Source organism: Leucopleurus acutus (assembly GCF_964270905.1).
Source record: "Leucopleurus acutus genome assembly, chromosome: 12".
NCBI classification, from domain to species: Eukaryota; Metazoa; Chordata; class Mammalia; order Artiodactyla; family Delphinidae; genus Leucopleurus; species Leucopleurus acutus.
This window is the reverse complement of record NC_139154.1, coordinates 363,769-421,654: the sequence shown is the minus strand read 5'-3', so window position 1 is coordinate 421,654 and position 57,886 is coordinate 363,769. Positions and strand designations below refer to the sequence as shown.

The window sequence follows — 57,886 nt, the reverse complement described above, 5'->3', positions numbered from 1 at the left end:
AGAGGACACAAACAATACCATTAATTTCTGGGCCACCTTATAACACTAGGCTCAGCTCATAGAAAAAATACAGAATCAACTGCAGCTTCAAACATCTTCCTAGATGTTGCCTAAGTCAGAAAGGAAGAGCCAACACAATAAAACCAGCAGGGTGGGGTGGCATGGGAATATAATCATTTATTTGGAGTGTAACCTGGTACTCCAAACAAAGGCTCTATTATCCTCAGCTGAAAGCTTTTAGGGCATAAGGAGGAAGTGAATGGGATGACCGACTTGAGATAGCACCAAAAGAACAGAGATGACTTCACAGTCCTGGAAGATGGCAAAAGGCAGAGAGAAAAGACTGAACAATTAAAAGTGAACTGGGACATACCTTCAATGTTGGTACATCTCAAATTCCATTTCCCCTCACCTTTCCCCAAATAACCAGACCATTTAGTTAACCTCTCTAGACAATGCTTGATCCAACAGATCATTCTAGAGCACAAAAAAATATATAGTTGTTATTTTATTGTAGAAGAAAAAATATCCCTAAATATTTGTTAAATAACAATAACTCCTGACAAAATCATTCTTCAGGGTTCTTGGGCCTCACCATCTGGTCAAACACAGCAAGCTCTCCCTCAGCCTTATGATAAGCTTCATTAATATTGCCATAAACCACAGAAAAACCCAAAGATTTTCTAAATGGCTTCCAAATTTCTGCATAGATGCCCTTAATTAGTCCAAAGGTAAACAATAAACAAGTTGGCCAAGAAATTAGAAGGATCTCTGAGAGGGGAAAAAATGTTAACAATTGGTGAATCTAGAACAAAGGGTATATAAGTGTTCATTACAACATTTTTTCAACTTAATTTTTTAGTTACAGGCAGACTGAAAAGTTGCTTTAGCATGATCATGCTATTTTCCAGATGTGCCTAAAAAACATATTCAATTATTTCTTTTCAAACCAGAAATAGAAAATCAGTTCTCCCCCAGGTGATACGTTCTATTCTGTTTTAAAAAGCTTCCAGAGCTTTCTGGAAAGTTTAAATTAAGGGGCTACCAGTACACTGATATGGTTTTATAGTTCTTGGGAAGTGTCTGAGTCAAACTCTCATCGAAGATCTGTGATGGTCATTGCTCTGTCCACAACAGTCACGTGGCTGCAGCTCTGCAACAGGGAAAAAGAAAGAAAGGGAAAGTCCTGGAAAATTCTGAAAAGTCATCTTTAAAACTCCTTACTTGTTGAAGTCATGGAAGATATCTTTTACTTAACTTCCTGTGTGTTTTCTTATCTTTGAAAAGCAAGTTTAAAAGCTATTTACAATAAGCAGTTCACTGCCTAACTTCTTATATCTTTTGTATATTGTCATGATATATAAATATATATGTTTAAGAAAAACCCAAACAAACAAAACTCCTATTTACAATGCTTATTCTGGCTAGTGGTTCCCAGGCTGGCAGCCAGACTGCTACTTAAATGGCTGTTATGGTAAGGGGTCTGGGAATCATTACTTCCACCAACCCAGAATCAATAGGCTGTAGCCTGAATCAATGTGGGCCCATATACCTTCATTTATTTTTCAAATGTATGTATATTCTAGAGTCATTCGTAAAATATACATTTATTTTAAATAACTGCTGAATTCATTGCAGTTTTTTGGGTTATTATGTCAACCAGATAATAAAGTACACCTACTCTCACATGGGGAATACTCCCTCTTGGCATGCATAAGGGTTCATCCTAACTGAAAGCCTAGGCATTTCTGGGGGATTGTATAGCCTCTGTTTCAACATCCTGGTACCTAGACATTTATTATATTCCAAGGCAGGCTAACCTATTTGTGAACAAGTCTGTCAGAAAGTTCTTTCTCATACTCAGCTGAAAACTGTCATCCCACAGGGTCTTAAGTTTTAGTTCTGGGAGTCACACCCAATACCTTTTTATACAACAATTCTTCTAACACTTATAGTCAGTTCTCAGATGCTCCCTGGGGTTCTCTCCTAAACACCCCCAGTTTCTTTTATGTGACAAGGGTCTGACTCCCTTTTCCATATTGGTCACTTTTCAGGAAACCCAAAAGAAATAATAATACTCCATGGCCAGCATGGAGTGAAGCAATACTATCACATTAGATTTGAGGGGAAAAATTGAAACATACTTATCAGCAACTGAAACTTTTTACTCACGGAATACCACTTGGGGAAAAAAACTTTCTAATAAGGTCATAAAAATCCCTGTTATCTAAAATCAAATTAAAAGCAATATTCCACAATTAAATATACTTAAGTGGCTTTTTCTTTTGAATTCAAATCTCTTATTGAAGTGCAGGCTTAGCAACTGATGATGATGAAGGAAAAAACCTAACATTTAATAAGCAAGCTACTGCACTTGGTACTTTCTGTGCATCACTTCATTTAATCCTGTCAATAACCCTATTCAAGTACGTATTATTATTATTATCATCTTCATTTACAGATGAGAAAGCTGAGGCCCAGGAAGGTTAAGTAACTTGATCAAAGACACACAGTCCTTAAGTAGCAGAGCTAAGACTCAAACTCCTTCCTATCCCACACCGCTTCCCATGTATGTTTTTATTAGGAAGATTTGGAAAAATAAGTGACAAGGCTGATCTTCTATGTGTGTCACAAAGGACAATGTGCCTCATCAGCTCTTACTGTCCTCCCTGGTTAAAGCACAGCTCCGATTTCTTCTACATAGATACATACACAGAAGAGAGGTGGATCCTTGCTGTGTGGATGAAATCCTTTCTGGCGACAGGAAGAAATCTCCTCTAGTCCGTGGTCAGTTAGTCTAAAGAATCCAGTTCTGAAATAAGAAAAAGCAGATCTAGAATCAAGCAAAGGTGTCCCCTCAATCACACACACACACACACACACACACACACACACACAAACACACACACAGAGCAGTGAAGAGCTCACTTTGAGACAGCCTCAAAAGTATGCTGGCTCATAGGTCTCTTCTCTGGTGAATGAATCAGTTAGAGAATGACTCATCACTGCCACTACGCTACTTTTACTGGGAGAATTCATAGTAAATAACAGGATTTAGAATGAAAAAGTAACTTTTGGAGATAATCTGTTGGATTTTGAAATTTTCTAATCTGATATCAATCTCTTAAATTCCTACTGCTTCAAGTCAAACACTTCAAATTTTTTATGTCCTTTTCTTATAAAAGCATCTAGGTTGTTGCCTGGATACTTTTGTAAACAAGTTAGAGTAGGTTTATCAGGATATAGGACTTAAAAGGCAGCCTTTTTAAAAAGCCAATCAATACCACAATCTATATATTTTATAGAGAACAAGGTCTTAAGAATGGAGAATGTTTCCTCTGAGGCTTTTCCCCGGCTATCTCCTTGCAAAACCCTGAACCACACCCTATGTACTTACTCCTGGAACTTGGGGGAACAAACAATGGCTATCGACTCTGGCAACATCATCTGGTAGGAGCAGTGAGTGTGTAGGTCAACACTGGAGAGGAAGGCGGTCTGCGTGGGATGAGTCTGAGAAGAGAAAAAAAGGCAGGGACCCCTTCAGCGAGAATACACAGTCAAGCCTGGCCCATGAAGGAAGGTAGAGCCAAGTAATTCTCAATAACTTGCTATGATCTCCTTATGTACAAAGCCATTAGCAGCCATGAGGAATATGCCTGAAGTTCATAATAAGTAATGAACCTCCTTCCCAGCACTGTAAACGAGTATAGTGTAACATGAGTATGTGAAGAGACTCAATTTCTAATTGACCATCAAGACTTATCTGGCTACTCACAAGCTCTCTCAACACAATGGCGTCTCCCATACTGGATCAGACAGTACATGCTGCCCAATACAACAACCTAGTAGAAGTCAAGGACTTAACAAAGCACAGTTAGATGAATGATTCTTCTTCCTGATGGAGGGGTTAAAAGGTCAAGCATGAGTCTGGGGCTCTATAGGCAAAAGTAGCAAAAGCTGTCCTGTGGTTAAAGCATATCTTTCAAGGATATGAGAGGCAGAGGGTTACTGGGATTTCAGAAGGGTAGTTAAATCACACAAAGGACCCTGTCTTATTTGAGAAAAAGACCAAGATATTGAATTTTGAGGGTAATCAGTTAAAGCACCATCTAAATTACATTGTTTATCTCATCTGTTTTCAGTTACTTAATGGTTTTTGTTTTGGCCACGCCTCGTGGCTTGTGGCATCTTAGTTCCCCAACCAGGTATTGAACCTAGGCCACAGCAGTGAAAGCACTGAGTCCTAACCACTGGAATCCCACAGTTATTTAATGTTTCATTGATCACACTCTTTGTACACAAATGGACCATATAATGACTTACGTTCATCTCAGAGGGGGTGTGAGATAACAAGGATGGAAAAAGAAAGATCCAATATGACTCAAAAAGACCACCAATCTTTACTGACAGAAAAGCACAGAAAAGAAATATGTGCCCTTGACCAGTGTTTTCAACCCTGTTGTGCAAAAAATGAAGCTTCTGAGGAACTTGTCAAAAGCACAGGCTCCTGCACCCCACCCTGGAAATATATCCATCCTGAGAAGGAAATTTTTTTCTTTAAAGCTCATTAAATGATTCTTATGTGCAGCCTCATCTGAGAAACACAACTGCATAGAATGCTGTGACCAGCTCATTGTGGAAGAGGTCTGCAATACAGGAACATGTTAGCTGAGTGCTGACAGTAAATCTACACACAGGTCTGCATGGGGAAGGAAAGAACTTTCATGACCACAAGGGAGAAACAGTTTCTACCTAATACGAATATGATCCTATAGACTGTTAGGGACAAACAGCCTGTGCCAACACCCTACAGCCCATGGTTACAGCCTGAAATTTTAACTGAGAACAAATAAGACCTACACAAGCTGATGAAGGCCTCCAATCTAAAGTTGGGTTAGCTAGAAAGATGATATACAGATACATAGCAGGGGATCAATAAATAATTGTTAAACTAAACCAAAAAATCTTGTTTGAGCCTCTGCTCCCCACTAACTACTGTACCTTCTCTCCTTCCCTTTACAGTCAAGTTTCTTGAAAAAACAGTTATGCTCACTGTGTCCACCATGCTGGTGACAGAGGCAGGCATTTTTATGAAGAGAAAACAATACACTAAAGGAGCAGAAATAAGTGAGGAGAGTGAATGCCCAGGGTAGCCTGGGTGCCTGGATGAGTAGGGCAGCCACAGGAGACCAATGCCAGGTAAGACAAGGTGAAGGAGTGCCTTGAATACTGAGTTGGGGGTTACACAATAGTTGGTGATAAACATGACCATACAAAGTTTTTGACCAGGGAACCTGATTTATATAGCTGGCAAGGTACAGAAGGAAGAACTGACCTTTTGCCTTCTCCTCTTGCCAATTTTAAGATCTGAGCAAACGTTATGGTCTGCTTTTGTTTGCTTTCAATCCCAAGTTAGGAAGGAATGCTACAGAAATATCATGGGGAAAAAAAGCTGGAATACTATCAATTTAGGCTCTAAATTTCTTCCTAGCTAGGCCCCCACTGATATTAAAAATCCTTTTACTCATTTGTGGCTAAGATCTACCTGAAGTCTAAACAGAAATTATTCCAAACTTTCCCCATCTTCTCCAGTTTTTAAACTTATCTGTCTCCTCCTGCTGAGCAGTGGATCTAGACTTCAACCTTGTTGATAGCAAGATCACCTAAAATGAGTTCCCTCAACCCCTCCAATTATAACCTCAAAAATCTCTCGGTATCTTTCTTTCTTCCTTCAATTCTGTCTCAGAGGAGTGAGTGTTTTCTCCCCCATATGAAGATGACTCCCTTTTTGTACTTCTGATTTAATACTTTCCTATCTTCCATTACCTTGTCTCTCCTGACCTCTGACATCTGCTGCACAGGCTCCACTATACTCCACCAGCTCACTGGGCTTAAAAACATGTTCAGGGACTTCCCTGGTGGCACAGTAGTTAAGAATCCGCCCGCCAATGCAGGCGACACGGGTTTGAGCCCTGGTCCAGGAAGATCCCACATGCCGCGGAGCAACTAAGCCCGCCTGTGTGCCACAACTACTGAGCCTGCACACCTAAAGCCCATGCTCTGCAACAAGAGAAGCCAGTGCAATAAGACCAGGCACTGCAACAAAGAGTAGCCCCTGCTCGCTGCAACTAGAGAAAGCCTGCGCTCAGCAACGAAGACCCAACGCAGCCAAAAATAAATAAATAAATAAATATATTTTTTAAAAAAAATGTTCAGACAACTATACACAAGAATGCAGATGAACCTTAAAAACTGAGTAAAAGGGCTTCCCTGGTGGTGTAGTGGTTGAGAGTCCGCCTGCCGATGCAGGGGACACGGGTTCATGCCCCGGTCCGGGAAGATCCCACATGCCGCGGAGCGGCTGGGCCCGTGAGCCACGGCTGCTGAGCCTGCGCATCCGGAGCCTGTACTCCAGAACGGGAGAGGCCACAACAGTGAGAGGTTCGCGTACCGCAAAAAAAAGAAAAAAAAAAAAAAAGAAAATTGAGCAAAAGAAGCCAAGTACAAAAAAATACATATTATACAATTCTATTTACATAAAGTTCAAAACCAGGCAAAACTAAACTATTGGGTTTAGGGATACACACTTAGGTGGTAAAGCTATAAAGAAAAGCAAAGAATTTCCAGAAATGTCAAGTGAGGGACTATCTATACCAGAGAGGAAGGGTAACTGGGCAGGACATGGAGGTGGGAGTGTGCTTCTGGCGACGCTCTATTTCTTGACCTAGGTAATGTATGCGCACAGATGTTTGTTTAATGATTCATTAAAGTGCACGTTTATTTTATGTACTTTCTTATACACATTTCAAATATAAAGGTTTAAAAAAAAAACAAAATAAAAACAGAACACATTTTCACACTAAACCATAAATCAAGCAAACTCTCTCAACCTGGCTATTCCTTAAGCCACCATTCCATCTCTTTCCTTTCCTTTAGTCAGTGCTAAGCTCTTCAAAAAATCAGTATATATTTCACTATCACCACAACCTCAATACCCATTACTTCTTAAACCTTTTTAATCTGCATAAAACCCACTAAATTGAGGTCATCAATGACCTCATCAAATCCAAAGGGCTCATACAAGTCTTCATCTCTTTGCAGCATGTGACATAGTTAACATCCTGAAGCTTCTTCTTAAGATGTTCCTCCTCCTTTGGCATCTGCGCCTTAACACTCCCCTCACCTCTCTCTAACATCTCGCTTCATGACTGACTACTCCCTACGATCCCCTAAGTGGCCTGTCCTTCAAGCTGCCAGTGAATCTCTTCCTGTTCTCCACCCTCCTCCAGTTCTAAGGCTTCCAAGGTCAGCTGTATGCAGAGGTCTCCCGGTTCTCTTTCCCACCTAGACCGTGTTCCCAAGTTCCAACTGCCTGATAATTACCTCCACCAATATAATGTCAAATACTCACAACGGAAGACACCATTTGCCCCACTTCCAAGTAAGCTCTCCTGCTGGAGCCTCTGTTTCTGCTTATGAGATGATTAATCATTGCCACCCCCATGAGTCAGGCCTGAAATCTCTAAGTCATCACTTACTCATCATCCTCTCTTACTCATTCCCCACATCCTCTGAAATCCTACATTTATCTCTTCCTTCCCAAATGCACTGCTATCACCGTAGCTCTCATCATTATTAGACTTTATCATCACATTAACCTCTTAAATGATCTCCCTGCTTCAACCTCCTCACTAAAAAGCAGAACTATCCTGCCTGTCCACCCAAAACCCTCCAGAACACTGCTCCTAAAGTATCATGTGAAAGCTTACCTACAACTGTTTCCTGATATGAACCATAAGCCCCAGAAAACTGGACCACTCAAAGCTGCAGGATCACAGTCTGCCTATTCCAGTGTTGTCCCCTCCATATGGAACTCTCCCTTGGCTCACCTCGTCAAAATTCTAGAAAATCACCCCAGGTGTGATCCTTCCCTCCTCTGAATTCCACAGGGCTGTTTGCACCTCTTGAGGCACTTGGCACATTCTGCCTCACATGAAGAGTTATGACTTGTCTATATGTCAGTCTCCTTTATGAGACTAAAATCATATCTTACTCAAATTTGTATCCCCTGGCGGATAAGGTACAAGTTTTCTACTCCCCATGTAAGATAATGGGGGATACACAATAAAAGGCAAATATTTATGAAAGGACAGAGGCACACTGACTGCCTCACAGGTCAGTATTTCCCAAATTCTAACATACAAGTGTGTGCAATCTTCCCAAATCCAGAAATGAGCTGCCTTGTTTTTATGTAACCCTGTCACACAATATGGAAAACAGCTTGGTCTATGAGAATGAGGGGTTGAAAAGGAATAGAAAGAAAAATTAAGAAGTAATCTTTAGGGATGGAATTATATTTTACCTGAATATTACCAGAAGACTGTTAAGACATGCAGACACTTGAAAATCTCCTATATTCGTGGCCCTTCTGATTTATGTAAAGGTATAGGCTGCTTTAAGAAAGACCAAATGGAGGCATCTGAATTAACTTCCTTGGCTCATTTAAAATATTTTGATTTATATACCTTTCAGGAACATCATTTGTACGAAGTAAGGCATAGCCTCTACCGTCAAGGTCCACATATACTCTAGGCTAGCATCCTATCACTGTTCACGCTCACAGGGGAATTGGGACTTTAGGGAAACAGGTTCATTTCCATTAAAAAATTTTAAGTTAAAAAGCCCTAAGTAATGCCCGGAAATCAATACTGTGGTGCAAGCAGTTACGTATGCTAGGGAAGTCAAGTCTGCATCCAACAGAGGGAAGTACAACCATCTAAATAGTCTGGATACAATTCACTCTGCTCCAAGCCAAAAATAAGCAGTGTGTTTATAATATCATGTGAGAAGAGGAGACGAACCCCTGGAGAGCTCGGAATTGCTTACGTGAATCCAGCCCAGTGTGATGAGACCCTGCTGATCCTGTATGAGGAAAAGCTCTTCTTCGTTCTCGGTGTTGCAATAATCAGACCCAGCACTTTGCTTGGGGATGAGGACATGGGTAATGGTAAATTCATTCCTCATCTGTCAAATGAGAAAACAGCTCATCACAATTCCCTGGCACTTAGGCAACCCCACTCTGTCACAGCAGTGGAAAGTTAAACATCTATACAAGCGAAGGCCCTTCCCCCCAGCATGGGTCTTCTAAGTGAGGTGAGTCCCTTATGTCAGTCATGTTCACAACCCTGACTGCCCAAGTACATTGCTTGGGGCCCTCTGCAAAGCCACAGATGCCCACAGTCCTGTGGGAATTTCCTGCTGCAGCCAAACAGGTCTACTCATGATTCTTAAGAAGCTCTGGGTATAGTACCATTTCTCTTCCTTTGTTCATGTCTAGAGTAGTTTCCTTTTACTATTTCCCTAAGCCCTTCCCATCCTTTAAAGCTCAGTTGAAGTCTATTCCACCTTAGGTGTTTATTTATTCAGCAGTTAGTAATGGGTTCTTTAAGCACCTCCATTTAATGATCCTTCTTTCCTCATAATTCCTAGTGCCTTTATTGTACATACTAGTCAACATACTATCTATCTTTTGGTGTATATCTCCCATCTCTCCAAAGTGCTGGGGTACTTTTTGCGGACACATGCTCCGTGCCTTACATATTTCATATTCCCAGGTCCTGCCATAAAGTCGGTGTTCAAAAGCTAATACACAGGATCTTCCTACCAAGTTTAGAATTAGGTATTTCTTACCACTGGCATTAAAATAATCAGTTCAGTTCAAGGGACTTTGAAAATCAATCAAATACAGGGTCACTAAAATCAAGGTGACATTGCATTATGCTGCCGATGGCTCTTTGGCAGAACGATTGGCACAAAGAGTAACTGACCCTGGGTATCTTCTCTGAGAGTCACAGGAGGCCAAGGGGGAAGAAACAGTCTCAGCTCAGGAAAGCATTTGTCTTTTACCAGTTTTCCACAGAGAATTCCACATGTCTCTACTCCCCGGGCAGTGTTGGCACTGGCCAACTGGAGAAACCGTGGGCAGAGCTTCCCAGGCACCACCACGTGGCGCAGTCCATCGATTGTAGGAGCTGTAATGGAGAAAGAAGAAACGTCTGAGATCATGGGGCACAGCCTCCCCAAGCAGACCTCAGAGTTGGCAGCCCTGGGAGAGCAATGCTAAATCACTGGGGTCCCGCAACTGTAGGTAGCGCATGGGGATCTCATCCTTATGGCAGAAGAAAAAGGGCTGTAAAGTCTTTTCTCCAACCTCTTGCTACAGCCATTGGGAGTATGTTATTTCAAGAAAAGAAAAGAGGCTTTAATCATTCAAGTTAACACAAAGGTAAACTACTGCTTAAAAGAAGTTTCTGAGCTATTCAGGAATAATAGTGAGAGACAATCCTGCCTAGTACATGGGGAGAAACCTGAAGGCCAGGCTTCAAGAGTCCAGCACCCCTTGCCCACTCTTACCTTGTGCTTTTAAGTGGATCTTCTGCGAAGCTGAACTCCTTACATGACTACTTGAAAGACAATTCCTAACAAAAAGATCTATTCTATTAATCAAGGCATACTCATCATTTTGCCACTATTGTTATTTTCTCAGATAGCCATACATTGGTGAGAGGAGGAAAGACTCAACAGTTTTTTATGGCTAGACTGAATTATCACTGACTACATACAATACTTACCTTGACTAAACTCCTTACCAATTAGGAACATTTGCAGGGCAAGCACAATTCAGTAGCTCTTTTTTATTATTTAAAGGTCAGTGGTTGAACTGTAAAGTGGTACTATAAATCTCAAATTTCCTTTACAAAAGGTCAACAGTGGTCTCTAGTTCACTGAACATTTCAAATCTCTGTATAACCCTTAAAAGCTGAGGGTCTGACTTTCAAGGATGTTATTAGCTCTTCAGAAAATCGACCTGGCCCAGGTAAACTATATGTCTTAAGCAAAGTCCACTTTATAATATAGCTGTGATAGAACACAGTATGGTAATACTAATCAAATGGATTTCTGTGACCAGTATGGTAATACTAATCAAATGGATTTCTGTGACCAGAGCCTAATGAGTGGTATCATGGAGGTAGTTGTAGCTGAATCTCCTGCAATGACACCCTGTTTGGTTGCAGCTGAGATAGAAGAGTACGGAAGCAAATGAATTCACTACCTTCTGAGTTGCTCAATGCTCCAGGTTTCAAGGATCTATCCACTACAGGTGGCTTGGCAGGCCTTACAGCTGTATTACAGTCCGAAGGCTGTGTGTATATAACAGGTGCCGTGGGGAACACATCTAGGGAGGGCTTCTCTAAGTCAGGTACCAGTGGGCCGTCCAGGCCAGGGTCCACCTTCCCAAACTCCTGTACAATTTTCAGTCGTTCTTTTTCTAGTTCCTGGTTCCGGATCATCTCCTCAAAGGCATGGAACTGTTCCTGCTCCAACTGTTGCTGCTTCTGTTGTGCCACCCTCTGTCTTTCCTTTTCCAGCTCTTGCTGGATGGCTACGTTTCGGGCAAATTCTTCCTCTTCCTTCTTCTACAAAGAATGAATACGAGTTAGGTTAACACTTTATACTCAAGTGACTTCACATCTTAGAAGGACAAGGCTTTTCAGCAGGGAGATTGCCCCAAATGTACTTCTGCTCTAGCGTGAGTTCCCAACACAGAATTCATGTTTCCCTTAGTACCTCTACACCCATGGAACAGCTGCTGCTCCTGTCTATCTAACTACCATACACCTATTCTTCAAAAACAGTTAAAGTCCTGATCCTCTTGGTACCCTTTCCCAATGACTTTAACTAATGCATTTTCTTCTTATCAAAATCTCAAGGCAACTTACTGTCTGCACCTCATAATCTGTATCATACAATTTTAGCCTCTGGTGTGCCATGTATACATTCTGTATCCCAAGTAAGGCTGTGAAACAGAACCAAATCTAAACTTACAACTGCCATGTTGGGGGTCTCTGTTGAATTTTGACCCTGAATGAAGCCTCTGAAATTTTTCTGGTGATTGGTCCAATATAGAGTGACATTTTAAACTACTAAGAAACATCAAGGAATAATCTCCTTCATGAAGGTTTTCACTCATTTTCACTCATTTCACTAAGGTACTCTAAGGGTACCGTAGAAATACATAGCTGTTCACCTCTCTGCTGATTTTCAACATCAGAGTCCAGAACAGAATTCAGTAGAGTGTACAAAAGAATGTGCAAGTGCTTGCAGTGTGTGTTCTCACCTGACACAGACCAATGACACTGTCTCAGAGCTTCTCATGTGTTTTAACTGACTCTTCCTAACAAGAATCATTTGAAAATAGCTTGAAAAAAAACCCCAATTATTATAAACAGGTATATCCTATGTTGGATATAATCAAATGTGTATCAAATATCCCAAATTCTCTGATCTAAAAACCTTATACTTTAGTGTGATTTTCATTGTTCTTAGGTTCTAGCTCTAGACATAGCAGACAAGCAATAGATATTCTGTCCCTCAAGTCATCCTCTTAGATAAACAGGCTAAATCTGTATTAGAATCCTCAGCCTAAACACCTTTTTTGAGTTTCTGGTCTTTGCCAATAAAGTAAAATATCACATTAAAATCACAAGATCTGTTGAAATATCTATTAGAATCCTAGGTCACAGCCTAAGAAACCAAAATAATTTCCTTTTTTTTTTGCTATTACATACTCACTTTTTCTTCATTATAGTCTATATATTCTTTGGTATATCGTTTTAACAGTTCTGCTTTCAGCTCTTCTGCTTTGGGAAATGCAATCTCCTTTAATTTCTGAGACACAAAATCAAAAACTGGGAGTTAGAACAATTGCCCGCTAATTAAGTAGAGAAGTAAAAAGACTGAAGTCAAGTTGGCAATGGCAACAATGTTTCTAAAAACATTTAAATAATAATTTAAATTTAAATAATTTAATTTAAAATACCTCCTACCATACCAGATATTTCGTAACTGATCTAGTGAAATGGCCTTATCTCCGATTTGCAGGATATGATGCTCAGATGCAGATACTGCTACTTATATTTTGGAGTTAGTTTGTGCTTCTCTGAAGCTTTTAGATGGGCAACAGTTAAAGTGAAGACCCACCTTTACTGTGTCTTTCTTTTCAGGAATGACAGCCGATTTGTAATCTCGATGCTTTGGTAGTTTCTCAATAAAGAGCCTAAGGGAACAGATCAGATTGACTGTGATGCAAAGAAGATGTCCAAATGTCCAAAAGACTCTGAAGCAATGCAACTCCCTTACCCTGCAGAGACTACTTGATGGGTTTCCAGGCATGCAGGGATAACAGGAACACCCTGACAGGCCATGTTCCCCACTCATCTCTAGCCCTGTAAAGAGCAACAGAGTGTTTCCCTCTTCTCCCAAATCAGATGTGCAGCAGCACCAGACTCCTACAACAAAAATGATGGGGAGGAAAGCCTATCCTGCGCCCCAAAATACACCTCCAAAGAGATTCTTTTCTTGTTGTGACAGTAACAGGCTTCCAAAGGAAAAGGCCTCTCACAAATCATTCTTCAGAGAACAGTTTGGCAGCCAAGGACAGGAGGCTAAGAGAAAACCCACATTCTATTACTACTTCTAACTCTGTGTGACCTTTAATGCTGGCTTTTCTTCTTTGGGATTCATGTTCCATCAAAGAAGAATATTCCTTGCACCAGATTAAGCACTGAGATGCTTAGACAGTTCATGTGTTATATGTGTGTAATATGTGCATGTTCCATGTGTAACGTGTATTATGATCTCTGATGAAAAGTGCTTAGAGAAACATTAAGTGCTAGATTTCCTCTTTCAGTTCTTGTCCTTGGCTGTAAAGCTCAGTGGGAAAAATAAACTGAATCAATTCATAGACCTCTAACATTTATGATGTCTACTTGGGGACGGTGAAAATAATAGAAGTTCAGTAACTTGTCATAGCCAAAACGGAGGGTTCAGAATTCAATGCCAGCAGGCCGGTTCCAGAGTCTACTCTTTCAACCACTATATCGTACTGCCTCCTCATGGCTCCTGGAATGTCCAGAACTGTTGGAGGGGTTCTGAACAAAGATGTCTTTCAATAGAATTACGTTGTAATAAACACAAGCTGAGACCCAAAACAAATAAACTGAGGGTAGCTTGCCCACAGCCACAAAGCACTGTTATGTAGTTGGGATTAACTGACTCTTTTTCACTTTCTGCCCATGGGTAGGAGGAAACAAAGGAGGAAAACTCAGTAAAGGGAAAAGAAGATCCCCACCAAAACACACCGTCTATAGATGAGCCATCCTCCTTCTGTTCTAATTAGGCACATGAAAATTTCATTTCAATCCAATTTCACAAGACCCCTCAGGCAGGGATGAATTCCAAAATCAAAACAATTCTAAAAATTGTCCTTTGGGTTCATGAAAAATGAATTAAAAGTTTCCTTGAAGTCTATACTTAAAACAAGCACAGATTCATTTTTCAACCATAAAGTCCTGAAGAGGATATTAGGATAAATAAGGCATAGATCTTGTGCTCAAGAGACCTATTATTCAGTAACTCGAAAGACCAAGGTACACGTTCACTACCTTCAGCAGGCTAAGTGTGCTTTGTATTGAAGCCTCAATCAGTCAAGAAAGTAACATGTCATATAAACACCACACTTTATTTTTATTTATGCTCTCAGCCTGAAGAACTGTAAAGTCCCTGAGGCCAGAGATTTCTGTTTCATGCTTCTTTGTATATTCCTCTAAAGCCAGCACAGTGCCTTGTATAAAGAGGCACTGAAAAAATATCTGATGAATAAATTGTCTTAAAACCTTTGGATGAGCTGAGTGAAAAAACAAAGTGCAAAAAAGTATATATAACATGCTACCTTATATGTAAGAAAGGGGAAAATTATATATAGGTACACCTCAGAGATATTGTGGGTTTGGTTCCAGACTACTGCAATAAAGCAAATGTTGCAATAAAATGAACCACATAAGTTTTCTCATTTCTCAGTACATAAAAAAGTTATGTTTACACTACAGTGTACTCTATTAAGTGTACAATAGCATTAGGTCTAAAAACATATACACTTTAATTTAAAATACTTTATTGCTAAAAAATGCTAAGAATCATCTGACAATGCAGGGTTGCCACAAACCTTCAATTTGTAAAAAATGCAGTATCTGTAAAGTGCAATAAAACAAGGTATGCCTGTGTGCATGTATATATATTCATTTATTTTGTTTATAAGTATATAAAGTAACACAGGAAGTATACACAGAAACTAGCAAAAATAGAGAACAGGGGAAATAGAGTAGATGTGACAAGAGTGGGAGTGAAAATTTTCACTATATACCTTTCATTTTATTATTTTGGTTTTGAACCATGTAATGAAAACTAACTTATAAGATAAAACTCCCAGACCTGAACATGAATACCTTTCTCTTGTTTCAGTAACTGTAGTCAATTTTCTGAATAGGGACATATGGGCAGAAGCATCTCCTGAAAACAGAATGGGCAGCATAACCCACTGCCCACACTGGAGGCAACAGAGCTTGGTGGTTAGGAGGGCAGGCTCTGGAGCCACCCTGCTTAGGTTCAAATCCTGGTTTTAAGCACTTACTAGCTGTGTTATCTCCAGCACTATCCCTCAGTTTCTCTCTATATATAAATTATATATACAGAGACAAACTAGTACTACCTGATAGGGCTGCTATGACATTAAAATAGATTTTTAAAAATAAATAAAATGCTGAGCACAGTGCCTAGCACATAGCCAACATCTGCTATATGTTTATATGATTGCTTTTACTAATAAATAAAAACGTGAGCAAGAAGAAGAGATGAAGATGTTAACACCAGGGTTAGAAATTTTCTAGGCAGAGAATAGCTGTGGCCCAGATGTATACTGTTCTCTGGGTTATATCTGGTTGCAGCCTACAGACAGGAAATGTACCAAAGCAAACAAAGATGCGTTGGCGAAACACAAGCAAAACAAACTAATGGAACAATAGAAAAAAAGAGGTACACAGAAAAGTAAATAAAAAGGTAAATAATTATATAAAATGGTACTCAACTTTACTTACATATGAAAGAAATTCAAATTAAGATGAGATATCATTTTCATCTATCAGATTGGCAAAGGCTTAAAAGTTGATTACAATCAGTGTAGGCAAGGGCATAGAGAAATGGGTATCCTTACACACTCTTAGCAGGACTGTAATTTGATAATACCTTTTTCCTTAGGAGAGGAAGGGGAGTGGGAGACCAAGTATTCAAAATTTAAAATGTGTATATCCTAGGGCTTCCCTGGTGGCGCAGTGGTTGAGAGTCCGCCTGCTGATGCGGGGGACGTGGGTTCGTGCCCCGGTCCGGGAGGATCCCACGTACCGCGGAGCCTGCGCGTCTGGGGCCTGTGCTCCACAGCAGGAGGGGCCGCAGCAGTGAGAGGTCCGCGTACCGCAAAAAAAAAAAAAAAAAAAAAATGTATATCCTTTAAACTCACAACTCCACCTCTATGAATTTATCCTATAATAATACAAAAATATATGTATAAAACTGTTCAATACAGCATTGTTCATAAAAGCAGGGCAACCTGAAAACCTAAATGACCATCAGTAGGGGATTATTTAATAAATTATGGTGTACCCAAATGTGGAAAAACAACATAACCATTCACTCTTTCCTTCAACAAATATTTACTGAGAATCTACTGTGGGGTCAGGAATTATTATAAAGGCTGGCAATTTGGCAGTGAATGTCACAGTCACAAATTCCTCCCCACCAGAGAGTGTACATTACAGTGGGGGAACAGACAATAAGACAAAATAAAAAGTATTATAGATAATCAGTGCTAGGAAAAAGTCACTAATAGGGAAGGGGAATAGAAGTGACAGAGAAGGGATTGAGCTTTTAGATAGGGCAGCTAAGGAAGGCATCACTGAGAAGGTACCAGTTAAGTAAGGACTGGAAGAGTAAGCCATGACAATATCTGGGATAAGACTGTTCCAGGCAGAAGAAACAGCCCTAAGGCAGAATGAGATGCTGGATCAATGTGTCCTGATGCAGAAAGATATGACTGTTAAGAAAGCAAATTGTAGAAAATAGTATATTGTATGATCTCATTCAGGCTTTAAGAAAAAAGGATAAAGACATGAGCCCACGTGTTTGCATGGGCATATTTTCTTAACAAACACATAAACACACAAGAAACATAACAGTGATTACCTTTGGCGGATGGGAATTTTCTTTTCACTTTAATATTTCCATTGCTGTATGGTTTGAAAAAAATTTGTTTTAATCAGGAACAAATATTACTTTTGTGTAAAAATAATTTAAAAAGTCAAGCAGAAATTCTATAACATGGATGTATTAAGGGCTCTAATTTCTTCCAATCTTAAAAGTTAGTCAGCAAAGTGAGCATGAGCACAAATGAAAACCCTCTTCAGTCCATAAGCCCCAATCCTGGTGGTAAACATTTTCAACACAGGTGACAGGCCATTTTCAGAAAGCAGGTCTGTGTTGTAGGGGGCTCACACAGCAGACAGGAATATCCTAAGTCCTCTGTAACTCTCTTCTATGCAGCCTAGTCGATGACCATAAAAAGCTGCGAAAGAATCCACCGCCTGGATTACTGTCTGTGCTCACCATGAAAATATGCACTGATTTAATATGTTGAAGATCCTTCTTCTATACTGGGGTCTGCAAAAGGCAAAGCATTCCTACAGTAGGGGAAACCTCTGAGGGGGGAAATGTGCTCGAGATAATTAAGACGCCTGAACTGCTCAAGGGAAAAGAACAAACATGCCTTTAAAATCCTGAGCTAAAGTATGCAAAAGGTCTAGAACAATGACTCAATAGTGGGGGGGAGGCAGAAGAGTGGTGAGGTAGAGGCCTACCCTCTTCCCTCCTCTCTCCTCAGTGTAATAACTGCCAAAGTGAGCCTTTGTTAACTGACAGGAATATACCAAGTAAACTGCGGTAGAAAAACTGACCAAGAATACTGAGCTAGTTTTTTTGCAACTCCTAGGGCTTGTCAGTTCACAGAATCAGAGTTAGGGCCTTGAAGATATCTGCAGGAAAAATGAAGGTAGCTACATTTATTGATCCAGGTCTAGCCAATCCAACAAAGTCCCAAATTAAACCCCAAATCTAACAAGTTAAGTAATACATTCTACCCTCCTCTCACTCAACTCTCCTCTAGGCCTAGTTCATCATGTTAAATGGTCCTATAAGCAGAACACCACATACAGGAACAGACTCCCCGTATTGGTCTTGTTGTTAACACTGATACTCATATCACTCAAAGTAACACCAAATCACAGAAAAAAAAACAACTTCTTAAGCATCGTGTACCATTAATCCTACTCCCTCTTGCCTATATAAGAGTTTATTTCTACACTGAAACTCTCTTTTCTGTACCGTTACCCTCTCCTTCTCCACAGTATCCTTTCCATCAGCAAAAAGTATGCTCTAGAATCTCCGATCTTAAAACACACACACACACACACACGCACGCACACACACACGTACATGTACACACGCACATTCATGTACTCCTTGTCCCTTTCAATTACTTCCTCAGTTTTCCACTTTACTTCCTGCCCAACTTCTCCAAAGAGCTGTCTATGCCAGGGCTTGGCAAACTACGGCTAGCGGGTCAAATCTAGCTGGCCATCTGTTTTTATAAATAAAGTTTCATTGGAACACAGCGGCACCCATTCATTTGTGTATTATCAATGGCTTGCTTTCACACTACAAAGCAGAAGTTGCAACAGAGATCAAATTGCCTGCAAAGCCAAAAATATTTACTGGTGTTGGGTGCAGCCACTTTGCCCTACGAACTCTGGTCTGAAGTGCTGGGGTCAAGACCTCTGCACGGGACACCCTGTGAGCAAATGAAACTAGATTAAGCACGAAGGAAAAGAAAACGAAGTATCGCTGACTGAAAAGCTACTGACAGGGAGGACCTTCAAGATGGCAGATCACCTTCCTCCCCACAAGTACATCAAAAATACATCTACCTGTGGAACAACTCCTACAGAACACCTACTGAACGCTGGCAGAAGACCTCAGACTTCCCAAAAGGCAAAACTCCCCACGTACCTGGGTAGGGCAAAAGAAAAAAGAAAAAACAGAGACAAAAGAAGAGGGATGGGAGGTGCACCAGTGGGAGGGAGCCGTGAAGGGGGAAAGGTTTCCCCACACTAGGAAGCCCCTTTGCGGGCGGAGACTGCGGGTGGCGGGGGGGCGGGGGGGGGAAGCTTCGGCGCTGCGGAGGAGGGAAGCTTCGGAGCTGCGGAGGAGAGCGCAGCCACCGGGGTGCGGAGGGCAAAGCGGAGAGATTCCCGCACAGAGGATCGGTGCCGACCAGCACTCCCCAGCCTGAGAGGCTTGTCTGCTCACCCGCCGGGGCGGGCGGGGGCGGGGAGCTGAGGCTCAGGCTTCAGGCTTCAGGCTTCGGAGGTCGGATCCCAGGGAGAGGACTGGGGTTGGCGGCGTGAACACAGCCTGAAGGGGTTAGTGCGCCACAGCTAGCTGGGAGGGGGTCTGGGAAAGAGTCTGGAACTAAGAGGCAAGAGACCATTGTTTCGGGGTGTGCGAGGAGAGGGGATTCAGAGCACCGCCTAAACGAGCTCCAGAGATGGGCGCGAGCCGCCGCTATCAGCGCGGACCCCAGAGACGGGCATGAGACGCTAAGGCTGCTGCTGCAGCCACCAAGAAGCCTGTATGCAAGCACAGGTCACTATCCACACCTCCCCTCCCTGGAGCTTCTGCAGCCCGCCACTGCCAGGGTCCCGTGATCCAGTGACAACTTCCCCAGGAGAACACACGCCAGCCTCTGCCACCATAGGCTCGCCCTGCATTCCGTACCCCTCCATCCCCCTAGCCTGAGTGAGCCAGAGCCCCCTAATCAGCCGGGGTCCCGTGATCCAGTGACAACTTCCCCAGGAGAACACACGCCAGCCTCTGCCACCATAGGCTCGCCCTGCATTCCGTACCCCTCCATCCCCCTAGCCTGAGTGAGCCAGAGCCCCCTAATCAGCCGTTCCTTTAACCCCCTCCTGTCTGGGTGAAGAACAGACACACTCTGGCAACCTACACGCACAGGCGGGGCCAAATCCAAAGCTGAACCCCGGGAGCTGTGTGAACAAAGGGAAAGGGAAATTTCTCCATGTAGCCTCAGGAGCAGCAGATTAAATCTCCACAATCAACTTGATGTACCCTGCATCTGTGGAATACCTGAATAGACAACAAATCATCCTAAAACTGAGGTCGTGGACTTTGGGAGCAACTGTAGACTTTGGGGTTTGCTGCATGGAACAGACTAGTTTCTGATTTTTATGTTTATCTTAGTACAGTTTTTAATGCTTGTTATCAGTGGTGGATTTGTTTATTGGTTTGGTTGCTCTCTTTTTTTAATTACTTATTATAATTTTTTACTTTAATAATATTTTTAAAATTATTTTTTATTTTAATAACTTTTTTAAATTTAATTTAATTTTATTTTTCTCCCTTTTCTTCTGAGCCGTGTGGCTGACAGGGTCTTGGTGCTCCAGCCGGGTGTCAGACCTGAGCCTCTTAAGTGGGAGGGCTGAGTTCAGGACATTGGACTACCAGAGACCTCCCTGCCCCATGTAATATCAATCAGCGAGAGCTCTCCCAGAGATCTCCATCTCAACGCTAAGACCCAGCTCCACTCAATGACCAGCAAGCTCCAGTTCTGGACACCCCATGCCAAACAACTAGCAAGACAGGAACACAACCCCACCCATTAGCAGAGAGGCTGCCTAAAATCATAATAAGGCCACAGACACCCCAAAACACACCACCGGACACAGTCCTGCCCACCAGAAAGACAAGATCCAGCCCTATCCACCAGAACACAGGCACCAGTCCCCTTCACCAGGAAGCCTACACAACCCACTGAACCAACATTACCCACTGGGGGCAGACACCAAAAACAGTGGAAACTACAAACCTGCAGCCTGCAAAAAGGAGACCCCAAACACAGTAAGTTAGGCAAAATGAAAAGACAGAGAAACACACAGCTGAAGAAGCAAGGCAAAAACCCACCAGACCAAACAAATGAAGAGGAAATAAGCAGTCTACCTGAAAAAGAATTCAAAGTAATGATAGTAAAGATGATCCAAAATCTTGGAAATAGAACGGAGAAAATACAAGAAATGTTTAACAAGGACCTAGAAGAACTAAAGCGCAAACAAACAATGATGAACAACACAATAAATGAAATTTAAAATTCTCTAGAAGGAATCAATAGCAGAATAACTGAGACAGAAGAATGGATAAGTGACCTGGAAGATAAAATAGTGGAAATAACTACCACAGAGCAGAATAGAGAAAAAAGAATGAAAAGAATTGAGGACAGTCTCAGAGACACCTGGGACAACGTTAAACACACCAACGTTCGAATTATAGGGGTCCCAGAAGAAGAAGAGAAAAAGAAAGGAACTGAGAAAATATTTGAAGAGATTATACATATATATATATACACATATTATACAGATTATACATATATATATACAGATTATACATATATATATATACACACAGATTATACAAATTATACATATATATATATATTATATTGAAAACTTCCCTAATATGGGAAAGGAAATAGGCAATCAAGTCCAGGAAGCACAGAGAGTCCCATTCAGGATAAATCCAAGGAGAAACATGCCAAGACACATATTAATCAAACTATCAAAAATTAAATAACAAGAAAAAATATTAAAACAGCAAGGGAAAAGCTACAAATAACATACAAGGAAATCCCTATAAGGTTAACAGCTGATCTTTCAGCAGAATCTCTGCAAGCCAGAAGGGAGTGGCAGGACATATTTAAAGTGATGAAAGGGAAAAACTTACAACCAAGATTACTGTACCCAGCAAGGATCTCATTCAGATTCGAAGGACAAATTAAAACCTTTACAGACAAGCAAAAGTTAAGAGAATTCAGCACTACCAAACCAGCTTTACAACAAATGCTAAAGGAACTTCTCTAGGCAGGAAACACAAAAGAAGGAAAAGACCTACAATAACAAACTCAAAACAATTAATAAAATGGTAACAGGAACATACATATCAATAACTACCTTAAATGTAAGTGGACTAAATTCTCCAACCAAAGGCCAGGTAATGTTAACAAAGATCCTGGGAGTCTCTGCTTCTGACAGGATCACTGTATTCCCATGTAGGGAGCACCAGAAGCCTGGGAGCCACCAGGGCCTGCACTGTTCAGTGCACCTCTCAGGGCAGCAATGCCAGGCTCCCACCTCACTGCTCCATTCAGCTGCAAGCCTCCCCACTGGGTCCCATCATGCCTTTTTAAAAAGATTCTGTATAATGAGTGGAGAGCAGAGAGGTATATTTAGTGGCCTCACTCAGCACTCCAGAATCATCAATATGGAGCCTCTGAATCTCTCCCAGATGCCAGCTCCCCCCAACACCTGCACTCGTTCTTCTGTTACAGTTAGAATTAGGGTCAGGATGGGGGGTGTTAGGAGGGAGAGCATTCTGACAGAGCGTGAGTAAGGTCCCATAGTGAGATGCAATATGTATAGGACTGAAGGAAGGCCCAAGTGGCTAGAGCACAGAAAGCAAAGAGATGAGTGCACAAGCTGAGGCTAAAGAGCCTGGTAGGAGCTACCCTATAGAGGACCCTATGCACCAGAAAAAAAGGGGTTCACATTCTTAACCTAAAATCAGTAGGAAGACTTGCAAAGATTTTTCAGCTGAGTGTTGACATGATTACATTTGAAAAAGACCTTTGGATACTTGGTGAAGAAAAGATTGCAGGGTTTTTCAATCTCAGCACTATTGACACTTTGCGATGGGTAATTCTTTGTGTGGGGGGCTGTCCTATACATTATAGGATGTTTAGCAGCATCCTTGGCATCTCCACGCTAGACATATCCACACATGGAGTTCAGACAACCAAAGTCTCCAGACATTGCCAAATGTCCCCAAGGGGCAAAATCAACCCTCATTGAGAATCACTGAATTAAGGAAGAGCAAGAGAGAATGACGGAGACAACTGCCGGTTTCACCGTAGCCCAGGTAGCAATTATGGTAGCTTAGAATTGAGGAGGTGGAAAAGGAAGGAAGTGAACTGATTAGGGTTAGGATTAGGGATTAGGGAGATATTTAGGAAGTAAAGTCAATGATATAGGTTGCTTGGTTGAAGTGGAAGGAGAAAGTGAGAGGAATTAAGGAGAATGAGTGATTCTGGCCTAAACATACAGGGAGGTGCTTAGTACCATGAGCTAAGATTACAGGTAGATCCTAGATTTTGAGCCAATGTAAAAGTAGAACAAGACTTTTGGAAGTAGTGGGATATGTGAGTATAATTGTACGTGTAGGAGGAACATAAATCATTAGAGACCAAAGGGCAAACTGTAGTATTCAATTACATTGGTAGCCCCCAGTGAACCAAGCCTCCTGGCATTCATGACCCTGAGTAGTCCCTCCTCTTTAATCTAGGCTGGCTCTGTGACCTTTAACTAATGGAATATGGCAAGAAAAACATTCTGAGACTTCTGAGCCCAGGTATTAAGAAGGCCTGGTAGCTCCCACATTTGTGCCCTAGGGTGCCCATTTAAGAAGTTAGTGGCCATTTAAGAAGTCTAAGTACACTGAGACCACCATGCTGTGGTGGTCTCAACCTTGCTATTTGGAGAGGCCATGTGGAAGATAAGTGAAGCCCCTTGCCAGTGGTCCCAGCTAAGCTTCCAGTTTACAGCACCAATTTGCCAACCATATTTATGAGGCCACCTTGGAAGTGCATCCTTCAGCTCCAGTCAAGCCATCTATGTGAGCCGATGTGCTGGCCCCATCAAGCCCTGAACAAATTTCAGAATTATGAGCAAATAAGTTGTTGTTTTAGGTCGGTAACTTTGAGATGCTTTGTTACACAGCAACAGATAACTGAAAGAGCCTCTCTAAGGCTCACTTTTGCCTACTGTAAATTAGAAATAATAATAATACCGACCTCAGATTTATTGTAAGGGTAAGTTAAATAATGCCTTGAACTAGAAGTACTCAAATATTGTTATCTTTATTCTTGCAGGCACCAAAAAAAGTGCTTAATAGTTGATAATTTTATTGCACAATATTGATTAATACTGTTAATATTAACAGAGCAATTGTCACCTTCTCTGGCTGCCCTATATTGAACAGAACCTCTCAGTCACTCTGCTCCCTTCTTTGCTTCATAGCACTTAATAACACTTGAAAAATATATTTTTATTATCTGTCTTCAACACTAGAATAAAAGCTCCATGAGAGTTAAGACTTCGTTTCGTTCATTGTAATATCCCAAGTGACCTGTCACATATATGGTCAATAAATATTTGTTGAATGAGGAAAAAAAAAAAATCTCCAACCAAAAGACATAGACTGGCTAAATGGACACAAAAACAAGACCCGTATATATACTGTCTACAAGAGACCCACTTCAGACCTAGGGACACATACAGACTGAAAGTGAGGAAAAAGATATTCCATGCAAATGGCAATCAAAAGAAAGCTGGAGTAGCAATTCTCATATCAGACAAAATAGACTTTAAAATAAAGACTATTACAAGAGACAAAGAAGAACACTACATAATGATCAAGGGATCAATCCAAAGAGAAGATATAACAATTGTAAGTATTTATGAACCCAACATAGGAGCACCTCAGAACGTAAGGCAAAGGCTAACAGCCATAAAAGGGGAAAATCGACAGTAACACAATAACAGTAGGGGACTTTAACACCTCACTTTTACCAATGGACAGATCATCCAAAATGAAAATAAATAAGGAAACACAAGCTTTAAACGATATATCAAACAAGATGGACTTAACTGATATTTATAGGACATTCCATCCAAAAACAGTAGAATACACTTTCTTCTCAAGTGCTAATGGAACATTCTCCAGGATACATCATATATTGGGTTACAAATCAAGCCTTGGTAAATTTAAGAAAATCGAAACCATATGAGGTATCTCTTCTGACCACAATGCTGTGAGACTAGATATTAATTACAGGAAAAAACTGTAAAAAATACAAACATATGGAGGGTAAACAATACACTACTAAAAACCAAGAGATCACTGAAGAAATCAAAGAGGAAATCAAAAAATACCTAGAAACAAATGACAATGAAAACACGATGACCCAAAACCAGTGGTATGCAGCAAAAGCAGTTCTAAGAGGGAAGTTTATAGCAATACAATCCTACCTCAAGAAACAAGAAAAACCTCAAATAAACAACCTAACCTTACACCTAAAGCAATTAAAGAAAGAAGAACAAAAAAAACCCAAAGTTAGCAGAAGGAAAGAAATCATAAAGATCAGATCAGAAATAAATAAAAAAGAAATGAAGGAAACAATAGCAAAGATCAATAAAACTAAAAGCTGGTTCTTTGAGAAGATAAACAAAATTGATAAACCATTAGCCAGACTCATCAAGAAAAAAAGGGAAAAAGACTCAAATCAATAGAATTAGAAATGAAAAAGGAGAAGTAACAACTGACACTGCAGAAATACAAAGGATCATGAGAGATTACCAGAAGCAACTATATGCCAATAAAATGGACAACCTGGAAGAAATGGACAAATTCTAAGAAATGCACAACCTTCTGAGACTGAACCAGGAACAAATAGAAAATATAAACAGACCAATCACACACTGAAATTGAAACTGTGATTAAAAATCTTCCAACAAACAAAAGCCCAGGACCAGATGGTTTCACAGGCGAATTCTATCAAACATTTAGAGAAGAGCTAACACCTATCCTTCCCAAACTCTTCCAAAATATAAAACAGGGAGGAACACTCCCAAATTCATTCTACGAGGCCACCATTACCAAGATACCAAAACCAGACAAAGACGTCACAAAAAAAGAAAAATACAGGCCAATATCACTGATGAACATAAATGCAAAAATCCTCAACAGGATACTAGCAAACAGAATCCAACAGCACAGTAAAAGGATCATACACCACGATCAAGTGGGGTTTATCCCAGGATGCAAGGATTCTTCAATATATGCGAATCAATCAATGTGATACACCATATTAACAAACTGAAGGAGAAAAACCATATGATCATCTCAATAGATGCAGAAAAAACTTCTGACAAAATTCAACACCCATTCATGATAAAAACTCTCCAGAAAGTAGGCATAGAGGGAACGTACCTCAACATAATAAAGGCCATGTGTGACAAACCCACAGCCAACATCATTCTCAATTGTGAAAAAACTGAAACCATTTCCACTAAGATCAGGAACAAGACAAGGTTGCCCACTCTCACCACTATTATTCAACATACTTTTGGAAGTTTTAGCAACAGCAATCAGAGAAGAAAAAGAAATAAAAGGAATCCAATAGGAAAAGAAGAAGTAAAACTGTCACTGTTGGCAGATGACAGGATACTATACATAGACAATCCTAAAGACGCTACCAGAAAACTACTAGAGCTAATCAATGAATTTGGTAAAGTAGCAGGATAGAAAATTAATGAACAGAAATCTCTGGCATTCCTATACACTAGTGATGAAACATCTGAAAGAGAGATTAAGGAAACACTCCCATTTACCATTGCAACAAAAAGAATAAAATACCTAGGAATAAACCTACAAAGGAGACAAAAGACATGTATGCAGAAAACTATAAGACACTGATGAAAGAAATTAAAGATGATACAAAGAGATAGAGAGATATACCATGTTCTTGGATTGGAAGAATCAACCTTGTGAAAATGACTATACTACCCAAAGCAATCTACAGATTCAATGGAATCCCTATCAAACTACCACTGGCATTTTTCACAGAACTAGAACAAAAAATTTCACAATTTGTATGGAAACACAAAAGAGCCCAAATAGCCAAAGCAATCTTGAGAAAGAAAAACGGGCCTGGAGGAATCAGGCTCCCTGACTTCAGACTATACTCCAAAGCTGCACTAATCAAGACAGTATGGTACCGGCACAAAAACAGAAATATAGATCAATGGAACAGGATAGAAAGCCCAGAGACAAACCCATGCACATATGGTCACCTTATTTTTGATAAAGGAGGCAAGAATATACAATGGAGAAAAGACAGCCTCTTCAGTAAGTGGTGCTGGGAAAACTGGACAGCTACATGTAAAAGAATGAAATTAGAACACTCCCTAACACCATATACAAAAATAAACTCAAAATGGATTAAAGACCTAAATGTAAGGCCAGACACTATCAAACTCTTAGAGGAAAACACATGCAGAACACGCTATGACATAAATCACAGCAAGATCCTTTATGACCCACCTCCTAGAGAAATGGAAATAGAAACAAAAATAAACAAATGGGACCTAATGAAGCTTAAAAGCTTTTGCACAGCAAAGGAAACCATAAACAAGACCAAAAGACAACCCTCAGAATGGGAGAAAATATTTGCAAACAAAACAACTGACAAAGGATTAATCTCAAACATATACAAGCAGCTCATGCAGCTCAATATCAAAAAAACAAACAACCCAATCCAAAAATGGGTAGAAGACCTAAATAGACATTTCTCCAAAGAAGATATACAGATTGCCAGCAAACACATGAAAGGATGCTCAACATCACTAATAATTAGAGAACTGCAAATCAAAACTACAGTGAGGTATCACCTCACACCAGGCAGAATGGCCATCATCAAAAAACCTACAAACAATAAATGCCGGAGAGGGTGTGGAGAAAAGGGAACCCTTTTGCACTGTTGGTGGGAATGTAAATTGATACAGCCACTATGGAGAACAGTATGGAGGTTCCTTAAAAAACTATAGATAGAATTACCACATGACCCAGCAATCCCACCACTGGGCATATACCCTGAGAAAACCATAATTCAAAAAGAGTCATGTACCACAATGTTCACTGCAGCTCTATTTACAATAGCCAGGACATGGAAGCAACCTAAGTGTACATCGACAGATGAATGGATAAAGAAGATGTGGCACATATATACAATGGAATATTACTCGCCATAAAAAGAAAAGAAATTGAGTTATTTGTAGTGAGGTGGATGGACTGAGAGTCTGTCATACAGAGTGAGGTAAGTCAGAAAGAGAAAAACAAATACCGTATGCTAACACATATATATGGAATCTAAAAAAAAAAAAAAAGGTTCTGAAGAAATAGGGGCAGGACACAAATAAAAAAGCTTGAAGTATTTTTTTATTGATAAACATTTTTATTTTAATATTATAGTAATAATTCAAGTGCAGTTCTCTTTGAAAAGTCAACTCTGTTAAAACAATACTTGTTAAATATCTTTCATCAAACATAGGCATATTCTTTTCAATCCCTCACAGCAGTCAGACCTATATAGCAGAGGTAAGATTTTTTTTTTTTTAAAGCCTACTACATTTTGTTATTGCTTAAAAAATCTGAATCAGTTGTCAAGGTCTCAGAAGCAGTGATTAATTGACTTTTGAAAGCTCTACCAGATACTCTGACATAAAATCATGAATCCAGACATCTGTGTCTGGCAGCGATGTGTCCACTAAATAGACCACTACTTTCTGGTCCCAAGGGTTAGTCTCTATGTAGACGTAAAGAATGGACTTGAGGACACGGGGAGGCGGAAGGGTAAGCTGGGACAAAGTGAGAGAGTGGCATGGACATATATACACTACCAAACGTAGAACAGATAGCTAGTGGGAAGCAGTTGGAGATCAGCTCAGTGTTTTCTCTAGGTGTAGAGGGGTGGGATAAGGAGAATGGGAGGGAGATGCAAGAGGGAGGGGATATGGGAATATATGTATAGCTGATTCACCTTGTTATACAGCAGAAACTAACAAAACATTGTAAAGCAATTATACTCCAATAAAGATGATAAAAAAAAATTACTATCTGGCCCTTTTACAGGAAAAGTTCTCTGATCTCTGGACTATACTCACAGTCTCTACTCTCTTACTGTCCATTCACCTTTCAACCCACTCCAATCTTTAATCCTTCCAGTGAAATTGCTTACCAAGATTACTGACCACGTCATGACATCAAACCCAAATCTTGCCCATCTGACACAGCTGGCCACTGTCCTGCAAATACTGACCTCTTTTGGCTCCCATGACAAAGTGATGGATTTCCTAGATTTCCTCCTACCTCTCAAACCTTCCCTCGAGGAAAGGTTTCTTGATACTTTAATACGCCATGGATCCTTCTGGCATCTAATGAAGCCTATGGACCCTTCTCAGAATAATTTTTTAAAGATATAATATAAATTATGAAACATTACAAAAAGCCCAATTCTACTGTAATGCAGTTTTGAAAATATTAAAAAATTGTGATATGTGCTTACTTATTAATGCATTGTTAATACATTAAAAAACAGGATGTAGTTGTGGGTTTAATAACTCTGTACTGTAATTCTGAAGTACTGATAAGTATAAATGTTATTTTGAGATACCAGCAACAATCATAATTTAATATAAAAATATCTTGATTTCTACTGGTGACAAAACTACAAATATTAATAATACTGTGGTTTGACGCCTATATTCAAAATTAAAGGAAGTGCTAAATTTCAGTTAGAGGTTAGTAAAAACAAGAAAAGTTTCTCCCGACCAAGTTCATGGACCCTGAATTTTATCAATGAATCCCTGTGGGTTCCTGGACCCCAGATTAAGAACCACTGCACCACAAGGTCTCAGCAGTTTTCATGGCTTCAGAACCAACTATATGTTGAGTACTCCTGGGCTTGTATCTCCAACCCAGAACTCTCCTCTGAGTTCAGACTGCTACATCCAACCTCCTACTGGACATCTCTACTTGGATATCTCACAGATAACTTAAACTTTACACCTTAACAGGTCAAAAAATCAGGCCTGAACTCTTGAATCTTCCCATTACCCAACCCCTTTTCAACACCATTCTCCCCATCTCAATAAATGGACCAGCAAATCCTAAGTTACTCAAGGCAGAAACTGAGGTCAATCTTGATGCCATCTTCTTTCCCAAATTATCAGTAAGTTCCATGGACTCTATCTCCAGAATACCAAATCCGTCTGCTCCTTTCCAGTCCACCATGTTCCTTCAACCTACCAGCCTCTCTCTTGACACTCCCTCCACCAGTTACCACATAGCAGCCAAAATTTAATTTTTAAAATATAAGTAAGATTAGGTCACAACCTCACTTAAAACTTTTCAATGGCTTTCTATTGCTCTCAAGATAAAATGTAAACTCCTCACTGGCCTATAAGATTCTGCGTGATTTGGCCCCGCCTGCCTCTCCAACTTCATCTGCAGTCATTCTCCCTCTTCACTTGCTACCCTCCAAACACAATGATCTTTCAATCCTCAGAACACACTAAGGTCTTTCCTACCTGAGAGCTTCTGAATACACAGCTGTATCTGTTTTAAATGCTCTGCTTTATGCTTTTGGAATGACCAACTCTATGGCATCCTTCAAGTCTCAGTTTAAATCTTACCTTCTCAGACAGATGTTACTCTATTTAATTAGATAACCTTGGTTATTCCCTGTCCCAGCACTCTCTGTTGCTTCCACAGCATTTTCCGCATTTTGTGAACTGTATATTTATTTGCTTACCTGTATACTGTCTTCTCCCATAAGAAGAATAAGGGCAGGGGCCAGTTTACTTACTACGTATTCAGGACCTACTGCAGTGTCAAGTAGATAGTAGGTATATGTAATATATATTTCTTGAATGAATACGGTCCTCACCCTCAAAGCACTTTCTATGTGGGACAACAAGACCCAGAGGGCCCTTCAGAAAATACCTGGTAGAGTGATTCCATGATTCTACTGAACTTTCTCAACTACGATTTCCCAAAAGAATTGTGCCCCTCATTCTGAGAGAACTACCTACAAGAATACTGGAAATATACAAGAATACTAATTCTACCAGCAGCAGAGTATATGAAGAGTGGGACAATAGCAAGAAACTTCTCAGGAAAATAAATTTTGTGCCCATTGCGCCTAGGAGTGAAAAACCATGAAAGCAAAGAGAGGCAGAAATATAATTATACTTCTACGAAACTTTATCAACATTGAGGCCACATAACAGGACATTATGGTATGGATGGATGCAAGATCTCTGAGGAAACAGACACTATCTCTAAACTTAACAAGAAAACAATAGCAGTCCCTTTTCTCCATTCTAAATTTACAATATGAATTCTAGGCAATCCACTCTTACACCTACTCTTCTTTAGAGTACTGGTTCTCAACTGGGTCAGTTTTGCCTCTTAAAAAGCATTAGTTTATATCTGGAGACATTTTGGGTTGTCACAACTAGGGGGTAAAGGGTTCTACTGGCATCTAGCGAGCAGAGAGACCAAAGATGCTGCTAAACACACTACAATGCACAGAACATTCCCCACAACAAAGAATTATTCAACCCCAAATGTCATTAACACCAAAGGTGACAGACTCTGCTTTAGAGTAGCATGTGATCAAAAACTTAATATCATATAATTGATAGGCATACATCATCTCTGGAAGAACATATAAGAAACTAATAAGGGGCTTCCCTGGTGGCGCAGTGGTTGAGAATCTGTCTGCCAATGCAGGGGACAAGGGTTCGTGCCCCCGTCCAGGAAGATCCCACATGCCGCTGAGCAGCTGGGCCTGTGAGCCATGGCCGCTGAGCCTGCGCGTCCGGAGCCTGTGCTCCGCAACTGGAGAGGCCAAAACAGTGAGAGGCCCGCGTACCGCAAAAGAAAAAAAAAAAAAAGAAACTAATAAGAGTGATTGTCTCTGGGGAGGGGAGCTAAAGGTTTGGGGGAAAAGAGGAGTGGTAGGGAGATTTAGTTTTTAAATATACACCCTTTTGTGCCTTCTGAATTCTGTACTACACATACATGTTACCTATTCAAAAACAATAAAAAATAACCAAAAATTAGTGTGGCTCAAGACTATGATCTCAAAAGACTACCTTCAATTTATTAAACATTACCAAAAAGAAAACAAAAAGAACAGGACCTATGTTGTAGAATGAATCCTGAATTAAGAGTTAAGAAAATCCAGGTTTTGTCACTCCAAACTGTGGAACAAAGCCTACCACTAAATCCGGAGGGTGTTTCCTCCTATGCAGAATGGGAGGATGATGTGCCTTACTCAATGTACGCAGAACTGTGACGATCACGTGAAATAATGCAGGTGAAATACTTTACAAACTATTTAAGAGCCATACAAATACACTGTAATTATTATTATTTTAAGATCCTGGTATCATGAAAGAACAAAACTAGAAATTATAAATGAGACCCTTTAACATTATTCCCTTCCTAAATTAGACATCTTTTCCAATATCACTGGGGCTTTAGCAATTGTTCCTGTTAACTGAACTGAAATCTTTAATTTCTGCTGCAAGAGGCTAAGCAACTCAAGGGAAAGGTCTTATGACGAGCTATACAAACTGTAGGTGATCACTATTTATTTGATGATTTTTATGCTTATGATAAAGGTTAAGAAAAAAACTTTTTCCTGAGTCATTCAATTTGCTACAAAATAAGCAGAGGTGAGGAATTTGGGCTCTGTTAAACTTCAACAATAATTCTCTGATTGGCTGTCTTAATAGAGAGAGGACAGCGAAAAACATTCATCAATACAAAACATGTATAGTTTAAACACCAACTCTCTTGTCTAACAGCTGGGCCATGTGGGCACAAGCCAAAGAGCTAGGTCTCTTACTCATGAAATTACTGAGTCATGAAAATAACACTTTCAGTACTCATGTTTTTGAATGTCAAGGACAGCCAATATGTAAGAGCTGCTAGCAAAAATGATTAATGATAATGATGCTGTAAAGTTCTCTAGTTTTAGCAATTCTGAGCTGAAATAAACGAGCACAAGGACAGAATGAGTGAGGCATCAGTCACCGGAAAAGAAAAAGGAAACTGGAGGCGTCTTACGTGATATACTTGTTATAGAGGATGAATGCATGTTCAATGTTGCCTTCCTCAGAGTAAATAGATGCCATTCGGATAATCTCCATTCCAGAGCGGAAGTACCGACGGGGTGGAATGTCTTCGTTTATCTCCACTGCGCTACCCATTTGGGAGAGAGCCCTCACCCGGTCTTCGGGTGGGAGGCTCACATCTCCACGGTCAGACATCAGGACCAAGAAGTTCTGAAACATAAAAAAAAAAAAAAAAAAAAGATGGCATCAACACCAAGGCCCCCATCAGCCGAGCACAGCCTAGTACACTGTGTTTTTCCCACAAACCTCTACCTTACAAAGAAATTAAAAGAAACATACCACATGCTGTAGCTCATATCAAATAAGGTCTCTTTCCCACAAGAAGCCTGAGACCCTCAAGGAAGCCCATATCACAAGGACGAAAGGATTGGCAGATTCAAAAACCCATAATCCCTGCACCGTAATTAGGTGGTACAAAGAGTATAACTATAATGAGCCATTAGCGTTTCAATTCTCTCTTAATGCTAATCATTCCATGTCATTAGGTAGCCCTGCCCTTGGCATCACAAAAAGAGGGCCAGTATCTTATATTTTTTCCATTATCTCTCCTCCCAGCTACCCACTTCCATCCACCCCAGTACCTGGTAGAGTATACTCAATGAACTTTCATGATGATAACTGACTTCAAGCTAATCATTTAACCTGAGGGTAACTGACTTGAGCACACGGTTAGTTAGAGGACATGGTGTGGGAATGAATGTTCATAATCCCAACTCTGCTCATGAAACCACTATTCCAGTCAACCTACAACATCATTCACCATTTCAGGGCAAGGAATTTAGACCTAGAAAACAATTTATTCAAATCTATCTTCAAAGACTAAGTACTCTCTGAATAACAAAAGGACACAAAGGTAACTTGAAATGCAAAAAACAAACCAACAAAAAACCCTGGAAGTTTTCCCTCCTTGGGTCTCAGATTGCAGTCATTCTATAATCTTTCTTGATATTGTTGCTGTTAGAATCAGACTCCAACTTCCAATCAGATACCACTCTACGATCATTTCCAAAAAGATTCTGGTAATTGGATACATACTGAATTACAGCACATCCTAACCAGCATGCTGCAGAATATACAAGCTACAGCAGATTTTGGAATTCAAGGCTCTGTGTCAACTGGCCTCATTTTAATCTTAAACCTTACTCATTCCCAACAGAGATCTTTTGCTTCAGTCGGGATTCTTATCTGCCCAGAAATCCTGACATTTCAGTTTCATTTGTCTATCCACTGCTTTTGTTTTCCATTCCAACCCCTCCCTCAGAGATGGTCTTCTCCGGGCCAATTCTATCTCTAGGTCACACTTCCTCCACCGACCTTCTTCTCAAACACCCTAATAGTACAAAAGTTGTGGGGACTACCAGGGATGTAGAGGTATTCCATCTCCTGTGGGAGCTTTTTTAGGGGCTCAGAAAGCTACTAGCAAATCTAAAACCTCCCCAAGTTGTCTAATTACTAAACTCAGGGCCAAGCCCATCAAAGCTAACTGAAGCAGAGCAAGCTTGTTGCTCTTCAGTCCCTCTTGGTAGAGGATCTTTTGGTAGAGAATGGAACCTCCTCCCGAGGCCAGGAAGTGGTGCCCAGAGCTACAAGCTGAGCAACACTCCAGGGAGGAGATGCAGTATCCGTAAATAAGGGGGGAAGGTGGCGTAAAGAACCGAGGGGGAAAGATGAGGAGGAGGCGAAAGGAAGTAGCAGGAACGAGCGAAGGGGGCATATACAGTGGAGAGGGACCTCCTGACAACTGCGTGACGCCCCCTTCTCGAAGGCACTCAAGCCCAAGTTGTCAACACCCGGCAAAAATCAGCAAAGGTTTTCGGGTCTTTCGCGTGCGGTAGGAGGGGACGCGCTGGGCCCGGCTGGGAACCAGAGCCGTCAGGGGCCTCGCGCGCTGCAGGCCGGGCAGGGGTCGCGGGGAGGAGAAGGCTGCAGGCCCCACACTCACGGTGGCCGCTCCGCGCCAGAGTCCGACCACGCTCAGCAGCCCGGCCCCACCATACTCCCGGTACCCTTCCCCACCTGTCCCCGCGGTCGACACTCGGCGCTTCCGGAAACGTCACATCCGGCGCCCACCCCGCCCCCTCCCTCTGGTCTATCGGTTAATTCTCAAGAACTTAGGGCAAGGGGCGGCGACTGGTGGGCGGGGCTAGAGCTGCCACCTGCGGAAAAACCCACCAATGAGGAGAGAGCGGGTCGGCGGCCACATTGGTAAAACAAAACCAACGGGGAAGAAAGGGGAAACAAATAGTTAAAGGACCCAACGACCAAGCTAACTTTTATTTTTAGGTTAGCGCGGACACAGTAAACGTCTGCGCTAACCTAAAATGTCTGCACTAACCACCGATGCATTCCACCATGTGAAAGGCTACACAAGTTGTAATACAACATCCCTTAGAAAAGCTTAGAAAGTATGGAATCAGATAAAATCTATTACATAAATCATACATTTATTGGAATTAGACTGGCAACTTTCATGTTTACCCCATGCCTTCATGTCCTTCACATTTGTGAGGTATGTTAAATGATTATGTCAGTCCTAAAAAGCTACCTTGTCCCAGTTCTCTGGAGAAAACTGTATGAGGTTTATCAGAATTGATTGGGTGTTGAACACTATCCCACCAGTCTATCAATGCCCTATATATACTACTAAGTCATTGGAAAACCAGGAGATGAGCTGTGTTTTTACTTTTATTTTTATTGCTAAATACATATCCTCGGGTCTTCTCTATGTGGAAATTTACTTTCTCTAAATTTCCATTCCCTTATTTTTTTAGAAATTACTCAAGTCTCAGCTCTTGATTTCACCTTAATTTTGTTCATTGCCACATTCAGAAACTCAATGTCCAGTTCTGTTTTAAATCTTTGTGGCCAGAGAGGTAGGTCACATTAGACTCATTGGCTGTTAGGGTCCATCCTTGTTAGTGGCAAGGTTTCCAGAGGAAGAGTATTTGGGGAGCAAGCATTCTAGTGGTTTCCACTAGTAGGATCTAAAAGTAAATTTCATTTTGTAGACTTTAGCACACCACTTTAGCCCCTCACGTTCTTTTTTGAATACTGGTTAAATCATTAATTTTTTTTTAGCATATGTTACAACAAAATTTTACCCGTAAATTTGAAAAGCATATCTTCTACAACTATTACCTTTTCAAACTGAAAGCCTTTCAAATCTTCATTAAGAAAAGACTTCATCAGCTTGTTACTAGAAATTTCTCTGTATGTTTTCATGGATTAACTGATTCTGTTCATGGGGTTACTATCACATAAGAAGCAGGTGCACATTTGTTTTAGTTTAGCAATATTAGTTCTTGGTCATCATAATATTCATTAAATGTTTTAATATTTAAAGCTGTTTCAATTTCTAGTCTGAATTTTGTTAAATATTACCTCTGAATTTGTCCCTGCTCCAATGTATAGTATTCAGCTTTATAAATTTTAAAAAATATTAGTAGACTAAAGAACAAAGTTTAATATTTAAGATTGTCTAGAAATATTATATCAATATACATTTGTTCTTGACCACTATATAATATCAATGAATTTGCTTGCTTTTGACCTCTGCAAAATTGGCAAGTACTTTTCTATTTATCTACACATACTATTTCATAAATGGGTGTGCTTAACAAGTACTAAATGCTTTAAAACTGAAATAGAAACCCGTTTGCTTTGGAGTCTGATTGTATTACCCAGTAATTGAATTGCTTTGGCCTACTGCTGTCCAGAAGAATACCCACAATTTCTTTAAACTCTAAAAATAGTTGCTATAATAAAAAAGATCTTCTGCCTCATTGTCTTATTAACTTAAAATTTTGAATCTTATGAAAGAACTACTATTTTGATTTTGAGTAGGATTTTCCTGCCAGATAGCCCCTCTATCACACCCACATAAATCCAACATTCAAAGAGGGACTGCTGATCTGAAAACCTGGCTAAACTTACCAGGGTTTCTAAATCAGGGAAAAGAAAGCTCCTTCTGAAAATTTCAGTTTGTTTATGTTACTTTCTACACAAAATTGTTGGCCTGAGATATTAGACAACTGTTTTTTGCCTAGCAAAGGACATAACACTAACTTTTTAATGTCACAATGCCAATAAAATTGTATTGAAAATGAGTGTTTAATCTCTAAGGGTCACTGTGAAAAGCAATGGGGACAAAAATATATGTATGACACATGTGTATATTATGAATGCATGGAAATTATGTTCCTTTTCAGTTGGAGTTGGAATTACCTCATGAAGAAGTTGTTCCTTGAGAAGGCTACAGTAAAACTAGTAACATTGAGGTGAATCTGAGGTTTGGGGCTCCACCTGTAGTTTGTTTTGAAGAATAGTGTCTCCTGTCACCAAGAAAAATATCTAGTTGGGAAAATGAGGTTTTGTTTTGTTTTTTAAAGATATATCATGCAAGCACAATGTTTATTTATTTATTGGCTGCCCTGGTCTTCGTTGTGGTGCGCAGGCTTCTCTAATTGTGATGCATCGGCTCCAGAGCATGTGGGCTCAGTAGCTGAGGCACGGGTTTAGTTGCCCCGCAGCATGTGGGATCTTAGTTCCCCGACCAGGGATCAAACCTGTGTCCCCTGCATTGGAAGGCAGATTCTTTTTTGTTTTCATTTGGAAGGCAGATTCTTAACCAGTGGACCACCAGGGAAGTCCCAGGAAAATGAGTTTTTAATGTATGCTTGTAAAGGTTTTAAATGTGTGTGTATTATTACAATTAATGCTTAAATTTGTGCATAAGTAGTCAATTTTATTTTAGACGTATTTTCTTCCTTTGTTACCTAGTAGTTAGCTGTGAGTTATACGATTTATTCCTGATAGCTGAGAGCCTTTTGTTTTAGGTAAGAGTGCCATTCTCAAGGTTGAAAATTTCAACAAGAGTTAAATGAGAAAAGAAACTTTAGGACTATTTGAGTTGTACAGTTTGGGTTGAGGGATTTTATCATTTTATATTTGGTTTACATATTTATTTACAAAAATATTGCCATATGACCAACCACTATAACTTTGATTGCAAGATAAAGAATTGCATACTGCTGTATTTATACTCCTTGAAAAACATTCATTTATTCATTCATTTATTCAATCAACAACTATTTATTGAGTACCTACTTTGTGCCAAGCACTGTTCAAGGCACTGGGCATATATTAGCCAACAAAGCAGACAAAAAGAAACACAACCCTGCCCTCAAGGATCTTATATTCTAGCGATGGGTGGGGGAATGATGGATTACAAGCAATTATGTGATAAATAAGTAATTACATAGTATATTAGAAGATTCTAAATACCATGGGAGAAGTGGGCTCTGTAAAGGGAATCAGATTGAAGGAAAGGAGGAGTGCAGGGGGACAGTTGTAATTTCAGATAGTGTAGTCAGATAAACCCTCATTGGAAAGATTTGAGTAAAGACTTGGAGGTAACAGCAGGCAGGGAACAGCAAGTACAAAGGCCCTGAGCCAGGAGCTCTCTGATGTACTTAAGGACCAGCAAGGGCTGAGCATGATGGGAGTGGAATGAGTGACAGGGAACATAGCAATAGATCATGTACATCAGGGCTCAGCAAACTACTTGTCTTTGCAAATGAAGTTTTATTGGAACACAGCCATGCCCATTCATTTACATATTTTCTATGGCTGCTTTCATGCTACCAATGCAGAGTTGAATAGTTGAGACAAAAACAATCTGGCTCACAGAGACTAACATTTTTACTGTCTGGCTGTTTATTTGTTGACCCCCGATATAGGTAGGGCCACATAGGCCATTGCAGGGACCTTGGCTTTGACACTGAGAAAAATGAGAAGCCGTGGGGAGGGTTCAAGCAGAAGAAGGACAGGATCTGACTAATGTTTTGAAAGGATCATTACAGTGGCTGTGTTGACAAATTTTAGGCAGGCAAGGGTGGGAATAGGAAAGCCAGTCAGGACTGTGGTTCACAAGGTACACTGGGGCGCCCCCCAGGACACCACATAAATTCACCAGCCTATAGCAGGATATTTAAAATTTTTGAAGGATTCACAGCAATATTTGACATCTGTTAGATACCACGTGAGCTTCTAGCTGGTAGGTAGTTCACAGTTTCAGCATTAGGTTGTGCTATATTCCTTTCAATGCTGTCATATGATTGTGAACCTGGGATTTTGGGCAGTAGTTGTAACAAAAGTCAAGTACTAATTGAAGATCAGTGTGGAGCAGGAAATGAGTCTGGCAGCACCCAATTTAATTCTAAGGTTTGAGATGTTGTACAGTGCCCAACAGTCCCCCACATTCCATTAGCAAGTAATTGTGGTTATTTCAGAGTGAAATAAAAATATTTTCCTTTTAATTCACATGTATTATTTTTCAAACGTCTACCTAGTTGTTGGAGCATTGTATCATTGTGCAAATGGGGCATTTTTCCTGTGGCTGCTCTAACAAGTCACCACAACTGGTGGCTTTAAAAAGCAGAAGTTTATCAGTATTATTCACTGTACAGTACAGAAAAATAATGAAATGCTAAGCTTCAGTTCAAAATTAAATATGCTTTGATAAATACAGCATGCACTACATGATGTATGGTACAATAAAGTTAAGGTATTGTTTGTGAATCATTTTATATTTTACATTACCTAAACATTTTCAAAGTCAAAACTTGGAGTATTCTTCATATTTTTCCTGCATTAAGTTTTCCACTGCCTTTGAAAATTCACTTGTATTTCATAGTATAAATTAAGCAAGGGACCATTTCAATTTCTTTTAAAAAATTTATTATGAGTTTGGAACTGCCTCTTCCTAATATTCTGTTGCATTCTTTGAGGGTGACAGAAATCTAATAAGGTACAAGTGTGGAACATAAGTGAAAATAATAAATTACAGATATACTATAAGGTATTTGTTCACACACGTTTAAGGTGACATTGAACAGAGCCATACTCTTCAATTTTCAAAGTGCTGTGTATTCAGTCAAACAATGTGAAATGATACTTTCCTGATGTATTTCTACTGTATTTCTACTGTTTTGTCCTAGTTAAATTGCTATAAATAAAGGGGCTTTAGGTGCATTTGTAGCAATTGTCAGCAACTGAGTAATTTCTGTGACTAAATTCATTAAAATATATAGAATAAAAAAAAAAGCAGAAATTTAGTTTTTCACAGTTCTGGAGGCCAGAAGTCTGAAATCAATACCACTGGGACAAAATTAAGGTGTCAGTAGGATTTACACTCCCTTCAGAGTCTCTTGAGGGAGTTTTCGTTCCTTGCTTCTGCCAGCCTCTGGTGGTTGCTGGCATTGCTTGGCTGGTGGCTGCAACACTCCAGTCTTTGCTTCCATGGTCACTTTGCCTTTCCCTCTTCTGTCTCTATCAAATCTCTTTCTGCCTCCATTTTGTAAGACGCATATGATTACATTTAGGGCTCACCCTGATAATCCAGGATAACCTCCCCATCTCAAGATCCTTAATTTGATCACATATGCAAAGATCCTTCTTCTAAATAAGGTAGTAATATTTATAGGTTTGAGGAATTAGGATCTGATCTCTTTGTGTGGTCGTTATCCAGCCTACTGCAAACATAAATGCTTATTAATTATTGGCACCCAACTAGTTAATAAATGGGACTGTTAAGTATTGCTTTTAGCCTAGAGGTGAGACACCAAAGGCTCTGTAAATCTAGAAAGTTTGGGAAGCTTCTGAGTTGGGAGGCTCTCCTAGTAATCTGGGCAGGAAATGATGGGGGCTTGGACTAACGTGGAAATGGGGGAAAGTGGTTAGAAGTGCACAAGTTCTAGATACAATTCAAAGGTAAGGCAGTCAGAGTTTGCTGATGCATCGTTGGCAGGGAAGAAGAGGAGTCAAGTGATTTCGAAGGTCTCTGGCCTGAGCAACCGAAAAAATGATATTACCATGAACTGAGATGAAGAAAACTGGGCATGGACCAGGTCTTTTGCTGGGGAGGAGGGCAGATTGGAGATTCCATTTTGTACATGCTTAGGAAAGTCAATCAAAGAGAAGGAAAAGAGGGAAGGAAAAGATACACATTCCTGACCAGGACCTGCCTTCAGACTCTCCCCCTGCCCACAGGCTTACTCCACCTCTCATGGTGGCCAAATGTCCCCCAACCCATGAGCCCTTTAGATTGTTGTGTTTTAACTTCCTATTCAAAACATGGACTGAGCAAATACACACATGAGACATCAGACAGAGGAGACTCAGAAAGCCTCTTCTGACCCAGAGTCCTAACGAGGGTAGTGTAAATGGGGCTCTGCTTCGGGAAACTGAAAATTATAGGAACACACATTTCAAGTAATTATGGCAAATGATGGAGCAGAATTTCAGAAAGATGGAGGCAGTTGCACATCATTTGAATCTCACCAAACCTTCTCATGGAACTAGATCAACCAAAACCAAGTGCCCATGGGTAACACTTATCGAGAAACTAGAAACCCCAAAACAAGAGGGTGTGTCAGACCACCACCCATAGAGACCTGCCTGGTCCCAGCATCTGCACCAAAGGAAGTGTCAGACAGGAGCAAGCATCTGATGGACATGAAGACAGGAGTCCTTCAAAATGCCAGCAGGTATTCATTGGAAAGCACTGTGGGCCAATATGAGAACAGCAGCTGACTGGGAGAGATTTTACCAAACTCTAACGTGAGTAAGGACAAGGGGCCCAGAATAGTCTAAAGGGATGGAGCAGTCTAGCCCTTCTACATCATCAAACTGAGCAGCCAGAGCTCCTTTCCAGGATGTGACCCACACAGAAGAGAAACTTTTGGGAGGAAAAACAGGCACAAAGGGAAATGTCTTGGTAAAAGTCAGGGAGGGCAGCAGAGCCAGGAAACCTCTGAAAGTAAGCCACTGTGTTTTTGAATACTACATTAAAAAAACAGACAAACAGAAATTCTGTGAAGTTAGAAAAGCAATTCTCAATCACACCTCCTTTTTATTTTTTTAATATATATATTTTTAATTAATTAATTTATTTGGTTGTGCTGGGTCTTAGTTGCAGCAGGCAGGCTCCTTAGTTGCAGCTCCTGAGTTGTGGCACGCGAACTCTTAGTTGCAGCATTCATGTGAGATCTAGGCCCCTGACCAGGGATCGAACCCGGGACCCCCTGCATTGGGAGCTTGGAGTCTTATCCACTGCCCACTAAGGAACTCCCTTTTTCTGTTTTCTTCCTTCCTTCCTTCCTTCCTTCCTTTCTTTAAAGCTCCAAGTCATTTAAAATACATGACTTCTTACTAAAAATCTCCAGTTCATATAACCAAGGGGTTTATAACTTCTCCTTTAAGTTATATTCCTGGGACTTCCCTGATGGTCCAGAGGTTAAGATTTGGTGCTTCCAATGCAGCAGACATGGGTTGAATCCCTAGTTGGGGAGCTGAGATCCCACATGCTGCGCAGCCAAAGAAATTTTTTTTAAAAAGTTATATTCCTGTATTATTGAATTTAGTGGTTTAGATTTTTTTTAATGTTTAGAAGATTTCAATTTATTTACCAGGAACAAACAAAACATAATGTAAAAACAGTTTTCAGGAAACTATTTCCATCATTCTTTTCTTCCCTTTCTCCTGCAGATTGGTGTTTTATCCTTACAAGTTCTCCGTCATTCCATAAGAGAGCTGCTCTTCTTCTGGTTTCATAAGAGATGGTGAACCGTGTTAAAATATCCAGTTTACCTAAATTTCTAGAGTACACTTCAGGGAGCGAATGATGGGGTGGGATGTTGGGGCAGAGTGAGAGGTACAGATTCTGGCGAGACTGAGAGTCATTCACAAAAATTACTGGGCTGTGGTGAAGGGAGAACAAAAATAAATCAGGTTCCTGCTGGTGGACAGGAAGCCAAAATGAAGAAGAATGGTGCGTAGCTGGGCAATGTAATTAGACCCATAAGTGCTGTGTCTTCTGATAGTAATTATGAACAGAAACCAAGTAATAATTATGAATAACATGTAGGTGACCAATCCTTGAGAGCTGAGGCAGAGAGAAGGAAAGATGGCATTATACCTTGTCTCTGGTTCATTGAGTTTCCCAGGCTGGTTGGTGACCAATCCTGGGTGAAATCATTAACTAAATCATTTTTGCTAAGGTGATCAGCTTTCGTGGGGTCCTTTCTCTGCACTCTGTCCAATGATAAAGCCCACTGGTTTATGCCTCCTGGAAAAGAGTTATTTCAAAACAGTATAAGTGAAGCATTGATGAAACAGCCATGAGGAACACGTTTCCACATGGCCTCGCACCTCCTTTTCAAAGTGCTTTAAAACGTTTTTCATCCAAAAATCAATAAAAAAAAAGGATTGGGATCAAATCCCATACAGAGGTAGTGTAAGAAAAAAGAGAATAAGGAGCAGAATAGCATCTCTTCAGACAATAAAATCAAGTTGGAAAAGACAGGTCCACAAAACAGATCAAAACTGTAACCTAGGGCTTCCCTGGTGGGACAGTGGTTGAGAGTCCGCCTGCTGGTGCAGGGGACATGGGTTCATGCCCTGGTCCGGGAAGATCCCACATGCTGCGGAGCGGCTGGGCCCGTGAGCCATGGCCGCTGAGCCTGCGCATCCGGAGCCTGTGCATCCAGAGCCTGTGCTCCACAACAGGAGAGGCCACAGCAGTGAGAGGCCCACGTACCGCAAAAAAAAAAAAAAAAAAAAACTGTAACCTATTATTTCAAAGTGGGCTAAAAGATGTTAGGAAAAACAATGGAAAAGATGAAAGAACATGGATCGAGGAGGGAATGGGAAGTTACTGTCTAATGGCTCTAGAGTCTCTGTTTGGGATGGTGAAAAAGTTCTGGAAAAGGTAAATGCTGATAAATGCCACCTATGGGTGTTTGGTTTTAGTTGATCTACTTCCATGAAAGGGTTTGGAGAGATTCAGAAACTATGCTGCTGCCTCCATCTTTCTGAGGTCCTGCTCAATCTTTAGACATAATTATTTTGAATTTGGATAGTGGTGATGGTCGCACAGCATTGTGAATGTATTTAATGTCACTGAATTGTATACTTGAAAATGGTTGAAATAATAAATTTTCTTTGATGTATATTTTACCATAATAAAAAAAACCATGAAAGAACAGCATAAATCAGAATTAGGTAAGATGATAGAACTCAGGACAGAATTCAAAATAAAAGAAAAAAATTTCAGAAATGAAGACTAAATTTAAAATAATACAAGAGTGGGGAGTTCCTGGTTGTCCAGTGGTTAAGAATCCACCTTCCAATGCAGGGGATGCAGGTTCAATCCCTAGTTGGGGAACTGAGATCCCACATGCTGCAGGGCAACTAAGCCCGCATGCCGCAACCACTGAGCCCGCGTGCTCTGGAGCCCACGCGCCACAACTAGAGAGCCCCCGAGCCACAAGGAAGAGCCCACGTGCTGCAACTAATATCCAACACCGCCCAAAATAAATAAATAAATTAATTAATTAATTAAATAATACGAGTGAATGAACATAATGGATAATGTCTTAAGAGAAACAAACAAGAAAAGGAAAAATTTTTTTAATCAAAAAGAAGATAAAAAGAATTTTAGAGAAATGGCAAACATAAAAGATAGGCAAAAAAGAGTCAGGACAGCTCTGAAAAGAGTAACATAAATATGTATAAGAATCTATTATACCATAAAAGTGACATTTCAAATCAGTGGGACAGATTAGTCAATAAATTGTGATACATACACGTTGAGGTATAAATAGTTCTCTGGAAGGATCCACAGCACGGCAAAAGCAGATGTCTCTGAGGAGGGAAATGTGTGGCTGGGGCACGTGGGGAAAAGGGTGACTTTTCGTTGAATACCCTTGTGGATCTTTTCTAATGTTCTGTCATGTGAATTTATTACCTCTGAAGTTCGCCTGAGTTCAAACCCCAGTTCCCCCAGTTGCTAGCTCTTAATCTTAGGCAAACTCTTCACACTCTCCAAGCCTCTTTATCTGTGAAATAAGGTCAGTAACTTAGCCTGATGCTGCCTGGCACAGAATAAACTGTCAATAAATGGAGATTATTAGTGTAAAAAACCCAAATGCCCATCAATGGATGAATGGATTTTTAAAATGTGGTGTATTTGTGAAATATTACAGTCATAAAAAGGAATGAAGTACTGACACATGCTACGACATGGACGAACTTGAATATATTATGCTAAGTGAAAGAAGCCACACACAGTGGTCCCATTTGTATTATGTCATGAAATGTCCAGAAAAGGCAAAACCATAGCAACAGAAAGGAAATTAATGGTTGCAGGGACTGAAGGAGGAGGGGATGAAGAGGGCCTGCTGATGGTTACAGGGGCTTCTTTGTGGGGTGATGAAAACGTGATGGGTTAGATGACGGTGATGGTTGCATAGGCTTGTGAATGTACGAAATGACGCTGAATTTGCAGTTTCAGAAGGTGAATGTTATGGCATGTGAATGACATCTCAAAAAATTAATGTTGAAAATGAAAATTGCCAGTTTTCCCATGGTCACTATCCACTATCCACTGTCTCCATCTCTCCCTTCTCCCCACTGCATTCCTTTTGACGCCCACCGCTGCCGCTCTCTCCCATCCTCACTCCCTCGACCTGCCCCACGAGGCCTCCCAGGGAGCCCGTGAACCACTGGGTGCCTGGGTCCTGTGGCTGTTGGAGCAGCTGCCCAGTGTGCGTGCCCCCACCGCTCTCACCCGTGAGAGTGGATGCTTCCGTCGGATTTTCTCATGCGTTTCAGTAGATGGTGATGTTTACAGAAGGCGGCACGCACCCTGGTCAACGGAAGAAGCCCTGCAAGTTAATATTTAGGCCCGTCCAGAAGTTTGATCTCGTCGACCAGTAACCTCAGGATGCTGTCCTCTGAAAGCCAGGTTGGCCGCCTGCGGGCACTTGCAGATACTGAGGACTTTGGAGGCATTTGGGCCTCAAATTGAGGCCTTGTACCTGCACACACGATGTGACCTCAGCCCTCTGCTGCACCTCTCTAAGTGAAGTGGCACAGGAATACTGGCCTTGCCTTTTGTTGCCAGGATTAACTGAAGAGTGCATTGGCTGCCCTGGAGCTTAGATGTTGAGTACATCGTGATTAACATACCAGGGCCTACTCGTGGGCCTCGTGATGCAGCAGTTCCTTGGCTCTGCCCCTGTCGTCAGCTGCCCCTAGGATAACTCTGAGCCCTAGCCACCTCTCTGGTAGATTTCCCTGTCCTCTCACTATAATCAAACCTGGATAAGGCAACTCAAACCTTTCAGAGATGTGTCCTGAACCTCCTGTTTTCTTAAATACCTATCTGGTGGTTGTGAGACTTAAGGCCAACCTCCCCAAGAGACTTTTTCTGTTTCTCCTAGTAAACCTAGACTCACCTTCTGTCATCTTCAACTCTACTCAAATTTGGTTCTTTCAACCCTGACCTCTGACCCTGCTTTTTACTTCTTCCATTTCATCCTCACTCCTGCTTCCTTTCATAAATCCATAAATCTCTTTTGGCCTTCCTAGCCCTGGGCCAAGTTCCTTCCTCTTTCCTCAGTTTTTACCCCTTTCTTCCCCTTTCCTTCATTCTCCCATCCAACTTTCAGTCCTTCCTTTCTCATGCAGACTTTGATTCCAACCCCATCAAAAACAAACAAACAAACCAAAAAGCTAAAACACGCCACAGTTAGCAGCATCTCAAGATTCAAAAGCTTTATTACTCATCTATTAATTCTATTACATTTATTTATTCAGTTTTATTGTTTTAAAATATATCAAAATAAATAGAGAAATTTATACCTGTCTTATCTGTATATGGAAGAGTAGCTGGTCCCCCAGGTGGCACCCACACTCCTAGCAGCTCTGACTTTACATATCCGTAGTAGTCAGCAATTTCCATTTCTTTTTCCCTCTCAATGAAAAATTGCACTTTCCCCAAAGAGGTGTATTTGGCAGCAATATGTTCTTGTTGAGCCCGTCTCTTCATGGCCTCCCGCTCTGGCCTCTGCTCGTGTTCGATGGGCTTTGACATTACTGGCTCAGGAACATTGGGTTCCCTCCATGGAATTGGTTGCTCGCTGAAGTCTTGGAGTAGAAATGGGGTTTGGAGCTTGGGTGGGGACTGGCGCTTAGTCACAGCAGGGGGAACAGGCTCCCACTGGAGAGAAGTGCAAGATGAAGTTCCATAGGGTGCAGGCCTAGGAGCAGCAGACTGAGGGACACGAGGCTGCGTATGGTCGGTCCAACCCGGTTGGGTTGGTTAGTCATAGTTGGCTGAGGTGGTTTGGCAGGACCTGGCAAAGAGGCAGGAGCTGGCTGGGATGAACTCACTGCAGGAGGTTGAGCTGAGTTAGTAGAAGCAGGCTGGGCACAGTCAGCCAGAGCAGGCCGATGTGAGGCCAGAGACCGTGGCCTCCGAGGAGCAGGTCGAGCTTGAGGCTTGTCCCAGGCAGAAAACGGCAGAGGTATCAACTTGACCTTCCCAGGAGGCGGCAGCTCCTACTGGGATGGAGATGGACACTCTTTCTCAGCACTGCTGTCTGGTTTCTTGGCTTTGACTTGAGTTTTCTCAGGACTCTTACCCTCAGGTGGGGTATACCTCCATGGCTGGATAGCTGGGGGTGTTTAGGGTTGCTTGAATTTCCCAAGACCCGACAGGAAGAGAGCCCAGTTTTCTTATCATTCTTCTCCCCCAGTGCATGAAAAACCTTCACAGACGCCAGCCTGCACATGCCTAGGGAGGTTCGAGGCTTTTTAAAGCTCTCTTGGATAAGCTCAGTTTGGTGTTCCTTTCGCTTCGTCTGGGGAATTGTTGGCTTCTCTCCTGCCTTGACTTTGTTCCCTGACTGCTTTTTCTCATCAGCCTTCTTCCTTCCTCTGGTCCTTGTGGTCCTTTCCTGCCCGTGGCTCTTCGTTTTGCTGATCTTTCTGGATGCAGCTTTCTGAGGTTTGCCTTTGGAATGCTTGGCCGTGTTCACAAGAGCGCTGTCCCTGACTGCAGCATGGCATAGAAGCACTTCTCCCCCTAACAGGCACTCTGGATTCTTTGGCTGGATTTTGGCCTTGGTAGCACCATGATAGGCTCAGAGGCTTTATGTTTGTTCTTCCTGGGTTGAGCAGAGGGAACCTTTATGACACTTGGCTTTTGCTGCACCTGATTCACCTTAATGGCTCTGGTGTCTTTGGCTTTGATCACGTTGGGACCTTTGGATTGATCAAGATCTTTCAAAGAAAAAAAGAGCTGGGGAAGGTGAATATCCTCCGCCAGTGTAGTAATGTCTGCAAAACCACTGCTAGATTCCATCCCATTTTCAGGTGTCCCTGGGTCCTCAAGACTCAGGCTGTTCTTTCCCAGATCAGCATTTTCAGAAGCAGCTGCTCCTCTTGGCTAAGGGGATGCATCAGTGCAGGCCAGGAGCTGGTGAATATCAGGGATTTCTAAAGGGAGTAGTGGAGGCTCTTGGTTTTCTCTTGGGATCTGTAGGCATCCAGAGGCTTTGAAAGCTTTGTTTTAATATCCTCCAAGTGCTCACTCTCTATTTGTCTCTGGCTTGGAGCTGAAGGCAGGGCCAGGAGACTACTGGCACTCTGGACTGGAGCTGTCCCTGAAATGTCCCCAAGTTCAGGTGGTGGGTTACTCTCAAGTATCTGAATATTTCTGCTCCTGCAGGACTTGGGGAGTTCTTGAGTTTGTGTCACACAAGATGTCTGGCTTGGAGGTTGCAATCCCAGGGAATGTTTCATCACCAGGGAAGTCTCCATCCCTACAAAGGAATCAAGGTAGAAGTCAGTCCCTGGTAAGTGAGATGCTCCCCCTAAACACCAACACAGCAATCATGTACCTTTCAAGGTACATGATTGCTGTGTTGGTGTTTAGGGGCAAGACGGGCAAGGCATTTCTAGTAACTCTTCTTAAGGATCATGGACAGTGCCCTATGCTATGAGATAAGGGGTGACTGTTGTAATTCTTACTGGTGATCATTTCATGTCACTGATTCTTGGCTTTCTTTGTATTTCATAAGATTGTTATAAATCAATTAAAAATGAGTCTTATTTTTAAAAAATGAAATGTTTTACAAAGTCTAGCATTCTCATATAGAGTCCTTTCAATTCTCCCCACTTACCTGAGAGGCTAAGGACACTTCACACCATGAATTAGGAGAGGGAGTAGACCCTTCATGATGAAATATATAAACAAAGACAGAGTCTTAGCCTGCTTGCTCTGGACAGGATCTCGGACCACAAGGTCTTAAATTCTGGTATAAATTAAGGAAGTGAGGACAGTTAAACTGTCACTATCATAACAAGAGTTCTGAAACACCTTCCAAAGAGACTCTAGCAGTAGAACAGGGAAGGGAGTGAGACAGTGTGGTAGTACAGGGGGAATGATTGGCTGCAGCAGTGAAAAATGTGGTACCTATTAGTATGCTCTCAGGGTTCTTGTACGTGTAGCATAGATGACCTTTACAGTGTCCCTCCCACCTTCCCCCATGCATTACGTGTTCTTTTTTTTTTTGGTTTGTTTAATTTATTTTAATTTGTTTATTGTTTGAACTTATTTATTTTATGTATGTATTTGTTTGGCTGCACTGGGTCTTCATTGCTGTGCACGGGCTTTCTCTAGTTGCGGCTAGCGGGGGCTACTCTTGGTTGCGGTGTGTGGGTTTCTCATTGTGGTGGCTTCTCTTGCTGCGGAGCACGGGCTCTAGGCGTGTGGGCTTCAGTAGATGTGGCTCACGGGCTCCAGAATGCAGGCTCAGTAGTTGTGGCACATGGGCTTAGTATCTCCACGGCCTGTGGGATCTTCCCAGACCAGGGCTTGAACCCATGTCCCCTGCATTGGCCGGTGGATTCTTAACCACTGCACCACCAGGGAAGCCCTAGGTGTTCTTATATGAGTCTAAAACCAGAGAGCCCTGAGCAAAGGTAATGGTCATTAAAGGTTCAGGACCTAAATTCTACCTGTCTGTACACCACTTCCCAGCTGTAGATTTGACCCCATTTTTGAATGCTGACCTCATTGTTCAACTTTCTTGCTGTTTGTACTCACCTTGAAAACTTGTTTCTGTGATGGCTTGAGCAGACACAGGGTAGTAGATTCCAAGAGGTGGAAGCTGGTGGTTGGATATTTGTGGGCTGAATCTCCTTTAGTACCATAACCACTTTTGGTTGCACAGAGGCCCTACTTCCTGTGTATGACACAGAGCCATAGGATTGCAGGCAGGAGCCAAGTTCTCCATTCAGTAAAGACCCCAATGTGCCTTGGTTATAGTAATATACCTGGCTTCCTTCCTGGTAGGGAAGTGACAGGCTGTGTCCCTAGTTTGGAATCTGAGATGGTGTTCCCTGAGCAAGCCTGGCAGAAAGTGATGGATACAGAGGGACCATGTTATTGGTGTCTGCAGTTTTATCATACTGGGCTGCCGTAAACATGGAAGAAGCAGCTGTGTGCTGGTCAGTGACTGCCAGAGTAAAGTCTCCGAGTGAAGGAGAATTCTTTTCAGTGCTTCCTGTGATGTCCCAGTCAAGAACACCCGGATAGGAAGCAGCTGAAGTGGAGGTCTGGCTCTGGTCAGTAACTCCAGATAACATAGTTGTACTAGAATGTTGGTGAAGGTAGGCACTACCCATGAGTGTCTGGAAGGAGGTAGCCATAGTTGATGCCGAACTGACGGCAGGAGCAGAGACTCTGGAGAAGTGGCAGACACTTCCTGTTAGGGAAGTTGCATTGCTCACCCCAGGAAGAGAGTGCTGCAGAGAATTCAGAGTTCCAAGTAGAGATGGATTTTGGAAATTTTTTGTAAGAACAAGAGGGTAATGAAAACATCAGGGAGATTGATAAATTCTCACTATGTTTGAGGAACAGCATTATCTTAAGTTTCTTGCTATTCGGATACCTCTAGTGTCAATACTTACTGAGAAACCGAAAATCAGACCGTTATGATGGTTGCAAGGACTGAGCAGTTTTACACTCTTCTGTATTAGCTGCCTGTGCTCCCATGTTGGGCACAGATGGGCAGAAGACCCAAGTGGTATGGCTCAGACATTGTTCTCTAGGCTGGAAGCAACCTTCTTCCTGCCCTATCTTTCCTTTCAGCCTGAACTAGTATGGACTTCTATGCTGTTTCGTAGACTGGGAGCATTTTAGAACTAGGAGGTCTTAGAGAACTTCTATTTTCACAGTCTCATTTCATGAAGAAGGAAACTGAGACTCAGAGAGGTCAGGTTGACTTGTTCAACTTCTCTCATTATGTTAGTATCCTTACCAGGTTTCAGAGCCTAAGTATCCTGACTTGCTTGCCAGGACGCTACTCTGAGCATGATACTGCCAGAAAGAGGGAGAAGTAGAACTTATAATATAGGCATTTTTTTTGTCCGTTAGAAAATAGTACAGCTATTATCATTGTCATCTTCAGTGTCTCACTTTGCTTGTGGAGTTCCCATGCTATTACCTAGAGTTCACATATAGCTCAGTCCAACTGGTAAATTTAAAGAGTCATTTTTACCCTCTTAAAGCCTGGTTTCTCATCCTACCTCAAAATGATTACCTGAAAGTGAATTTCTTAAGTGCTTTTGGAAACAAAAAAGTTATCTGCTTACTTCAGATTACTCATCTATAAAGTGGTTATAACAGCACCACCAATAATAATAGCAGTAATAATTAATACATAAATAAGCTGATATATAGCGTATGATTTATATGGAGGAAGATATAATAAGTTCTAGAAAGAAAAATCATGAAAAACATATTACATAATGAAAAAGAAATACATAGATATTAATGAAAACTTGGGTATGTGGCAAGTATCAAAGCATAATGAGTTTACTAACAAATGACATTCTGTACCATACATGCAATATTATGAAAGTGAATTTTGCCCACTCTATTTTAGTGAATACTATTAACCAAAAAACGCGGTAGAATGTGATTTTGAATGGATTTTTAGCCAATACATACAGACACAGAAGATATATCAGTAAAAATGCATAACAAGCAACAAAATTCAATCAACGTGAATGTATAGGGGGCCACAATATATGCAGACAAGTATTTCAATGAAAACTGGTACAAAGCAGACAGCAAAATAATAAATGTAAAAGAATTTCATCATTGTTCTCATTCATATTTTTACCCAGCAATAACAGGTATTAAGCCTGGTAGAAATATATATTTCAAAGAATAGAAATATACAATAAGCAGAAAGGAAGCTTAAAAAGTATCAAGATGGTTTTTTTATTTATCCTAGAACTTAGATTATAATCATCTTCAACATCCAAGAAGATGACATCCCAAAACCTAAAAAAACCATCATCACTAGAATCCAATTAAAAAAGATTTTCAAATGTAAAAACATCAAAAGGACTCCACAATATTGTTCTAGATAAATGTGGAATTTTTTTTTCTTGCCGCGCCACATGGCCCTGGCAGTGAAAGCACCGAGTCCGAACCACTGGACCGCCAGCGAATTCCCTCATGTGGAATTAGGCATGTGGGGCTTGACTTTATCTTTTTCTTCGTAAGTAGCTAAGATCTAAAAACGAACGATGGCTGTTGATCAATGTGCTCTCTGTGTTAGGAAGGAAAGAACTGTAAAGATGAAAAGCAACCTTGCCTTAGAACCTACATATCACACAAGGGAAATAGTCCTTCTGATTCAATTTAGAAGATATCATTTAAAATTTTTAATTAGTAAAATGTCTACATAGTTTAAAAATTAGAAAGAATCAAACATTGAAAAGCAGACCCCTAGATAACCACTTTGGTTTCTTGTATATAGGAAGCATCATTTCCGGGACATATTTCTAAAATGTTTATATTCAAAACTGTCAAGTGCCAACTGTATTCAGAGAGGCAATAAAAGAAAAAATACTGAGTATGACTTTTCTGGTAAGCTGCCTTTCCTGGTGATACCCTGTTCTGTCCTTACTTTCCTCTTAGTCTGTTAAAATAAGGATTTGCTACAATAAACTTTGTTTTGCCCTGCTCTGAACAGATTTCACTCTATGCTCTTTCTGCTTTAATTTAAAATCTTTGGTTCCCATCAACATTCCATTGCAAACTACATTTTTCTTGAGAGCTCCTCTATGCTTTCCCTCTTCATTCTTATTTTTTTTTCCTATCTCTTTTTTCCTATTGGCCTGTGCTGATGAAAACAATCCTAAACTTCCTTACGTTTGACTCTGTGCCTCCCTATAGCCCAGTACTCTCCATCCTCTCTCCCTATTTTCTCTTTACAACTAGTCGAAATATTAGTGGAGGGAGACCTTTAGAGATGAAACATCTTGCTATATATTGCTAGTTTTCTATGTCACCTGTCTTTTCTATGTTTCTGTTGAAACACTCTTGAGAAGTCTCTGATTTCATTTTCTACAAGGGTACCCTTTAAGGCTCAATATTAGAAAAGAAAGGGATCAGAGTGATCAAGCAGTGTAGTGTTCTAACGTAACTGATAAGGAAAATATCAGGCTTTGTGAGCCAGTCAATGATTTGTCCAAAGTCACACAGATAGTAAATGCCAAAGTCAAAACTGAAATTAGGTCTCCAGACTTCTAGTTCAATACTTTCCCTCATTATTCCATGCTATTTTGAATCTACTAGTAAATTTAGGGGCAAAATAAATCTAACGAAAAAAATTAAAAAGTTTCTTTTCTTACCTGACATGGTCCTAGAAGAAAAGGAAACATCAACTGCAGATATGAGGGATGAAGAGACAACACCAGAGGATGTCTGAGTGGCTGCAGCTGAATGGCGCATGTGTCCAGTACAAAGGTCACTGGTTACTGGTCACTTGTCACTGGTCACCGCTCACTTGTGATGATCCAAATTTATTTACAGACAAGTCCACGGAAACCCCAAGACTCTACCAAGTGGTAGTAGGTTTGGTAGGAGAATGATGTCACAAAACAGGCAGTTTACAGGTACGAGATAGCCAATAGGGAGGTCCGATCCCCAACAGGAAGGCGGGGATGGGTGGAGAGAGTGTAGCAGAGCTAAAACAACACCTAAATTTCTGAGCTCTGGGGAGGAAATCCTAGAAGACAGATTTACCTCCCCCAGGCTCTTATATTAGGGAAATCATTGCAACATTTCTTACAGACGTTCATTAATATCATTAACTAACAGTTACTTATATTCTATAGAGTATTATATTCTATGTATCACATACTTAGAGCTATATATATATATAACTAATTAATATCCTTAGGAAGGAAAGAGCCATCTAGTTGAACTATTACAGTTGTTCTGAAAACATATCTGTCTAATTAGTGAACTTATAGCAACTTTTATGGAGAAAAAGTAGGGATTAAGAAGTTCTTCTTGTAACTTGGTTAAAGCGTAGGGTGAAATTTGTTGCGTGTACCTTGTGGAGAATGTTGTGGTCCAAGGCTCTTCTCTTTCAGTTTCGTCTCCTTGACTCCTACCTTCCTTGGGCTGGGCCAGGCTGGGCCAGGTTGGACTTGTGACTTACATTTCTCTTCTGCTTTCTTTTTTTTTTTCCATTATGGGCATTGTTTCTAGGACAAGCCTTGATCTTGCATTCTTACCCTCATGGATGCTACTTTCTGTCAACTTCCAGCAGCAGGAGTCTTCTTTTCAGTGCTTGATGCTTCTCAAAACAGACTCTGCCCACTGGAAGCAAATACCAAAGAGCTAGAGACAGCTGTTTGCAAAGCTTTCCTCTTCCAGCCTTTGGTTGCAATTCTTTTGCCCATAATTTGCTGCCTCTAGTTCCTTGGGCCACACAGGTATCCTGCCATCCAGCTCCTTTATATGTGAGAGACATTCTGAATACTGTCCCTTTTTCTTTGCACAGAAGTATATACAGTGTGGCAGTTACTGTAATCTCCACCCCCTTGCAAACAGCCACTCTAGAATCTTGGACCTCTAGGATTCTCTGTCTTGCATGCGTGGGTGCAAGGCCAAGCAAAATGAAGAGGAGAATAATTAGAGAAGGAAGCGGACATTCATGGAGAACTGGGAGCAGATAAGGTGAAAGGGCACAGGAGAAAAGAGATTCGTGTAGATTTTTTGGTTTCTGTGGGAAACAAGTTGACACACTTTGGCCTCATTTAGTATTACCAGAACAGACAGTCATAGATGTAAGTAGCTCAATAGTGCGGCAACTGCCATGAATTCTGTACACTAAAGGGAACAGTCTTACATATATTTCTCATTTTGTTTTATGTCATAGTACCTTATTAATGGCATTCACTGGTATGTTTGTAGAACACAGATTTTTTAAAATGCTCTGGTTTTGTCTGCATGGTTATTTCCTTGTCATATTTTTAAGGACTCCAACATTGTAAGACATACTGCATGTTTTTCTCTTGACGATCGTTTATCTTGAAGCATCATGAACGAACTTGACCTGCTGGATTTTGTGGAGAAACTTGAAAAAGGGTCTGTGAAAAAGGCATTGCGGTGAGTCACATTATGCACCCAAGTGTAAGGAGCAGACATCTGCCATCAGCCCAGCTTGGCCTGGGTTGCCTCTGTTTTAGTTCCCGTGGTTGGTGCTTTGCTCCCTAACCACTCTTGTGACTGTGGTGATGTGAGTAAAGGCTGAGTTGCTAATGATTTATATGTGAGGTAAGCTGGTTTGAGGGAGGAAATCTATGGATCTAGTCATTTTCCTTGGTGGTAAGCTTTCAGGGAGGGGTGCAAAGATTGATCTTTCTGGGGACTTTTCTAGTACCAGGAAGATATCCCATAGATGGGACCTCCAAAGACACACATTTAATTTTTAGGCCTGTTTTTCCTATTATGAGATATGAGTTTTTTCACTGATGGGGATGATGCTTATCTGAGAAGAAATTGTGAAAGGTGTTGTAGTATAGAGATGTGGCTTAAGCTTTTAAGTGTTTTTCAAGGTTTTTCCCCTAAGCTTCCTACTTCAGATGGCCTACTTACATGATACTAATATGTGATGTGAGGCTAACACCTTACTGAATACCTGCAAGCCAGATCAGTGTCTCTTTTCTCTGTATTTCCATGGAAATCAAGGGACCCATAGCTACTGCAGGTTAGGGTGGGTGGTGTGAGATTGGGGGAAGTGTGGTAAGACACATTTTGGTATCAGTAAAATGTTTACATATTAAAATATTCAGTTCCAACATTCTATTCTATTTAGTTAGGCAAACCCTTAGTTAGGCTTTTCCTGGTTCCGAGCCTATGTAACTTATTTTCTCTCCCTAGTTCCAGCCGTTTAACTTTAGCTTGCAAGTTGAGCATCATCTTAACCTCTAAAGAATCTTACATGTAGGAGGAAGAAACTAAAGAGCTCTATTTCAACACTTAGCAACATCAGGCCCTACCCTGACCTAAACCTTTATTCTTACAGTTAGGGTATTGTCTTGTCCCGTATACCCACTTCCTGCATTTTGAACCCATCAGGTTAACTGAGACATGTCTTTGTGTAACATCCCCAGTTCATCTATCCCTGAGGCTGTCCTTAATTCTTCCCATTGTCACATTGTGATTTAATTAAATACTGGAATCCCTCAAACCCTTACATGGTACCTGAGGCCCTATCAGATACTGGTAGATTTTGTTATTGTCAAATACTTAGCTCCCTGATTCCCCAAATATCCCTTGCTCCTATATTTTCCATCCCAGCCTACTACATACCCATTAAGGCATTGTTTTATTTCATGTTCGACCCACTCCCATCCAGAGGCCTACTCTTTGCTAGTTCTCATACTTTCTGGAAACCCTGTTATGGCCAGGTCTGGATTTTTTTGTGTTCCCACCCAAAGCCTGTATCTTTTAGCAAGCTGGAACTATAGGACCAACATAGATTTTCTAGTTTCTGATAGATTTATGTCACAATTTGTACACTGTCATGTCTATAGATATTTGTATCATTTGTACATTTTGGCCATTACATGCCTATTGGATATTTTTCATAAATTGCAAAAGAATATTTTATGACTTAGCACCAAATTGAATGTGCCTAATTGTAAGTTTGTAAACTATGTTGTGCTAACTTGTATCTTTTTTTATCCAAATAGTAATTTACTACTCTTGTCCCATTTGTAATTACGTGGAAGTTTTCAGAATTGTAAATAAATGCTTGTGGATTGAAACCTGGTTAGACTATAACTGTCCCAGATATGTTAAAGCTAGTGGTCTTTTTACTCATTCATTCATTCAATAATTCTGACCTTCCTGACTCAGTTGACCCAGCTCAAATGGTTGTGAAGATTACTAACAGTGTATATAAGTTACTTTCAGAAATTAGAAACTAAAACTAACAAAAAACAGTTGTTATTATAAATAACAATGGAATTTAGTATGCTATTATACCTTCAGACCTACTGTAGGACATGCTGTTCTTTACCGTTCCACTTGTGGCAGGATTCATAGGTTTTCTAACAGGTACAGATCCCTATGCCTGATAATGTGAGGAAATGTTATACTTGAGCTCCACTCTTATCTCTCTCAGGCATTTTTTGGTATTGTCTAAAATGTAAATCCATACTGTCAACCTCCAGCATGATACCAGGCTCATAATAGAAACCCAATAAATGTTTCACTGTGAGTGGAGTATAAGTTGATAGAATTTTTTTTTTGTCACCAGTGAGTAACATTTTATTGTAATTATTTCTGAAGTGGGAAGAGAATTTTAAACATTGGAAAACCCTTTCGTAACTGTTATCTCAGTTGGTCCACCCTGATAGAATATTTTTGCAAGGTTGATTAGGCAGATTAGATTGATTAAAAATCTTTCAATTTTTTAAGTTTGCATCTCTTTCATTGCAGAAATTCTATGTCTAGAAATTCATATATAGCTGTATACATGTATAAAGATGTTCACATTGCAGCCTACCTGTAACAGAGGACAAAAACAAAAAACAAAACCCCAAACTGAAAACAACTAAAAGTCCATCAATATTGGACTGGTCATATAAATTATGTAATGTTATGCAGCTATTAAAGAGAATAGAATGGATGTATGCAAAAATTGACTGGGAAAATCACTATCCAAGACAGATTGTAGACTATGTATAGTATGCTGCTCTTATATAAAATACAGGATATCCGTTACGTACAAATACAGACAAGATACAAAAAGTGTGAATGTAAGCAC

At 40.7% G+C, this 57,886-nt stretch overlaps 2 protein-coding genes across 4 annotated transcripts; both read right to left on the bottom strand.

The window, feature by feature from the left end:
* Positions 1-235: 235 nt before the first annotated feature.
* Positions 236-34,938, bottom strand: STAMBP (STAM binding protein). Of its 3 annotated transcripts, none has more exons than XM_082852328.1 (10): positions 34,834-34,907; positions 32,824-33,041; positions 13,042-13,117; positions 12,634-12,729; positions 11,114-11,477; positions 9,907-10,031; positions 8,887-9,024; positions 3,398-3,510; positions 2,713-2,812; positions 236-1,153 (listed from the first exon to the last, which is right to left on the bottom strand). In XM_082852328.1, the coding sequence occupies exons 2-10, from the start codon at positions 33,024-33,026 to the stop codon at positions 1,097-1,099; spliced, it is 1,272 nt and encodes a 423-aa protein (XP_082708454.1). In that variant the 5' UTR covers positions 33,027-33,041; positions 34,834-34,907; the 3' UTR covers positions 236-1,096. The 3 variants fall into 3 exon arrangements, with proteins under 3 accessions (XP_082708454.1, XP_082708453.1, XP_082708452.1); XM_082852327.1 differs by lacking the exon at positions 34,834-34,907 and adding an exon at positions 34,908-34,938 and having other exon boundaries at positions 237-1,153; XM_082852326.1 differs by lacking the exon at positions 34,834-34,907 and having other exon boundaries at positions 237-1,153; positions 32,824-33,622.
* Positions 34,675-53,550, bottom strand: LOC309970163 (uncharacterized protein C2orf78; the record flags this gene model as incomplete). The annotated part of the gene is given in 13 exon segments (XM_082852419.1): positions 34,675-34,932; positions 46,669-47,054; positions 47,057-47,294; positions 47,298-47,416; positions 47,419-47,871; positions 47,874-48,170; positions 48,173-48,194; positions 48,196-48,278; positions 48,281-48,559; positions 49,846-49,897; positions 49,899-50,114; positions 50,118-50,593; positions 53,451-53,550. Coding segments are annotated over 13 exon segments (2,979 nt in total).
* Between the last annotated feature and the right edge of the window lie 4,336 nt (positions 53,551-57,886).

Coding starts and splice junctions, on each gene's coding strand:
- STAMBP (XM_082852326.1), bottom strand. CDS start 33,050: ATGTTTCAGAACTTCTTGGTCCTGATGTCTGACCGTGGAGATGTGAGC. Junction 12,730..13,041: donor AAAAGAAAGACACAGTAAAG/GTGGGTCTTCAC, acceptor TTTGTGTCTCAG/AAATTAAAGGAGATTGCATT. Junction 10,032..11,113: donor AGCATTGAGCAACTCAGAAG/GTAGTGAATTCA, acceptor TCTCCATTACAG/CTCCTACAATCGATGGACTG.